We start from the raw sequence: 72,089 nt of genomic DNA, 5'->3' as shown, positions 1-72,089 counted from the left end.
CACCCAGAACTGTTAAGTAAATTCAACATGCAATCTGGCAGTGTGTTTTCTCTTTAATTACAGCTAGCTGGGTGTATTTAATTAAACCTGTTACAAAATGAGGATTCATCAGGCTTAAATAGATTTTTAATCCCAACTGTTGTTTTGTTTTAGCCACAAACTATTTATCAAGCTATGGACACTTGTCCAATTACAGATGATTTATCAAGCTATGGACACTTGTCCAATTACAGATGATTTATCTAGCTATGTACACTCACAAAAGTTATTCAAGTTACGTGATTTGTCTAATTAAAGACAATTTATTGAGTCACAAGCGATTTTTCCAATCAGAGACAGTTAGTCCAACTCCAGTAACAGACTATGGTCTGGGCACAGAGGATTATCCCTGTCCCCGGCCCAAATGGCACCCTATTCCATATATAGTGCACTAACTCTGACCAGGGCTCACTATGTAGTAAATAGGGTGCCATTTGGGATGCAGTCCCTGTCACAGGTGATGTGCAGAGTCATAAACAACTTCCCTTTGCCAGACAGTTTGTGCAACAGTCAAATACCCCCAGCAGAGGCTTGTCTAGCAAGCTCTTGTCAGTTGGGATCTGCATTTCAAATTTCAATTCCAAAATAAAATCTGTTAAAAAAAATGCATGGGGGAAACAGGAAGACAGACAGACAGACAGACAGACAGATGGCATGTCTGCACTTTATGTCTCCCTGCTCCCCCCTCTGGTGTCCCAACGTGGTACAGTTTGAAGTAAACCGTTTCCAACCAGCCTACACCCTTCATACTGTGTCCAGCTCATGGTTATAATGCATTATGAATGAGATAACAAAACAAAAAGCGCTCTTGTGAGCTATTGCCAGCCAGGCCAAAGTATGACTAGAAAGATAACAAAGTGTTCTGCCAACATGAGTTCTCTCTCCCGGAAACCTCCTGTTCTGTTCTCTATCTTTCTTTCCAATCACCCTCTTTCTGTCTCTATCTCTCTTTTCCCTATTCCCCTCATTATTTCCTCACAAGTTTCAAGTTTCAAATGTCTAGTTTTATTAGTTGTACACCGTCTAACAAAATGCTTACTTGCAGGTTCCTTCTCGACAACGCAATAATAAGAAATGATCAATTATAAGAATACGAACATAAAGTAAATGGCTCAGTAGAATAGAATAAACATTTTAACATAAGTATACTACAGGAAGGCACGATGTATAGTCCAATATTTATTGGGGGGCGAGTGTTTAGCAGTAATAATACGAGTCTGGTAGCATCAGTTGTGATGTGTGTGTGTAGCATGAATGTGTGTGTGATTGCGTGAGTGAGTACATGTGTGCTAAGGTGTGGAGAGTCAGTGCAGGTGGTCAGTCCGCTTCAAGTGTTCAGCATTCTGTAGGCTTGTAGAGTGTCTCTGAGCCTGTTGGTATCAGACCTCCTGCTCCGATACCGTCTACACGATGGTAAGGGAGTGAACAGATCATGGTTGGGGTGTGTGGGGTCCTTGATCATATTACGGGCCTTCCTCAGGCACTGTTTCAAGTATATGTCCATGAACACAAGGCCCTACAGCGGGTATTGAAGACAGCCCAGGACATCACTGGGACCGTGCTCCACTACCCACTGTAGGGCCTTGTGGTCATGGACGGAGCAAATCCCGTACCAGGCCGTGATGTAACTGGCCAGGATGCTCTCAATGGTGTGGCAATAGTATTTGGAGAGACCTGGAGTGGCATGTTGAAATTCTTCAGCCGCCTTAGAAAGTAAAGATGCTGTTGCGCCCGCTTGACAAGAGTGGTGATGTTGTTGATCTGTGACAAGTCCTCTGTGATGTGGCCACAGAGGAACTTAAAAACTGCTGACTCTCTCTACTGAAATCCCGTTGATGTGGATCAGGGCATGTTCCCTCCTCTGCTTCCTAAAGTCAATAATCAACTCCTTTGTTTCACTGACACTGAGGGAGAGGTTTTTGTCCCTGCACCACAATGCCAGTTCACTTACCTCATTCCTAGTGGCTGAGTCAGTGTAGAGAAGGTCGTTTTGCCAATCCTCACAGCCTGTGGTCTGCCAGTCAGGAAGTCCAGGATCCAGTTGCAGAGGGTGGTGTCCAGACCCAGGGCGCTGAGCTTGGTGTCGAGCTTGGAGGGAGCAATAGTGTTGAATGCTGAATTCTAATCAATGAACAGCATTCTCACATTAGGTGTTCTTCTTGTCTAGATGTGTTAGGGCCGTGTGAATAGCGATGGAAATGTCATCGTCCGTGGAGCTGATTGGAGTGGGTCCAATATGCCTGGTAATCTCGCCTTGATGTAGGCATGACGAGCCTCTTGAAGCACTTCATGATGACCGGGGTAAAAGCAACGTCTGTAATCGAAGCAACGTCTGTAGTGACGCCTCTAGCACTGAGATGCAGTGCCTTAAACCGCTGCGCCACTCGGGAGTCACCTGCTCCTTGAAGCGGTTGAAGACTACAGATTGGGACATGTCAAAAACAGGTTGAAGACAGTTGGTCAGCACATATTCTTAGGAGATGGCCATGGATGCCATCTGGGCCTGTGGCTTTGTGAGTATTCACTCTTTTGAGAGATTTCCTCACGTCAGACTCAGAGAGCAAAAGCACCTGGCTCTGTATTGTCTCCCTCGAAGCAAGGAATGTGTTAAGCTCATCTGGGAGGGATGCTTCGGTGAGCACCACACAGCTGGATTTGCCTTTGTAGTCCTTGCCACATGCATCATGCATTGTCTTTTTGCATCACTAATGTATTTGTGGAGCTCGTACCTGCTTGCCTTGTACACGTCGTGCGCCACCATTCATCCAGGGTTTTTGGTTGAGGCATTTCCAGAGTATTCATTTGGTACAACATCATCAACACGTTTCCTAATGAAGCCTGTGACTGACAATGTATATTCCTCAATGTTTATGGATTAGTCCTGGGTGGATGAATGTGTGAAAATCTTCCCATCAGTATTCCCTCAACCTTCCTACATCATTGAGAGTGCGTCCTTTGTCCAGCACCTCACTATTCTCTGTGTTGGTGGCTCCTTCTTGAGTTGCTGATTGTAGGTGGGGAGTAAGAACCGAGAGATGTGATCTGATTGGCCGAGGTGGGGGCAGGAGATGGTTTTGTACGGTTCACGGATGTTCGTATATACAGTACATGGTCCAGCACATTGTTTCTTCTCGTGGGGCAGGATACATGATATTTTGGAAGAATTTGTTTTAAACCTGATTGGTTAAAATCACCCCCAACAATAAAGACTGTTTCCAGGTGAGATGATTCTTGCTGGCTAATGTACTTGTACAGTTTGCTGAGTGCCGCCTTGATGTTTGCTTGTGGCGTAAGTACACAGCAGTGAATTCCCTCAGCATATAGTGGGGTTGGCATTTTAGCATCAGAAACTCCAGGTCAGGTGAACAGGAGCTTGAGATTCTTTCAACTTCGGTACACCAGGAATTGTTGATAAGCATACACCTACCCCTAGTTGTTCCTACTCAATCCATAGGGATCGCCGGCGTTGCCTTTGGTCATCTTGGTCAGCATGAACAGGTAAGCCCACTGTGAGGGGAATAAAGGAGATGATGCAGTATTCCAGATCTGGGAGGCTGAGAGATAAGGGTGTAGCTTCTGATTCATGATCCAGAAGTGTTGGAAATTATTGCTCCAACATTCTGAGCAAACAAAGTAATAATGAATGCAAAAATAACCCTGAAAAAAGAACAAACGAGCAGGAACAGTTAAGACGCACCCCTTCCTCAGCACCTCCATCTTATGACGATCCCTGCCCCGCTCTCGTCTCTTACTTTTACTCTCTTTCTTCTTTCACATAGAACTCACAGTATGTTGTCTGTAAAATCAACTGGGCAATGTTTATATGATCCCTTCTCAAACAGCCCCATCTTTACCTCTTTATAGTTGCCGTTCACCTTTTATATTGCCATAGATTTGGCGGCAACTGGGCAAGAGATATTCAACTTTGATAGTGTGGTTAAGACCGGTGTCATGGTAACCTGATGCAGCAAGTAGCATTGATCTTGTTCTGAATTCCTCAGATAGGACAGAATGCAATGCACTACTTCAATTTCTTCACCTTCACAACAGTAAGTTAGCAGCTCGTGTTCATTTTCCTGCTATGGTGAATAAATGGTGTTGGTTACAGTTCAACTCAAAACGTTGTCAGATACTGTATGTTCTGCTAATCATATGAGCTGGCTAGCAAGCTAACAAGCTAGCAACAAACCAAAACATTGTCAGATACTGTATGTTCTGCTAATCATATGAGCTGGCTAGCAAGCTAACAAGCTAGCAACAAACCAAAACATTTCATAGAAAGTTGCTTTTAGTTGCCTGGCTTGCTAGATTTACATATCCTAAATACATTTTTAAAACGGGTGTCTTTTTGTGTGCAAAAGAATTGAGCAGGTAATGTTGGTATTTGGACCAGACTGATGGGATTTCCTTTAGACTGTTGGAGCAGGCTGCTGTGATGTCATGCAGACTGTTGGACCAGGCTGCTGTGATGTCATGCAGACTGTTGGACCAGGCTGCTGTGATGTCATGCAGACTGTTGGACCAGGCTGCTGTGTGGTCATGCAGACTGCCATTTTGTTATTAAGGTATACTCTTTCATAATTACAAGAACACGTTTGTTGTCGGAGAACAACAATAGAATATTCATTGATTTAATACCTGCCAAAGCCGTTAAGATGAAAGGGAACATTTATACTGAGGAGTTCGCTGGACTTTTAAACATAATACCACAATCAATCACATTTGTTGTCGTTAATTCAGGATCCATTCAAGAGCTTCATATAGATAGGCCATATAGAGTAGGAAGTGCAAAATACTCTGACTCATGGTGTAAACTGTTTGAAGATAACGAAGTGTTCTATGAAAGAGGTCCTATACTGTATGGTATTGAGTGTTGAGTTGTTCCAGAACCAAGCCAATTTCATCAAAGCAAACACTTCAACAATAGCCACTTGGCTAGGTTGACACAAGAGATACCGCGGTAGATTCATAAGAATCTATGAAATTGTATAAGAAACACTGGTATCGTAAAAGCTCACCCTTGTTTTTCTAACTGTGAAATTGCATTCTTGGTGCTGACGCATCTCTGGCAGTCTTTTTCTCTGGCCTGGGCTTGTAAGATGAAAGGGGACATTTATATTGAGGGGCTGACAGGACTTTTAAACATAATACCACAATCATGACTAGGTCGGTTGGTGGAAATAAAAGTATGGCTTTGTTGCTGGCAATACCTTTTAGATATAAATAAAGGTTGGCAAAAAGTTGGCGGCATAACCTCTTGGTTTGACAGGTTTATATTTCTCTATCGCTCCCGCTCTTTCTCCCTCTCTCTCTCTCCCTCTCCTATCTCTCTATCTTTCCTTCGCTCTCATCTCTTGAATGAGTAAAAGCGAGTCTCTTTGCGGTGCTCTCTCTCCTGCCTGCCCTCAGAGTCTCTGCAGTGGGCCAGATCTGAAGACGTATCTGCTTAAGAAGTCTTCCTAGTGGAAGGTGGTCCCATGCAGTTTATGGGCAGATAGATTAGGATTCCTGTTGGCCAAGACTTAATTGCCTAGATAAGGACTTTCTCCTCGACATATCGATTTTGCTCAGTCTGTACAACTATGATGGTTCAAATGCAGGGCAAACTAGCTCACCCCGCAGTAAGTGTGCTGTAAAAGTGTTGCTATTGCTGTTATGTTAAATAAAATCTGACCGTATACTATGCATTACAGAGCAACATCCTCAAGTTAAAAGCAGCAGTTGACAACAGTACTTGACTTGCACTTGCAATTAAATACTTTTGCGAAAAATAGAGTTACATGGACAGATGCCTAAAAGAAGAGTAAACGAAGTTAAAGTGGGCTAGACATAGACACGTTTTAGACTCTAGTATTTTAGAAAAAAATTGCAATCTGTGCAAATAAATCCTGCTAGAACACCCCACCAATAGATTCCATTGAGGACTCCTGTTTTTTGCACTTACAGTCTTTTGCCAATACTGCTATTAGTTATAATCTACAGTACTTTTATTTATTTATTAAGTTTATTTATTATTTGGACAGGGACAATTACAACAAAAACACACATTTCAAAAGTGAGAAGTGACGCGTTGCACCAGATTTAGCTAACAGCTCATTTACCTCTGTAGTCCCCGGGCAGGTGAACAGATAAACATTAACACATTTCATACAAAAGGACAACATACATACATCAGACATTTAAAAACAACAGGCAGGACATACAGACATGTTTAAAAACGTAGGTCAATACATTACACATAAAGTTCATTGCACATATTGCTGTTGGACCTGATGAATGTGTGTTGTAAAACACACAACACATAGTAAAATCAACATATTGCACAGAGCCCAGTTATTGCACCTTATGAAATTACACATGAGTGTGTACTGCTGTGTATTCTGTTCCATTAAAAAAGTCTACACATATTATTCAAGACATGAAGTCATTTAGCCTGTAGGTCCTCCTTTTACTTAGGTAGCTCAGTACTGCTGGGCCTATTCCCTCCCACTCTCCCACTCTCCCTCTCTCCCACCCTCCCTCCGTCCTTCCCTCTCTTCCACTCTCTCTCTCCCTCCCTCCCTCCCTCCCTCTCTCTTCCACTCTCCCTCCCGCTGTCATTCCCTCTCTTCCTCTCTCTTCCACTCTCCTCCCTCTGTCCCTCCCTCCCTCCCTCCCTCCCCCCACTTCCCTCTCTTCCACTCTCTCTCTCCCTCCCAATGTTCTTCCCTCCCCCTCCCTCCCTCCCTCCCTCCCTCCCTCCCTCCCTCCCTCCCTCCCTCCCTCCCTCCCTCCCTCCCTCCCTCCCTCCCTCCCTCCCTCTTCCACTCTCCCTCCCTCTGTCCTTCCCTCCATCTCTCCCACTCTCCCTCCATCTGTCCTTCCCTCTCTCCATCTCTCCCCTGTCCTTCCCTCTCTCCCTCGCTCTTCCACTCTCCCACTCTCCCTCCCTCTGTCCTTCCCTCTCTCCATCTCTCCCACTCTCCCTCCCTCTGTCCTTCCCTCTCTCCCACTCTCCCGCTCTCGCTCCCACTGTCCTTCCATCTCTCCCTCTCTTCCACTCTCCCGCTTTCCCTCCCTCTGTCCTTCCCTCTCTCCCTCCTTCCCTCTCTCCCACTCTCCCATCTCTGCTCCATCTCCCCAACTGACCAAACCTCACCCTCGGCTCCAAAGTCTCTCCATTAAAACATCTGCATTACTTCAGAAACCCAATTAATAAGCCATTATTATTATTATTGGGGGGAATCTTTTTTCTTTATCTCTAAAACACACATTTGAGCCCCTGTGTGAATATGTTAAAGATTCACATTGAGTTAATTAAGAGACATTTAGAAGAGCCATTGTGTTCATTATCTTCTGTTTAGCATTTTCCTACCGTGTGCCCTGGGAGGAGGAGTGCAACATTATTTAGCATTCTCGCTGTCATCTCCCAGCGCCAATAAGAATGAATAAACTAATTGGAAAATTATAACATGCTTGACATACAGCTCTCACCGCGCAGTTTTTCATTCAAGTACTATGGCCTCGTTGGTGTTTATTACCTCAGCTGGGGGCGTCTAATAATAATTTCCCAGGTACAACACTTGTTGTCGTTCATTCAGGATCCATTCAATAGCTTCATATAGATAGGCCATATAGAGTAAGAAGTGCAAAATACTCTGACTCATGGTGTAAACTGTTTGAACATAACTAAGTGTTCTATGAAAGAGGTCCTATACTGTATGGTATTGAGTGTTTAGTCGTTCCAGAACTGAGCCAACTTCAACAAAGCAAACGCTTCAACAATAGCCACTTGGCTAGGCTGACACAAGAGATACCGCGGTAGATGCCAAGTTGAATTCAACCTCATAAGAAACTACGAAATCGTATAAGAAACACTGATATGGTAAAGTCCTCGCCCTTGTTTTTCTAACCGTGAAATTGCATTCTTGGTGCTGACGCTTCTCTGTCAGTCTTTTTCTCTGGCCTGGGCTGGCGCACAGCGGTAGCACTGGTTGAGTCCCAAAAGCACCCTATTCCCTACATAGTGCAGTACTTTTGACCTGAACCCTATGTGCCCTGGTCAAAAGTAGTGCACTACATAGGGAACAGATTACCATTTGGGACATGGCCACTGATGCGGAATTAGAGGCCCTGTTAAGTCCTGTGCTTCTTAACCTGATTATCAGCCCTATGCACACTGGCAGACACAGAGATATTCATTAGAGACCCAGTGGGTCTACTGATAAACAGCAGACAGCTGCAGTGTGGTGTCGGCACACAGAAGACATGCGTGAAATGCATACATTTGCATTTGAAAGAGACAGCCGCCCAAGCACTTCAGCAAGTCATTTACAGCTTTGGAATGGTGGATGTTGTATGGTTCTCAGAGCGCTATAGATTTCTTTCCATGTTAAATATATTATAAGGTGCATGGACAGCCTCTGAATTTGCACTTATGTTAGCCATCTCTCGACATCTCAAGTACACCTGGACACAGACGGACAGACGGATGGTCCAATGGATTGGGGTATACAGAAAAAACAACCTCCACTTGTACTGATCCCACAGGTTCATATTTAAGATACAGCTAGATATTACTAGAAATGAGATACAGTATAAGATATTACAGCTAGATATTACTAGATATTAGATACAGTATAAGATATTACAGCTAGATATTAGATACAGTATAAGATATTACAGTTAGATATTTGATACAGTATAAGATATTACAACCAGGTATGACTAGATATTAAATACAGTATAAAATATTAGAGCTAGATATTACTAGATATTAGATACAGTATAAGATATTACAGATAGATATTGCTAGATATTAGATATAGTATAAGATATTACAGCTAGATATTACTAGATATTAGATACAGTATAAGATATTACAGCTAGATATTACTAGATATTAGATACAGTATAATATATTACAGCTAGATATTAAATACAGTGTAATATATTACAGTTAGATATTACTAGATATTAGATACAGATTAAGATATTACAGCTAGATATTACTAGATATTAGATACAGTATAAGATATTACAGCTAGATATTAGATACAGTATAAGTTATGACAGGTAGATATTACTAGATATTAGATACAGTATAAGATATTACAGCTAGATATTACTAGATATTAGATACAGTATAAGATATTACAGCTAGATATTAGATACAGTATAAGATATTACAGTTAGATATTACTAGATAATAGATATTGTATACAATACTACAGCTATACATTACTAGATATTAGATATAGTATCTATATTACTAGATATTAGATACAGTATAAGATATTACAGTAAGATATTACTAGATATTAGATACAGTATAAGATATTACAGCTAGATATTACTTGATATTAGAGATAGTATACAATATTACAGCTAGCTATTACTAGATATTAGATAAAGTATAAGGTATTACAGCTAGATATTGTATACAGTATAAGATATTACAGCTAGATATTACTAGATATTAGAGATAGTATACGATATTACAGCTAGATATTACTAGATATTAGAGATAGTATACAATATTACAGCTAGATATTACTAGATATTAGATACAGTATAAGATATTACAGCTAGATATTACTGGATATTAGACATAGTATAAGATATTACTAGATATTAGATACAGCATGAGATATTACAGCTAGATATTACTAGATAATAGATATTGTATACAATACTACAGCTATACATTACTAGATATTAGATATAGTATATGATATTACAGCTAGATATTACTAGATATTAGATACAGTATAAGATATTACAGTAAGATATTACTAGATATTAGATACAGTATAAGATATTACAGCTAGATATTACTTGATATTAGAGATAGTATACAATATTACAGCTAGCGATTACTAGATATTAGATACAGTATAAGGTATTACAGCTAGATATTGTATACAGTATAAGATATTACAGCTAGATATTGCTTGATATTAGAGATAGTATACGATATTACAGCTAGATATTACTAGATATAGTATACAATATTACTAGATATTAGATACAGTATAAGATATTACACATAGATATCACTTAATATTAGATATAGTATAAGATTTTACGAGATAATAGGTACAGTATACGATTTTACAGCTAGATATGACTAGATATTAGATATAGTATATCATATTACAGCTAGATATTACTAGATATTAGGTACGGTATAAGATATTACAGCTAGATATTACTAGATCTTAGATGCAGTTTAAGATATTACAGCTAGATACTGTATTACTACGTCTTTCAGTTCCTCTGAGACTTTCTCTGTCTCTGAAAAGTTAAGTCTCAAAGTAACCTCATTTAAACTCAAATAACCTTAGGTACCATTCCCTTACATGATGTTCAAGCCATTTTGTCAATTGTAGTAACCACATGGGTAATTGTATATAAAAAAAAATAATCATGTAGGACCGAGTCGGCTTTTACATTGATCATCATTTTCTGTTATGATAAATTGGGGAGGCATCTAAACGCAGCTGCATTCATGAAGCGGCACTCATTTCATATTGAACAAGGCATGAGTTCTCTGTCTGTTGTATCCGTAAATGTCATAAAACATCATTTATACTGTGTGCCACTAGCAGCAATAGGGCTGTTGACATTTCATGCTAGTTTTAGTATTATGCTGGATCCTTGACACCTATCTCATTTCCTTTTCCTTTTCGTCATTTTAGAGGCTACTGACTTTTCCCTTTGATGGACTCTAAGTTTGTCCTTTTTCATCATTTGACTGGCAACTCCACAGACAGATGGTCTGATCTTATCCAATTGATCTGCAGAATATGCTCTTAGCACAGCAGATTAATGCAAAAACAGACACCAGTCTTATCACTCAGAAATCCAATTATCTGCAATAATGATGCTCTGGTTTTTTGAGGATGAAACTTTTGAGGGATGCGCTCTGATATCCTAGAAGTCTAAGCGTGCTTCCCAAATGGCACCCTATTACCCTTTACATTACACTACGTTTGACTAGGGCCTATAGCGCCCTGGTCAAAACTATTGCACCATATAGGGAATAGGGTGACATTTGGGACGGAATCTGAGTGAAATCTCAGAAAAATGGCAGAAAGGATTTCTGCAGTTTCACATCTCAACCAAGTTAAAAAAAATAATACAGTCAAAAGGTGTCCATTTTTGTTATCATACCTCAAACTAGAGGGATATACATCTAAATAGAAATAACCTCCTGAAACAGTCTTGTAGCCATGGACACTTCTAGAACTTCAGAAAAGAAAAGGTTATCACTATCTTTCTGAGAGAGGCTTCAAGCTCTGGCTGTATAGCTACTGTAGTAGGATCATTTTCCAACACTAAGTAAAGAGAAGTTCTTTAAAGTTTGTTTCAAAAGCAATGTGACTAACGTGCTTCCAAGTAAAGCAAACAGGTGCTTACAGGCAATGGTTAAGAAGGCTATACGGTATAGAATTGAACTAAATATACAGTATAATGTCTATTTCTGCACATGCAAGTGTCAATAGCATTTGATAGGCAACGGTGACATACGGACTAGATAAGGTAACTTACAAGGTCAGTGAACACTAGTTTACTGTTTGGTCCTAAAATGATCCGCATCAGTCGACCAGATAAATCTCTCCAAGTGGCTAACAAGGTACCAAATCATTTCTTCCATCCCATCCTGTTAATAATGATCAAATCTCGAAGTCAGTAGGGTGCCGGTGGGTCCGGAATGATGTCGCTAATGTTTCTCTACATTGGACCCGAGCCAAGAGATAAGGGCTGCCTCGCAAATGGTACCCTATTTCCTGGTAGTGCACTATAAAGGGAAAATGGTAACCTATTCCCTTGTAGTGTACTATGAAGGGAAAATGGTACCATTTGGGACACAGTCAAGAAGATGAATTACCTTCGGTCAATAGAGAAGGAGGGCTGCTCCACAGCCATAAACAGACAGCAGGAAGTCCGTAGGGTTAGAGCGGGGTCACCACGGGCCGTGCTGGTTAAACTCACTCTGTGAGTCCCAAATGGACCCTACTCCATTTAAAGTGCACTACTTTGGACCACAGCCTCATGGGTCCTGGTCAAACATAGTGCACTAATAAGGGAATAGGGTGTAATTTGGTACACAGCCACGGACTCCTATAGGAAATGAGAACAGACCGCTGGCACTGTTCTGAGGCCCTAATGTCACGATTGTACATCTAAATGGGCCCGAATCAGTGTTCACTGGGGCTCGCAGACGAGGCTCCTTTCATCCCAGGGCCCAGACCTTGTCTTGACTGTCTCTTCATCACGTGGAGGAGTTTTTGTCTTTGAGTTTGGTGATGATGATGAAAACATTGCGTGTCGTCATAGAATCAGTTTCGTACCACAGAGGGACCTTATTCAGTTTAACGATCAGACCAGTTGTTGACAGGTTTGTATTCCCTCTTTCTCATCATCGTAACTATTTTATGCGTCGCCTTTGATAGTAATTTCCTTGGGAGACATCTTTAATATGGAGATGAAAAGCATGTATTCCCAAACTGAATGACTGTTAAATGAAGTTTAAACCTTGAGAGTTGCTCCCTCCTAATTATCTCAGTGAACTTACCCCACATAAATCAAAGATAGAAATGAGATCTATTAAAAGCTAATGAAATGCATCTTTTGACAGATGGTTGTGGTCTTTTGAAACAAATGGATATGGAATCCCTCTGTATTCTCCTTATCAACATGATGGCATGACCACGATCTTCAATACATGCTTGATGACTCTGCTCACATTTCTCTGACCTCGTGTCGCAAAACCCAGGTGTCCCAGTTCCTATAAACAGCCAACAAAGCCATTCTCGTCACTGAGTACCGACCAGGGGAGGAAGAGAGAGACAGAGGAGGAGTGAAAAAGTAAAATGGAACAGAGAAAGAGAGAATGCATTTACAAAGAAGAAGAAGGAGGAGGTGCCCTGGACTAGTTGAATGACTGAGGTAGCACAGTGGGAGCTCCGGTTAGAGCTGGCATGTGACAGGATGAGGTAAAGAGTTGAGGGGGTTGGAGGAATTGGACGATGGAGCTTCTTTTGGCCGCTGAGTGGCAGGTGAATGATGGATGCATGTTGGAATCACTACTTAGCCCCTCTTCACTCTCACTCTCTCATTCCTCCTTTGGGACCTGGGCCTGAGCCACTCAGGAGGGATCTGTCATTGTGTAAACACAGAAAGAGTTAGAGCTATCTACCGGGGCAGGATTGAGGCCACGAGGGCACACACTGAACTTACATGCTACACAAGAGCTGCATCCTAAATGATACCCTATTCCTTTAATAGTGCACCACATTTGAACAGGCCTATTGTCAAAAAAATAGGATGCCATTTGGACACACCCCACCGAAGACATGTATTGCTGCTTTGTTTTCCTCTGTCACTCATTAAAACTATCCAATCATTTACTAGACTTTAACAATGCACCTCTAATTAACCACCAGTGTATTTGAATAGACGCCAGTTACACATGGGGTGTGTCCCAAATATCATCCTATTCCCTATGGGGCTCTGGTCAAAAGTAGTGCACTATCTAGGGAATAGGTGCCATTTGGGAATCAGTTGTGAACAGATGGTGAGAGCTCATCATCAGGACAGATTTTATCCCCCCCCCCTCACCTCAAAATTAACCTGCCCACCATCTATAAATCCAAATATAAAAAAATATCTTGCTATTAAAAATCTGTGCCATTTCGTCTCTCACTACAAACAAATAATCTTAGGGCTTAATTTCCTCTGCCGGACGTCTTGATTTCCTCCGCTGGTGTGTAATTAAAATAAGCACTCGTTTGAATTACTAGGGACAGGAGGTGATTGGCATTACTATAATTTCTTTGAATATCAAGACACACACACACACACAGGCACACACACAACCACACACACACTCTGCTTAGCATATTTTCATTAACCCTGGCAAATGAATTATTTACAAGTCTGGTTTACATTGGAGTTATAGGACTACTTCCTGGTTATAACAGGACCCTTTTTTACCGTAAAATATAACACATATAGTTGTTCCTAAATTGGCTCCTCACACTAGCCCAGGGTCAGGTGGCTCCTCACACTGCTCAGGATCAGGTGGCTCCTCACACTGCCCAGGATCAGGTGGCTCCTCACACTGCTCAGGATCAGGTGGCTCCTCACACTGCCCAGGATCAGGTGGCTCCTCAAGCTAGCGAAGGATCAGGTGGCTCCTCACACTGCCCAGGATCAGGTGGCTCCTCACGCTAGCCAAGGATCAGGTGGCTCCTCACACTAGCCCAGTATCAGGTGGCTCCTCACACTGCCCAGGATCAGGTGGCACCTCACACTAGCCCAGGATCAGGTGGCTCCTCAAGCTAGCCAAGGATCAGGTGGCTCCTCACACTAGCCCAGTATCAGGTGGCTCCACACGCTAGCCAAAGATCAGGTGGCTCCTCACACTGCCCAGGATCAGGTGGCTCCTCACACTGCCCAGGACTAGCTGGCTCCTCACACTAGCCCAGAATCAGGTGGCTCCTCACGCTAGCCAAGGATCAGGTGGCTCCTCACACTAGCTCAGAGTCAGGTGTATAGTATAGTAACCTAAAGTGCAGAGAGCTTTTCTTTCCCTTAAACAGTGGGTTTGCAGATGCCTGTCTCTTTGGGGATGGGGCAAAGTAGGGGAGGCAGTAGGGTGCCGGTGGGGGAAGGGTGGATGCAGTGCGGTTGACGCAGGGAAGTGGGGGGTGGAGGGAAAGGGTGGATGGTGGAAGAGGAGAGGGACGGATGCAGAACGGCTGAGGCAGGGGAGGGTGGATGAGGAGAGGGAGGAGAGGGGGAGGCAGGGGAGGTGGATGAGGAGAGGGAGGAGAGGGGGAGGCAGGGGAGGGTGAATGAGGAGAGGGAGGAGAGGGGGAGGCAGGGGAGGGTGGATGAGGAGAGGGAGGAGAGGGGGAGGCAGGGGAGGTGGATGAGGAGAGGGAGGAGAGGGGGAGGCAGGGGAGGGTGAATGAGGAGAGGGAGGAGAGGGGGAGGCAGGGGAGGGTGGATGAGGAGAGGGAGGAGAGGGGTAGGCAGGGGAGGTGGATGAGGAGAGGGAGGAGAGGGGGAGGCAGGGAGGTGGATGAGGAGAGGGAGGAGAGGGGTAGGCAGGGGAGGTGGATGAGGAGAGGGAGGAGAGGGGGAGTCATGGGAGGGTGGATGAGGAGAGGGGGAGGCAGGGGAGGTGGATGAGGAGAGGGGTAGGAGACAGATGGGGAGGCGGAGGGGGACCAGCAAAGCGAAGGGATCAGACGCTGTATCTAATTAGTGGAAACCAAGACTGTTCTCGGGGCAGGTTTGCTGGCTTTGACTAGCAGAAGTGACTTTTCATTGCAGGTTAGGAAACCTTATGCAGCAGGTTAGGATAATTAACATGGCAGGTTAGGATAATTAACGTGAAAGGTTTGGAGAATTAGGTTAATGTTAGGAAAATAGTTAAAGTTACCTAAAATGCAAGAATTGTCCCCGACGTGACTCGAACATATGCCCTGCCCTGAGAACAGCCTTGGTTTCCACTAATGTGATGCTGCTTCTGAGACGGGGGATGTGGAGGAGGGGGAGGGGGGGCACCTCATTAGTTCAGTAGAGGTGTTATGGAACTGGTGCCTCCCGTGTTGTATCGTCAACCCCATGGCAGGGGGCTGTTTGTACGAGTGGAGACAAAGAGGGGGGAGTAAGGTGTTTTTATTCATTACCAGGGGATTTCTCCCTGTCTGACTGTCTGCAACACAGAACATATATCCTCCTCCCAACATTAGAAATGACATCAGGCTTCTATTTAGTAGCGTTGTGTAGACTGGGGATGCCTCCCAAATTGACGGAATAATTCCAATATTTGCATAAAATTCCATAAAACCATAGTCTTTCCATTACCATGGAAGTCAAAATAAATGAAACACAGACATTTACGGTCAGACTTAACTTGAGAAAAAGTATGTTACTGTGCAGACAGAGAGTCCGAGTGAAAACCTCTGTATGCGAGAAGAAGAAAGGGAGAGAGGTGTGTCTGTGAGGTTGTGATGATGGTGATTTCATTTCTTTCTTCAGTGTCTGGTTTCTCCTCTGCCTCTCTACTGCCTGACAATGAGTAGTGACAGGACATTACTCAGAATTAGGACTTTCACCCTCCATTTCATTTACATCGGCAGTCAACCTGAATCCGCTTTTCTTTCTACACCGCACGAGAAAATGATGTCACCCAAAATGATGTCAGCTATAGTGATTCACTTCAGGATCAATTCTCTATAAGAGGATTTGAATGGTGTGTACTATGTACTTTTAGAGCGTCAGTGAGTGTGCATGTGAATGTGACTGCATGCATAACCTAATTATATTGGTGGGAGCATCTGCAGACTGTGCTGCTGGCTCACCCTCGGTGTAAGCACCTTGGTCGGTGGCCAACGACATTGACCGTGGCTCTCAATGGTTCAGTGTCTGGTTGGGAGCAGCATGATGTAATTGTCAGAGGGGGTTTGATTTCCAACATGATACAGATGGGATGGGCTTTAGAGGTGGAGAGAGAGAGATGAGGAAAAAAGAAGAATAGAGAGATAAATAGAGGAGGACATATATATATAGAGAGAGAGAGAGAAAAGGGGGACAGAGAGAGAGAGAGAGAGTAGGGGGACAGAGAGAGAAAGAGAGAGAGAGTAGGGGGACAGAGAGAGAGAAGGGGGCAGAGAGAGAGAGGGGTGGGGGATAAAGAGAGAGAGAGAGAGAGAGAGAGAGAGAGAGAGAGGAGGGGAGCAAAGAGAGAGGGGAGGGGACAAAGAGAGAGAGGGAGGAGGGGGACAAAGAGAGAGAGAGGGAAGGGGGACAAAGACAGAGAGATGAGGCAGACAGAGAGAGAGAGAAAGAGAGTGCGAGGGGAGGGGGACAAAGAGAGAGAGAGGATGGGGACAGAGAGAGAGAGAGAGAGAGAGAGAGAGAGAGAGAGAGAGAGAGGAGGGGGACAGAGAGAGAGAGGATGGAACAAAGGGAGAGAGAGAGAGAGGGAGAGAGAGAGGAGGGGAACAGAGAGAGAGAGAGAGGGAGAGAGAGAGAGAGAGAGAGAGAGAGAGAGGGAGAGAGAGAGGAGGGGGACAGAGAGAGAGAGAGGAGGGGGACAGAGAGAGAGAGGAGGGAACAAAGAGAGAGAGAGAGGAGGGGGACAGAGAGAGATAGAGGGTTCAGGTACAGAGAGAGAGAGAGAGAGAGAGAGAGAGGGGGGGGGACACAAAGAGAGAGAGGAGGGAGTGGGACAAAGAGAAAGAGAGAGGAGGAGGACAAAGAGAGAGTGTGTGAGAGAGGTAACCACTGCACAACAGCAGAACCCGAGACAGAGCTGCATTTCCTGACAAAATGTTTAAAAAAATATATTAAGCAAAGGTTTCAAAGACCTCTCTGATGAGAATAAGCTACCCGTCCATTTGGGGAAGGACGCAGAGAACTGTGGGTTGGCAGCGCACTACATTGCTGCCTACCATAAGATGAGAGACAGTGTCTGACAGACCAACCAACCTGCACATGTACTCTACTGTATGCTTATTGTTATTGTTCAATGTATGGTTATTTTGACCCTTGGTTATTGTTGTTACTGTTGTGCAGTTGACAATTTTGATTCTTATTGTTGTCATCTTATACATTTCCAAAGTAAGCTTTGGCAATACAGTTGAAGTCGGAAGTTTACATACACCTTAGCCAAATACATTTAAACTCAGTTTTTCACAATTCCTGACATTTAATCCTTGAAAAATGCCCTGTCTTAAGTCGGTTAGGATCATCACTTTATTTTCAGAATGTGAAATGTCAGAATAATAGTAGAGACACTGATTTATTTCAGCTTTTATTTCTTTCATCACATTCCCAGTGGGTCAGAAGTTTACATACACTCAATTAGTATGTGGTAGCATTGCCTTTAAATTGTTTAACTTGGGTCAAACATTTCTGGTAGCCTTCCACAAACTTCCCACAATAAGTTGGGTGAATTTTGGCCCCTTCCTCCTGACAGAGCTGGTGTAACCGAGTCAGGTTTGTAGGCCTCCTTGCTCGCACACGCTTTTTCAGTTCTGCCCGCATTTTCTATAGGATTGAGGTCAGGGCTTAGTTATGGCCACTCCAATACCTTGACTTTGTTGTCCTTAAGCCATTTTGCCACAACTTTGGAAGTTTGCTTGGGGTCATTGTCCATTTGGAAGACCCATTTGCGACCAAGCTTTAACTTCCTGACTGATGTCTTGAGATGTTGCTTCAATATATCCACATAATTTTCCTACCTCATGGTGTCATGTATTTTGTGACGTGCACCAGTCCCTCCTGCAGCAAAGCACCTTCACAACATGATGCTGCCACCCCCGTGCTTTACGGTGGGATGGTGTTCTTCGGCTTGCAAGCCTCCCCCTTTTTCCTCCAAACATAACGATGGTCATTATGGCCAAACAGTTCTATTTTTGTTTCATCAGACCAGAGGACATTTCTCCAAAAAGTACGATCTTTGTCCCCATGTGCAGTTGCAAACCGTAGTCTGTCTTTTTTATGGAGGTTTTGGAGCAGTAGCTTCTTCCTTGTTGAGCGCCCTTTCAGGTTATGTCGCTATAGGACTAATTTTACTGTGGATATAGATACTTTTGTACCTGTTTCCTCCAGAATCTTCACAAGGGCCTTTGCTGTTGTTCTGGGATTGATTTGCACTTTTCGCACCAAAGTACGTTCATCTCTAGGAGACAGAACGCGTCTCCTTCCTGAGCGGTATGACGGCTGCGTGGTCCCATGGTGTTTATACTTGCGTACTATTGTTCGTACAGATGAACGTAGTACCTTCAAGTGTTTATCATTTTTTTCTGAGGTCTTGGCTGATTTCTTTTGATTTTCCCATGATGTCAAGCAAAGAGGCACTGAGTTTGAAGGTAGGCCTTGAAATACATCCACAGGTACACCTCCAATTGACTCAAATTATGTCAATTAGATTATCAGAAGCTTCTAAAACCATGGCATCATTTTATGGACTTTTCTCAAATGTTTAAATGCACAGTCAACTTAGTGTATGTACATTTCTGACTCACTGGAATTGTGATACAGTGAATTCTAAGTGAAATAATCTGTCTGTAAACAATTGTTGGAAAAATGACTTGTGTCATGGACAAAGTAGATGTCCTAATCGACTTGCCAAAACTATAGTTTGTTAACAAGAAATTTGTGGAGCGGTTGAAAAACGAGTTCTAATGACTCCAACCTAAGTGTTTGTAAACTTCCGACTTCAACTGTATGGTCATTGTTACGTCATGCCAATAAAGCAAATTGAATTTAATTGAATTGAGAGGGAGAGACAGAAAGAGAGGGAAGAGGGGGAGAGAGAGGAGTGGGATGGAGAAATAGAGAGAGAGAGAGAGAGAGAGAGAGAGAGAGAGAGAGGATTGGGACAGAGAGAGAGAGAGAGAGAGAGAGAGAGAGAGAGAGAGGGTTGCAATTGCACTCTTCTCATTAAGCTTTAAGCTGCCTACTGTATACACAGTATATTATACATGCACACTATTTCAGAGAACAGAAATCACCTGCTCCATATTTTACAGACAGTCTTTCATATTTCACGTTCACGATAGCTCAAGTATGTCTGTCTACCCACCCACACCTCCATTAACATGCATGAAGCACAGCAAGGGTGCAAGCTCTGGGGAAGGTCTCCCAAAGTCAGTGTTGACTTTTTGGCGTTGCTAAGGGTGTGAAAGCTGTCAGAGATCTCAGCAGTCTGTCTGACTTGCTGCTTTCATGATAAATACGACTGAGGGAGCAACCGTCTTTTGTCTCACTAGAAACCTTGATATTTTATTTAGGACTCAAATCAAACAGGCGTCGTTAAAGTAGGCTAGTGTATGCAAAGTGCTTGTTTTGAGTGATGTTGCACTCTGTGGTGGAGCTTCAATGATTTTCATTCACTGCCTGTTTTCATTTTCATACACTGACGCTAGTAAACAAACAACGAATCCATTGACCCAAAGTGAAGTCTGATTCAATGAATTTAAACAAAAGGTTTGTTAATGTTGATTATGTAGCTTTTATGGCACTCCAAAACATTCAAGGAAGTGAAGGGACTAATTAGGGCTCCAAACATTTGACAACTGTTTTTTTTATCTCCCTCTCCACTGTTGGTAAATGGTTTGATTTTGTGCATGCAAATGAGCGTATTAATTAACATAAGGAATGGGCAACTATTGTAAAAAAAAAAGTGGTGAGATGAAGCAGATGCTAAACTACAGGACTGTTTTTCTATCACAGACTGGAATATGTTCCGGGATTCTTCCAATGGCATTGAGGAATACACCACATCAGTCACTGACTTCATCAATAAGTGCATTTAAGAAGCGGGACTCTAACCCGGAAGCTTATGAGAAATCCCTCTATGCCCTCCAACGAACTATTAAACAGGCAAAGTGTCAATACAAGACGAAGATCGAATCGTACTACACCGGCTCCGATGCTCGTCGGATGTGGCAGGGCTTGCATACCATTACAGACTACAAAGGGAAGCACAGCCGAGAGCTTCAAAGTGACACGAGCCTACCAGACGAGCTAAACAACTTCTATGCTCGCTTTGAGGCAAGAAACACTGAAACATGATTGAGAGCATCAGCTGTTCCGGACAACTGTGTGATCACGCTCTCCGCAGCCGACGTGAGTAAGACCTTTAAACAGGTCAACATTCACAAGGCCGCTGGGCCAGACGGATTACCAGAATGTGTACTCCGAGCCTACGCTGACTAACTAGCAAGTGTCTTCACTGACATTTTCAACTTCTCTCTGTCCGAGTCTGTAATACCAACATGTTTCAAGCAGACCACCACAGTCCCTGTGCCCAAGAACACTAAGGTAACCTGCCTAAATGACACACTCACGTCTGTTGCCATGAAATGCTGGTCATGGCTCACATCAACACCATTGTCCTAGAAACCCTAGACCCACTCCAATGTGCATACGACACCAACAGATCCACAGATGATGCAATCTCTATTGCACTCCACACTGCCCTTTCCCACCTTGACATAAGAAACACCTATGTGAGAATGCTATTCATTGACGACAGCTCAGCGTTCAACACCATAGTGCCCTCAAAGCTCATCACTAAGCTAAGGACCCTGGGACAAAACACCTCCCTCTGCCATTGGATCCTGGACTTCCTGACGGGCCACCCCCAGGTGGTAAGGTTAGGTAACAACACATCCGCCACGCTGAACCTCAACACGGGGGCCCCTCAGGGGTGCGTGCTCAGACCCCTCCTGTACTCCCTGTTCACTCATGACTGCACGGCCAGGCACGACTCCAACACCATCATTAAGTTTGCTGATGACACAGCAGCGGTAGGCCTGATCACCGACAATGACGAGGTCAGAGACCTGACCGGGTGGTGCCAGAACAACATCCTCTCCCTCAACGTGATCAAGACAAAGGAGGTGATTGTGGACTACAGGAAAAGGAAGACCGAGCACGCCCCCATTTTCATCGGCAGGCTGTAGTGGAGCAGATTGAGATCTTCAAGTTCCTTGGTGTCCACATAACCAACAAGCATACATGGTCCAAGCACACCAAGACAGTCGTGAAGAGGGCACGACAAAACCTATTCCCCCTCAGGAGACTGAAAAGATTTGGCATGGATCCATAGATCCTCAAAAGGTTTACAGCTGCTGGTTTTATCACTGCCTGGTATGGAAAATGCTTGGCCTCCAACTGCAAGGCACTACAGAGGGTACTGCGTACGGCCCAGTACATCACCAGGGCCAAGCTTCCTTCCATCCAGGACCTAAAAATTAGGCCCTAAAAATTGTCAAACACTCTAGCCACCTTAGTCACAGACTGTTCTCTCTGCTACGGCACGGCAAGCGGTACTGGAGCGCCGAGTCTAGGTTCAAGAGGCTTCTAAACAGCATCTACCCCCAAGCCATAAGTCTCCTGAACAGCTAATCAAATGACTACCCCCCCCCCCCCCCACTACGCTGCTGCTACTCCCTGTTATTATCTATTCATAGCCACTTTAATAACTCTACCTACATGTACATAATTACCTCAATTACCTCGACAGCGCACATTGACACATTGACTCTGTACCGGTACCCCCCTTCTTATTTTTTTACTTATTTTTTTGGTAGTTTCTTAAAATTGCATTGTTGGTTAAGAGCTTGTAAGTAAGCATTTCACTGTTGTATTCAGCGCATGTGACAAATCAAATTTGATTTGATTTGGGAATGAATTATGATTACACAAATAGCATTACAACGAGGATAATTAGTACTTATTCAGAAACGCAAAAGAGCAGATCAATCATTTGGCCTGAGATAAACATCATCACAACTGTAATTTACCTGTGTTCTGTCACCCAAATAATATTAGGTTTTATTTATGGGGCCTCTACTCATCAAGATGATTTAATTGCATCATGGTATTCACTGGGGTTACATGGCTGTTCAGACTTTTATAGCTGGACTACACAATGAATCATTTAGACATCATGGAAACTATCCATTTGCATTATGTTTTTTTTATTTTTAAGTATTAGGTATTTGTTTCCTTATATGTTACGTATTTATGTACACTAAGTATACCAAACAATAGGGACACTTTCCTAATATTAAGCAGAACCCCCTTTTGCCCTCAGAACAACCTCAAATTGTCGGGGCATGGACTCTACAAAGTGTCAAAAGTCAAAAGCTTAAAAATCCTTCTTTATTCTGTCTCCTCCCCTTCATTTACACTGATTGAAGTAGATTTAACAAGGGACATCAACAAGGGATCATAACTTTCACCCAGATTCACCTGATCAGTCTATGTCATGGAAAGACAAGGTGTTCTTAATGTTTTGTATACTCAGAGTGTACATATGTTTCCTTATGTTCCATATTTGTTTGTGTCATTTGGTAGAATCATCATGACAAGAAGTTGTAATGCATTTCTAGTGTCTGGACAGTCATTGGTTATTAGAAACACCTAGAACAGAAACACCTAGAACAGAAACACCGAGAACAGAAACACTGAGAACATAAACACCTAGAACAGAAACACAGAGAACAGAAACACCTAGAACAGAAACACCTAGAACAGAAACACCTAGAACAGAAACACCTAGAGTAGAAACACCTAGAACAGAAACACCTAGAGCAGAAACATACGGTGGCAACTATCCCCACCTATGAACGTTTACAGTGCCTTGAGAAAGTATTCGGCCCCCTTGAACTTTGCGACCTTTTGCCACATTTCAGGCTTCAAACATAAAGATATAAAACTGTATTTTTTTGTGAAGAATCAACAACAAGTGGGACACAATCATGAAGTGGAACGACATTTATTGGATATTTCAAACTTTTTTAACAAATCAAAAACTGAAAAATTGGGCGTGCAAGTAGGGATTTTATTGCTCAATCTAAATTATGCTGATGAAAACATGTAAATCCATAGTCCTAATGGACACATGCTCAAACTCCCACACTTTTGATATACTTAAAAGTGCAATCTGTAGTTGCTACATCCATTTTTGGACTTATAAATGATTTATATATATATATATATATACCAGTCAAGTTGACACACCTACTCATTCCAGTTTTTTCTACATTGTAGAATAATGCCAAGAGTGTGCAAAGCTGTCATCAAGGAAAAGGATGGCTAATTTGAAGAATCTAAAATGAAGAATATATTTTGATTTGTTTAACACTTTTTTGGTTACTACATGATTCCATATGTGATATTTCATAGGTTTGATGTATTCACTATTATTCTACAATGTAGAAAATAGTAAAATAAAGAAAAACCATTCAATGAGTAGGTGTGTTCAAACTTTAGACTGGTACTGTGTGTATATATATACACATCCATTGATTGTTGAAGAATATGAGTTTATGAGCTTAGTTCAACTGTCACACTCCATGAGAACCCAAAATATAAGCTTGTTTTACCCCAAGTAAATGTAAACAAACACTGTATAGCGTCATAATATGATTAAAACAATAATGTTGATATCAAGGTTGATCAGTCCTTGCATCCATAGCTCTGTCTATTAATCTGAGAGTGGTTACATTTCTTCAGGCCCATCCCTCAGCTTGGCGGGGTAGCCATTTTGTTATTATTTCATCTGTGGAATTGCTCTTTAAACAGCTGCATACTATCAAGACATCAAAGTGTCACCAACAAAAAGGTTAACAATAGGCCTATAGAAAATGCAGCATATGGTATTCATTGTTCACATGTAAATAGCACTTTCAGTTGCGCTCAAAGCATGCCATTCCATGAACGCAGCATTTATTTTAAACTGATTGGGCTCATGTTTTTCAATCAATGAGCCCATTCAGTCCTCCATGACAACAAAATCATAAACAACAGAGTAGGGCTGGCTAATACTGTAAGTCCTTCGTTTTGTGGTCATGCTCAGGTAAAGAAATGTGGCTAATCTATACTTCCATATTTCCAAGTCTTATTCTTGGAGATCAAGGGGTATAACATTTATTGGAATGACTGTAATTCTGATAGATTTAGGGTTTTAACGTAAATATATAATTTAATAATATGCAATTTAATCATATGTAGTAAAAAGCGATGGGTTAGAAGAAGCCTATATAACCAACCCATAGCAAAATGTAACATCCATATACTGTATATGGCCAGCTACAGTATGTCAACTTTAACATTGATTTATCCTGCAATAGATGTCGTTCAATTGGTCACATACATTTTTGTATTCTTCGATTTGCCTCTACAGCAGAAAGTAATCTAAAAGTAACTGAAGGTAATCAGAATACTTTACTGATTTTGGGTAATCCACATTACGTTACTGATTACAATTTTGGACAGGTAACTCATAAACTGCAAAGGATTACATTTAGAAAGTAACGTACCCAACCCTGGTACTCTCAGACAGAAACATACGATGACAACCGTCCCCAGCTGTGAACGTATATACAGTAATCAATATAGCTAGATATGAAAATTATGGCAATACATTTCTGTGTCAATTTATCTATATTCTCAGTGGGCCAGTTTTCAATTGTAGCTTCAATGCAACAACATGTAGGGATGGCTACCATCTCTAGCAGCCGGTAGAATCCTTTTGACTGTCACATATGATATGATCAGCGTGTGTGGGGAAATGGCCTTGGCATTTAGGTGCATGTCCCAAATGGCACCCTAATCCCTTTATAGTGCACTACTTTTGACCAGGGCCCATAAGACACTGGTCAAAAGTAGTGCACTATAATATATAGAATAAGTTGCCATTTGGGATGCATACAGTCCATGCATATGAGAGAAATGGAAACTTAATGAGGTAATTCAGACACAAATATATGCAGCTCTCTGTCAACACATATACTTAGAACAGCCAATCAGAAGCATTTAATTTGTACCATGTTTTATTGATGGGATATAACCGCAGGCATACAGTATATTGCATGTGGTATAACACCGTTGCAGAATGCAAAAACCTATTTCATACACAATGTTATTATATGCATACAGTACATAGTTGTTTTTTCAATTTCACCACAGCCATACCACTGGTTATTGTAGAACATAACTAATGTATGATAACTATTGGTGAATTATATTATCTGGGCATTCGATAACGAAATGTGAAAAACTCAGAGAGAGAGAGAGAGAGATTATGCATCACTTGTTAAGTGATTTATGGCAGGGTGTCAGCTGTAATGTTACATCCTCTAGTAAAATAGCAACAACAAAAAAATATAAAACATTTCATTTGGCCTTTACTACTGTGACGTTGGTGTGATGTACACGTCATTTCCTGTTGAACGCAGGAATGAGGGAGAGCTCGGCTTGCTAGTTATGGAAAGTGTGTTGTTTTCAAATCCAATTTTATTGATCACATAAACATGGTTAGTAGATGTTATTGTGCGTGTAGCGAAATGCTTGTGCTTCTAGTTCCGACAGTGCAGCAATATATAACAAGTAATCTAACAATTCCACAACAAATACCTAATACACACAAATGTAAGTAAAGGAATAGAATAAGAATATATACATATAAATATATGGATGAGCAATGACAGAGCAGCATAGGCAAGATGCAACAGATGGTATAAAATACAGTACATACATGAGATGAGCAGTGCAAGATATGTAAACATTATTAAAGTGGCATTATTAAAGTTACTAATGATCCATTTATTAAAGTGGCCAATGCTTTCAAGTCTGTATGTAGGCAGCGGCCTCTGTGTTAGTGATGTCTGTTTAACAGTCTGACGGCCTTGAGATAGAAGCTGTTTTTTTCAGTCTCTCTGTCCTAGCTTTCATGCACCTGAACTGACCTCGCCTTCTGGACGGTAGCGGGGTGAACAGGCAGTGGCTCGGGTGGTTGTTGTCCTTGATGATCTTTTTGGCCATCCTGTGACATCGGGTGCTGTAGGTGTCCTGGAGGGCACGAAGTTTGCCCGCGGTGATGCGTTGTGCAGACCGCACCACCCTCTGGAGAACCTTGCGGTTGTGGGCGGTGCAATTGCAATACCAGACAGTGATACAGCCCGACAGGAGGCTCTCAATTGTGCATTTGTAAAAGTTTGTCAGGGTTTTAGGTGACAAGCCAAATTTCTTCAGCCTCCTGAGGTTGAAGAGGCGTTGTTGCTGCCCTATCCCATCTGGACCACACTGTCTGTGTGGGTGGACCATTTCAGTTTGTCCGTGATGTGTACGCCGAGAAACTTAAAACTTTCCAACTTCTCAACTGCTGTCACGTCGACGTGGATAGGGGGATGCTGCCTCTGCTGTTTTCTGAAGTCCACGATCATCTCCTTAATTTTGTTGACGTTGAGTGAGAGGTTGTTTTCCTGACACCCCACTCCAAGATCAAATCAAATCAAATGTATTTATATAGCCCTTTGTACATCAGCTGATATCTCAAAGTGCTGTACAGAAACAGCAAGCAATGCAGGTGTAGAAGCATGGTGGCTAGGAAAAACTCCCTAGAAAGGCCAAAACCTAGGAAGAAACCTAGAGAGGAACCAGGCTATGTGGGGTGGCCAGTCCTCTTCTGGCTGTGCCGGGTGGAGATTATAACAGAACATGGCCAAGATGTTCAAATGTTCATAAATGACCAGCATGGTCGAATAATAATAAGGCAGAACAGTTGAAACTGGAGCAGCAGCACGGTCAGGTGGACTGGGGACAGCAAGGAGTCATCATGTCAGGTAGTCCTGGGGCATGGTCCTAGGGCTCAGGTCAGTTGAAACTGGAGCAGCAGCACGGCCAGGTGGACTGGGGACAGCAAGGAGTCAGGTAGTCCTGGGGCATGGTCCTAGGGCTCAGGTCCTCCGAGAGAGAGAAAGAAAGAGAGAAGGAGAGAATTAGAGAACGCACACTTAGATTCACACAGGACACTGAATAGGACAGGAGAAGTACTCCAGATATAACAAACTGACCCTAGCCCCCCGACACATAAACTACTGCAGCATACATACTGGAGGCTGTGACAGAAGGGGTCAGGAGACCCTGTGGCCCCATCTGAGGACACCCCCGGACAGGGCCAAACAGGAAGGATATAACCCCACCCACCCACCCAGAGCCCCCACCTCCTCCCTGTAGCCTGTCTTATCGATGTTGTTAATCAAGCCTACTACTGTTGTGTCGTCTGCAAACTTGACAAATGAGTTGTAGGCATGCATGGCCATGCAGTCATGGGTGAACAGGGAGTACATGAGGGGGCTGAGCACACACCGGTGTGGGGCCCCATTGTTGAGGATCAGCAAAGTGAAGATGTTGTTTCCTACCTTCACCACCTGGGGGCGGCCCGTCAGAAAGTCCAGGACCCAATTGCACAGGGCGGGGTTGAGACCGAGGGCCTCAAACTTATTGATGAGCTTGGAGGGTACTATGGTGTTGAATGCTGAGTTGTAGTCAATGAACAGCATTCTTACATAGGTATTATTTTTGTCCAGATGGGATAGGGCAGTGTGCAGTGTGATGGCGATTACGTCATCTGTGGACCTGTTGGGGCGGTATGCAAACTGAAGTGGGTCTAGGGTGGCAGGTAAGGTGGCAGTGATATGATCCTTGACTAGCCTCTCAAAGCACTTCATGATGACTGAAGTAAGTGCTATGGGGCAGTAGTCATTTAACTCAGCTATCCTTGCCTTCTTGGGTACAGGAACAATGGTAGCCATCTTGAAGCATGTGGGGACAACAGACTGGGATAGGGAGCGATTGAATATGTCCGTAAACAGGGGGCAGTCATTGTTAGTGAGCCACGAGGGTGGCACTGTATTATCCTCAAAGAGGGCAAGTAAGGTGTTTAGTTTGTCTGGAAGTGTGACGTCAGTGTCCATGATGTGGCTGTTTTTGTTTTTGTAGTCTCTGATTTCCTGCAGACCCTGCCACATACATCTCGTGTCTGAGCCGTTGAAATGCGACTCCACCTTGTCCCTGTACCGGTATTTTGCTTATTTGATTGCCTTGCAGAGGGAATAACTACACTGTTTAAATTCTGCCATATTTCCAGACCTCTTTCCATTGTTAAATGAAGTGGATCGCGCTTTCAGTTTTGCATGTATGCCGCCATCCATCCATGGTGTCTGGTTAGCGTAGGTCACAGTGGGTACAACATCTCCAATGCACTTCTTAATAAATGCACTTACCAAGTTAGCGTTTCGGTCAATGTTGTTCTCCGAGGCTGACAAGAACATAGTCCAGTCAGGGGTGATCCAAACAATCTTAAGCATGGCTTCTTATTGGTCAGACCAGAGTTGAATGGTTCTTGTCACTGGTACATCCTGTTTGAGTTTCAGCCTATAAGAGCAAGATGGCGTCGTGGTCGGATTTTCCAAAGGGAGTGTGGGGGAGGGCTTTGTATGCATCGCGAAGTTAGAGTTGCAGTGATCGAGAGTATTAGCCCTGCGAGTCATGCAATCAATATGCTGATAGAATTTAGGTAGCCTTGTTCTCAAATTTACTTAATTAAAATCCTCAGTTACAATAAATGGAGACTCAGGATACAGTATATGGTTTCCAGTTTACAAAGAGTCCAGTGAAGTTCCTTGAGGCCCGTCTTGGTGTTCGCTTGAGGTGGAATGTACACAGCTGTGACTATAACTGACAAGAATTCTATTGGTAGGTAAAATGGCCGGTATTTGATTGTAAGGAATTCTAGGTCGGGTGAGCAGAAGCACTTGAGTTCCTGTATGTTGTTATGATTACACCATGAGTCGTTAATCATAAAGCATACACTCCCTGCCCTTCCTCTTCCCAGAGAGGTGTTTACCTCTGTCGGCACGATGCATGGAGAAGCCCGGTGGCTGAACTGATTATGACAAAATATCCAGAGAGAGCCATGTTTCTGTGAAACAGAGAATGTCACAATCTCGGAAAGGCAACCCTACTCGAATTTCATCTACCTTGTTGGCAAGAGACTGGACATTGGCGAGTAGTATTCTCGCGAGCGGTGAGCGATGTGTACCTCTACAGAGCCTGAACAGGAGGCCGCTCCGTCTGCCCCTTCTGAAGGCCGTTGTTTTGGGTCGCCTACTGGGATCAGATCCATTGTCCTGGGTGGTGGTCCGAACAGAGGATCCACTTGGTCCTGGTCGTAATGTTGGTAAGTGTACCTTGCTCTTATATCCAATAGTTCTTCCTGGCTGTATGTAATAAGACATAACAAATATAAAAAATAATGCAGTTTCCTAAGAATGCAAAGTGAGGCAACCATCTCTGTCAGTGCAATCTTACTGTATGTTCCTGTATGTTGTTAAACTTACACCTTGAGTCGCTAATCAGAAAACATACACCCCCACCCTTCTTCTTCCCGGAGAGATGTTTATTCCTGTCGGCGCGACCCACAAAGAATCCAGGTGCCTGTTCCGACTCCAAAAGCATATCCAGAGAGAGTCCTTGAAACAGAGTATGTTACAATCCCTGATGTCTCTCTGGAAAGCAACCCTTGCCCAGATTTTGTCGACATTGTTATCTAGAGACTGGACATTAGCGAGTAACATACTCGGAAGCGGTGGGTGAGGTGCGCGCCTCCGAAGTCTGACCAGAAGACCGGTCCGTCTTCCTCTTCTCCGGCGGCGTTGTTTTGGGTCAGCCTCTGGAATCAGTTCAAATGCCCTGGGTGGTTCGGTTAAAGGATCCGCTTTGGGAAAGTTGTATTCCTGGTCGTAGTGCTGGTAAGTTGACGTCTGTCTGATGTCCAATAGAACCAAGGGCTCTCTATGGTCAGGGTGTGACAGTACCCCCTCCCCCCCTCAAAGTTGCAGGGGGCCGCAAAACCTGAAACCAAATGGGGAGGATAGGGGGGGTGACTAGTGTCGTTTGGGGCTCCGGTGCGGGCTGTAGCCCCCGCCCAGACCCCGGCTGAACGCCGTGCCTGTACTGGGCATCGGCGCAGAGGAAGGCTCCGGCCTTGGACCGGGACTGGACGCCGTGCCTGGACTGGGCACCAGTGCAGAGGAAGGCTCCTGCCATGGAGCGGGACTGGACACCGTGCCTGAACTGGGCACCGGTGCAGAGGGAGGCTCCTGCCATGGAGTGGGACTGGACACCGTGCCTGGACTGGGCATCGGCGCAGGTTGCACCGGACTGATGACACGCTCCTCAGGTCAAGTGCGTGGAGCCGGCACAGGACGCTCCAGGCTGGGGAGACGCACTGGAGGTCTAGTGCGTGGAGCCGGTACAGGTGACACCGGACTGTTGACACGCACTTCAGGGCGAGTGCGGTGAGCCGGCACAGGACGTACCGGGCTGGTGAGGCGCGCTGGAGGCCTGGTGTGTGGAGCTGGCACAGGTGGCACCGGACTGTTGACACGCACTTCAGGGCGAGTGCGTGGAGCTGCCACAGGACGTACCGGGCTGGTGATGCACGCTGGAGGCCTGGTGCGTGGATCCGGCACAGGTGGCACCGGACTGGTGACACGCGCTTCAGGGCGAGTGCGGGGAACTGGCACAGGACGTACCGGACTGGGGAGGTGCACTGGCTGGCTGGTGCGTGGAGCCGGCACAGGTGGCACTGGACTGTTGACGCGCACTTGTGGGAAGTGGGAAATCTGAGGTTCGTAGGTTTCCAACTCAGCCCCTATTGAATATACAGTGGGATATGGGTCATCTTGCACTTCCTAAGGCTTCCACTAGATGTCAACAGTCTTTAGAGCGTTGTTTCAGGCGTCTACTGTGAAGGGGGGCTGAATGAGAGAGGAATGAGTCAGAGGTATAAATACATAACGTTACCAATTAGTTTTCCTTGACCAGATGGACAGGGCACATAGGCTGTTTGCAGCTGCTCTTATTAGTAGCCTACAGTTGCTCAGAAGGAAAAATGGTCTAGTTTTCATCCCACACAGCATGTCAGATTTCTAATGTTTAGGTGTCGCCCAGGCTGCTGCAACATTTATGTCATGAGTGTTTGCTTGTGTCTGTCCTGAGTGATTATATGTTATCATCTTTGCTAAATAAATACCGGAGGAAAGTGCAAAGCCTACTTGAGCGCATGCGAAAAAATGTGCTGCATCAACCTCTCTTTTTAATCTAACTTTTAATGGATGATGCGATGGAAGCTATCAAATCATTCTGAATTGTTTTCGACATCCCAGAAAAGATATTCAGCATGTAAAGAATCTTAATGTGCAATTACAGGCGGCTTGATGATAGGCTCCCTGTTAACCAGCTATACATTTGATACCAGTTGGTATTGAACGCTCTCACCATTTCATCCTTCTTCATGAAACTGATCTCAGGTAGAAGTCGACCCTCGCTTTTAATTTGCATCTTTTCTGTGTATCCCAGAGAATGAAAGGGGTTCTTCAACAAAAGGTCCACAACATTTTCAGCAGCGTTGGCCAAAAACTGCACACTCGCGCTTGTAGCTAGCTAACAAAGTTAGCAAGGCAAATTTAAATAAATTTGACTAACTGGACACAAAAATAAAGTTCTAAACCCAAGAGAACAATGTAAAATATACCTCCTCCATCTCCTGTTATTTGAATAAACTAATTTGAATTGAATAATGCCCCAAAAATGCTCAACTATCACTCTTCACTCAACACATAGAACAACACATAGAACCCCCATAATGCTCTGTGGCACAATCCCAATATAACACACTAGGTTAATTCTCTGATCCTACATCTATGATTGGATGGACAACATGTCAGTTCATACTGCAAAAGCTTTGATCGGTTGGGGGACGTCCTCCGGAAGTGTCATAATTACCATGTATGTCTATGGAAGAGGGTTAGGTCTACCAGCCTCCTAGATTTTGTATTGAAGTCAATGTAGCCAGAGGAGGATGGAAGCTAGTTGTCCTCTGGCTGCATCATGGTGCTAGCCCAGACAGTGCTGTTGAAGTTACTGCAGACCTTCATTGCAAAAGAGTGTATTTTAACCAATTTTTTGGTAACATATGAATATATTTAGTATACAGTCGTGACCAAAAATTTTGAGAATGACACAAATATTAATTTCCACAAAGTCTGCTGCCTCAGTTTGTATGATGGCAATTTGCATATACTCCAGAATGTTATGAAGAGTGATCAGATGAATTGCAATTAATTGCAAAGTCCTTCTTTGCCATGCAAATGAACTGAATCGCAAAAAAAAACATTTCCACTGCATTTCAGCCCTGCCACAAAAGGACAGGCTGACATCATGTCAGTGATTCTTTCATTAACACAGGTGTGAGTTTTGATGAGGACTAAGGCTGGAGATCACTCTGTCATCGTTATTGAGTTCGAATAACAGACTGGAAGCTTCAAAAAGGAGGGTTGTGCTTGGAATCATTGTTCTTCCTCTGTCAAACATGGTCACCTGCAAGGAAACACGTGCCGTCATCATTGCTTTTCACAAAAAGGGGTTCACAGGCAAGGATATTGCTGCCAGTAAGATTGCACCTAAAATCAAGGAGAGCGGTTCAATTGTTGTGAAGAAGACTTCAGGGCGCCCAAGAAAGTCTAGCAAGCCAGGACCGTCTCCTAAAGTTGATTCAGCTGCGGGATGGGGGCACCAACAGTACAGAACTTGCTCAGGAATGGCAACAGGCAGGTGTGAGTGCATCTGCACGCACAGTGAGGCGAAGACTTTTGGAGGATGGCCTGGTGTGAAGAAGGGCAGCAAAGAAGTCACTTCTCTCCAGGAAAAACATCAGGGACAGACTGATATTCTGCAAATGGTACAGGGCTTGGACTGCTGAGGACTGGGTAAAGTTTTTTCTCTGATGAATCCCCTTTCCAATTGTTTGGGGCATCTGAAAAAAAGCTTGTCCAGAGAAGACAAGGTGAGCGCTACCATCAGTCCTGTGCCATTCCAACAGTAAAGCATCCTGAGACCATTCATGTGTGGGGTTGCTTCTCAGCCAAGGGAGTGGGCTCACTCACAATTTTGCCTAAGAACACAGCCATGAATAAAGAATGGTACCAACACATCCTCCGAGAGCAACTTCTCCCAACCATCCAGGAACAGTTTGGTGACGAACAATGCCTTTTCCAGCATGATGGAGCACCTTGCCTAACGTAGGCTAATGCGATTAGCATGAGCTTGTAAATAACAGGACAATTTCTCAGGATATACACATGTCTGATATTGGCAGAAAGCTTACATTCTTGTTAATCTAACTGCACTTTCCAATATACAGTAGCTACTACAGTGAAATAATACCATGCTATTGTTTGAGGAGAGTGCACAGTTATGAACTTGAAAAGTTATTAATAAACCAATTAGGCACATTTGGGCAGTCCAATGAACCATTGCATTTCAGTCTAAACTTTTGCGCATACACTGCTGCCATCTAGTGGCTAAAATCTAAATTGGGCTGGAGTAATACATTATGGCCTTTATCTTGCATTTCAAAGATGATGAAAAAAAATGCATGGTTTATTCTTTGTATTATCTTTTACCAGATCTAATGTGTTATATTCTCCTATATTCATTTCACATTTCCACAAAATTCGAAGTGTTTCCTTTCAAATGGAATCAAGAATATGCATATCCTTGCTTCGGGTCCTGAGCTAGAGGCAGTTAGATTTGGGTATGTCATTTTAGGTGAAATTTAGAAAAAGGGGCGGATCCTTAAGAGGAAGCTTAAGCTTAATGGAAGCTTCTCAAACATGTAAATTGTGGTGTACCGCAGGGCAGCTCTATAAGCCCTACACAGCTTATTAAGTCACTGAAACCCTTGCAGACTGTTTTGGATTGGGTGGACATCTCTAAAACTAAGAGCATTTTATTTGGAACAAATCCTTCTCTAAGTTCTAGACCTCAGCTGAATCTAGTTGAGGAGACTAAATTACTTGGCGTTACCTTAGATTGGGTGGGCCTGTGCCCTCCCAGGCCCACCCATGGCTGCACCCCTGCCCAGTCATGTGAAATCCATAGATTAGGGCCTAATGAATGTATTTCAATTGACTGATTTCCTTATATGAACTGTAACTCAGTAAATCGTTGAAATTGTTGCATGTTGCGGTTATATTTTTGTTCAGTATAGTTTTTAATTTTTTTATGAATAAAAAAACATCTGCAAACTAAATTCCACTTTGACATTATGGGATATTGTGTGCAGATCAGTGACACACTTAATCAGGCTGTAACACAATAAAATGTGGATAAAGTAAAGTGGTTTGAATACTTTCTGAAGGCACTATAGCACTATAGCCACATGGTAGTAATCTGAAAAAAGACATTGACAATATTAGTCTGATTGACTGTTGCGCTCACAACATGGCGATATCTGTATACACAGTATTCTCAATGGTAATGGAACGTTTAATCAGATCTAGGCATATACTCTTTTGTGAGCTGTGAGATGCCTATGTTTGCACTATGACTACACATTATTACAGATGCCGTGAGCAGACACACTTTTTAAGAAGCCTCTCTGTTTCTGTCTGTCATGCAGAGCAGTGTGTCTCCCAGTCTAGTAATGTGTGTGTGTGTGTGTGTGTGTGTGTGTGTGTGTGTGTGTGTGTGTGTGTTTGTAATAGAAGGTGATGTAAGCATGCATCATGATCCATACAGATGATAGGGGGTGACTCATTGGGTGGAAAAGCCTGGCAGGCAGACACACAGGCAGCCTGGCAGGCAGACACACAGGATGCATTCCAAATGCCACTCTATTCCCTCTATAGTGCAATACTTTTGACCAGAGTACATATACTGATGCCAACATTACAGTAAGTTGACTTTGAAGGGTACCTATTTACGGTTGTTGGCAGAAACTTTTATGAATTTATGACTTTCATGAAATGCTGTATGTACTGCTTATGAATGTGTTATGTATGGGTTATGAATGTGTTATTTATGTGTTATGAATGTGTTATGTATGTTATGAATGTGTTCTGTATGGTTATGAATGTGTTATTTATGGGTCATGAATGTGTTATGTAGGTACCCTTCAAATAAATTGTTACCCTCAGTTATCTTATTGGCACAAGATTCCCCATTATTTATCTCTTCTCTGACTGCATGATTTCATTTGACTTGATGCATTACCATATTAAACTATTCGTCTTTGTAAATAAGCAGGTCGCCTTTGTAAATAAGCAGGTCATCTTTGTAAATAGGCAGGTCATCTTTGTAAACAAGCAGGTCATCATTAAATAAGAATTTGTTCTCATTTGACTTACCTGTATAAATAAAGGTGGGGGGAAAAAATCTAACTGATATTCAAGTCCCACACACACTACACTACAGGTAAAGATTAATATTTATATCTGCGTGCAAAAAAACTTCTCCCTGGTATATTTTGTAAATATTATTCTCAGCTTGGAAATCTATAAACTCATGGGTATTCACTCCCACACACACAATCCAATTTCCAGAACAGCTAATTTCATATTCTCTTTGTTGTAGGATCATTTTAATGGGTTGTTGGGAAAATGTGTTAGTGATTATAATTATGGGTTGTGTCCCATATGGCACCCTATTCCCAACATAGTGCAGTACTTCGACCAGAGCACTATGAGGTTTGACCAGTGCACTATGTAAGCAAAAGGATGTCACTTGGGATGCAGACATGATATGGAAGCACACTACCCAGGGTGTTTGGAAATGGAGATAAGGCTCCTGGAGAAATATCCGAAAAAGTACCGGCTGCTCCGAATACAAGGAGTGTTTGATAATACAAATGTAATCAATGAGTCGGCACAGGCATGTACTATAATACACATATGCATGTTACACATATTAATAGCCTGAAATTCCATTGCTATGCATGGTGTAGTCTTCACTTCACATTCAAATGAGGATTGGAGATATCTACTTTGCACTAATACAAGAACAGTGATGGGAAATAAAGCCCACAATGAATAGCATTAACCCTTGGTGGATAGACCACAGAATTGAATTACTTTTATTGTAATTATTTGATTCAGCTCATAAATTACTAGTACTGTCAACTATCTTTTCAAAATACTTTATCTATTGCAAAAATGGAATCTATTTGTGAGGATACACGTTTGTGAAATGGGGTAAAATAAAACAAAGACGTTTTTCCTATCCCGCTCAAAGGACCATGAAAAACAGTGCCACCTTGCAGTCAGTGAACTTGTGGTGAGGTGCCATTATTTTTCATGGTCCTTCGAGCCAGGATTGTCGCCAGTCAGGAGTTCATAAAGGTAGGATGAAGGGTCTCCTCTGCGGTACACCAAAGGGCCCTTCCCAAATGGAACCCTATTCCCTATATAGTGTACTACTAGTAGTGCACAATAATGAGAATAGGGTGCTATTTGGGAAACATGAGTAATACACTCTCCATCTTGGTGCAGTGAGCGGCCCAGTGGCCCAGCGTCCTCCTGTACACCCTATAGATCAGGCCCTCCTGCTAATGAGACTGCCAGAGCCGACCTGAACCTCCATCCACTTCCTCCCTGGGAGCCTAGGGAGCATAAACCATCCTGATGATGACAATTTCTGAATAAAGAAAATAAATATTGGTTTTATTATCATATAATGATTATTTATGAACTTGGCAGACACAGGTTTGGTGGAGAGAAGAGAGATGAGGACGGGAGTCTTATCATGGTATGATAATCCGGTTATGTGCCTTTGAAAAGGGGTGATACATCACAGGGATCTGGCATGCACCACACTGCTATAGCTGCAGTTGATCATATTGGGAGATGAATTAAAAATAAATAAAACAATCTGTGGGAACTATAGCTCCAACATTTAAAGTACTGTGTACACCTAATAATTGAGGTTTGATGCATCCACAACACTAGAGCACTACTAGACATAAAACATAACTTCCTTTATGTCTTCACTCATTCCTTTATTCATTTTTTTATTCATCTCTCATTCATTTATGTGTTATTTTATGTGCTTCACTCGATGTGCTTGTTTGAAACGGTGTGCCACCACTCCTGCTACAGTATGAGACAATAAACAGGCAAGCTTTACTTCATCGAATACAGATGGGAGTAAAGTTGTTATAAAGAATTTTTTCAAAACAACTACATGAAATACAAATGCCTAGACAGTTGCAATAAGGCCCGAGGTAGTGTGGTACATGGCCAATATACCATGGCTAAGGGCTGGTCTTATGCACGACGCAACACAGAGTGCCTGGATACAGCCCTTAGCTGTGGTATATTGGCCATATACCACAAACCCCCAAGATGCCTTATTGCTATTATAAACTGGTTACCAACATAATTGGTATACCGTCTGACATATCACGGCTTTCAGCGAAACAGCATTCAGGGCTCGAACCACCCAGTTTAAAATAATGTATACATCCTTGACAAAAATACAACATTATCTCTGTCTGCGTTTAACTGTGGCTCCTCGATCTGATACCAAACACTAATTTGTAGCAATGTTGTTTGGTCTAGCTTCTACAGTGTGGAACATGGAGTCTCAACCTCAGAGCAAGTGCACCAATTACCCAGTAAACACCCACGGTGAGCTTGGAATCATTATCCCTGTTCCCCAGCCAGCCAGCCCTGGTGAGGCAGACCACAGAGATCAGAGGCTGCTGAGTCACTTCCTGTTCCTGTACATTCGGGAAACGATGGACAAGGCAGCACTCTCCCTGCATCCCAAAAGGCACCTTATTCCCTATATAGTTCACCACTTTTGACCAGGTTATTATTATTATTATAATATTTTTTTAACCTTTATTTAACTAGGCAAGTCAGTTAAGAACAAATTCTTATTTTGTGCCATTTGGGACGCAGACCTGCTCTGCACACCAGCGTTTTCTTTTCTCCCCACCATGTGACCACCCACTGGGCTAAATAGAGCTTGACACTCCGCCGCACCCTCTTTCTCCCCCCACTGCCTCCCCATTTAACTCCCCCCTCTACATCCCCGTCTGCCTCACCCTCTGCCGAACCCCTCTGCTGCACCCCTTTGCCTGAGACCTCCATCATAGAACTATTCTGATTGTGAGCTGGGCTATAGGATGTTCATGAGTCAAATGCAACCTTAGATTCATATTGTTGGTTTATTCGGATCCCCTATTGAAACATAGTGGTTATATTTTAATGTAGGCCTATAGGGAAGATAGCCCATGTGGAGATGTTCATATTGAAACATAGTGGTTATATTTTAATGTAGGCCTATAGGGAAGATAGCCCATGTGGAGATGTTCATATTGAAACATAGTGGTTATATTTTAATGTAGGCCTATAGGGAAGATAGCCCATGTGGAGATGTTCATATTGAAACATAGTGGTTACATTTTAATGTAGACCTATAGGGAAGATAGCCCATGTGGAGATGTTCATATTGAAACATAGTGGTTATATTTTAATGTAGACCTATAGGGAAGATAGCCCATGTGGAGATGTTCATATTGAAACAGTGGTTATATTTTAATGTAGACCTATAGGGAAGATAGCCCATGTGGAGATGTTCATATTGAAACAGTGGTTATATTTTAATGTAGACCTATAGGGAAGATAGCCCATGTGGAGATGTTCATATTGAAACATAGTGGTTATATTTTAATGTAGACCTATAGGGAAGATAGCCCATGTGGAGATGTTCATATTGAAACAGTGGTTATATTTTAATGTAGACCTATAGGGAAGATAGCCCATGTGGAGATGTTCATATTGAAACATAGTGGTTATATTTTAATGTAGACCTATAGGGAAGATAGCCCATGTGGAGATGTTCATATTGAAACAGTGGTTATATTTTAATGTAGGCCTATAGGGAAGATAGCCCATGTGGAGATGTTCATATTGAAACATAGTGGTTATATTTTAATGTAGACCTATAGGGAAGATAGCCCATGTGGAGATGTTCATATTGAAACAGTGGTTATATTTTAATGTAGACCTATAGGGAAGATAGCCCATGTGGAGATGTTCATATTGAAACATAGTGGTTATATTTTAATGTAGACCTATAGGGAAGATAGCCCATGTGGAGATGTTCATATTGAAACATAGTGGTTATATTTTAATGTAGACCTATAGGGAAGATAGCCCATGTGGAGATGTTCATATTGAAACATAGTGGTTATATTTTAATGTAGACCTATAGGGAAGATAGCCCATGTGGAGATGTTCATATTGAAACATAGTGGTTATATTTTAATGTAGACCTATAGGGAAGATAGCCCATGTGGAGATGTTCATATTGAAACATAGTGGTTATATTTTAATGTAGACCTATAGGGAAGATAGCCCATGTGGAGATGTTCATATTGAAACATAGTGGTTATATTTTAATGTAGACCTATAGGGAAGATAGCCCATGTGGAGATGTTCATATTGAAACATAGTGGTTATATTTTAATGTAGACCTATAGGGAAGATAGCCCATGTGGAGATGTTCATATTGAAACATAGTGGTTATATTTTAATGTAGGCCTATAGGGAAGATAGCCCATGTGGAGATGTTCATATTGAAACATAGTGGTTACATTTTAATGTAGGCCTATAGGGAAGATAGCCCATGTGGAGATGTTCATATTGAAACATAGTGGTTACATTTTAATGTAGACCTATAGGGAAGATAGCCCATGTGGAGATGTTCATATTGAAACATAGTGGTTATATTTTAATGTAGACCTATAGGGAAGATAGCCCATGTGGAGATGTTCATATTGAAACATAGTGGTTATATTTTAATGTAGGCCTATAGGGAAGATAGCCCATGTGGAGATGTTCATATTGAAACATAGTGGTTATATTTTAATGTAGACCTATAGGGAAGATAGCCCATGTGGAGATGTTCATATTGAAACATAGTGGTTATATTTTAATGTAGACCTATAGGGAAGATAGCCCATGTGGAGATGTTCATATTGAAACATAGTGGTTACATTTTAATGTAGACCTATAGGGAAGATAGCCCATGTGGAGATGTTCATATTGAAACATAGTGGTTACATTTTAATGTAGACCTATAGGGAAGATAGCCCATGTGGAGATGTTCATATTGAAACATAGTGGTTATATTTTAATGTAGACCTATAGGGAAGATAGCCCATGTGGAGATGTTCATATTGAAACAGTGGTTATATTTTAATGTAGACCTATAGGGAAGATAGCCCATGTGGAGATGTTCATATTGAAACATAGTGGTTATATTTTAATGTAGACCTATAGGGAAGATAGCCCATGTGGAGATGTTCATATTGAAACATAGTGGTTACATTTTAATGTAGACCTATAGGGAAGATAGCCCATGTGGAGATGTTCATATTGAAACAGTGGTTATATTTTAATGTAGACCTATAGGGAAGATAGCCCATGTGGAGATGTTCATATTGAAACATAGTGGTTATATTTTAATGTAGACCTATAGGGAAGATAGCCCATGTGGAGATGTTCATATTGAAACATAGTGGTTATATTTTAATGTAGACCTATAGGGAAGATAGCCCATGTGGAGATGTTCATATTGAAACATAGTGGTTATATTTTAATGTAGGCCTATAGGGAAGATAGCCCATGTGGAGATGTTCATATTGAAACATAGTGGTTATATTTTAATGTAGACCTATAGGGAAGATAGCCCATGTGGAGATGTTCATATTGAAACAGTGGTTATATTTTAATGTAGACCTATAGGGAAGATAGCCCATGTGGAGATGTTCATATTGAAACATAGTGGTTATATTTTAATGTAGACCTATAGGGAAGATAGCCCATGTGGAGATGTTCATATTGAAACATAGTGGTTATATTTTAATGTAGACCTATAGGGAAGATAGCCCATGTGGAGATGTTCATATTGAAACATAGTGGTTATATTTTAATGTAGGCCTATAGGGAAGATAGCCCATGTGGAGATGTTCATATTGAAACATAGTGGTTATATTTTAATGTAGACCTATAGGGAAGATAGCCCATGTGGAGATGTTCATATTGAAACATAGTGGTTATATTTTAATGTAGACCTATAGGGAAGATAGCCCATGTGGAGATGTTCATATTGAAACATAGTGGTTATATTTTAATGTAGGCCTATAGGGAAGATAGCCCATGTGGAGATGTTCATATTGAAACATAGTGGTTATATTTTAATGTAGGCCTATAGGGAAGATAGCCCATGTGGAGATGTTCATATTGAAACATAGTGGTTACATTTTAATGTAGGCCTATAGGGAAGATAGCCCATGTGGAGATGTTCATATTGAAACAGTGGTTATATTTTTTACTTGTTTGATAAGATTAGTACAGATTTTCTCAGGGGACCCCATGTGGGGAACCACCGTACTAACCTCTCTTTCTGTCTCCTCTGCTTACTCCTGCATGCATTGCAGCCTGCCTCAGCCTCACCACTGAGCGCCACATTAGTGTCTGTCTCAGTAGCCTACTCTGTGTAAAGCAAAGTTATTATGAGAACTTAGTAGACAATTTTTTGCTCCTGCTGAGGTAGGTTCCGTTTAACGTTAGCTTCTTACTTCATCCTTCTAGCTGGCTATGTAATATTAGCCAGAGCCCTTCAACGTTACTGTAATAGACGTCTCTACCGGCAGCTAGCCACCTGACTGACAGACTATTTACCTGTTGTGCACTCATTCTCCGAAAGTCGTTTTTTTGTTTGTTTGGAAGGTGTCTGTAGACACGGCAGGAGTCGAGGGACGGTTTTAAAATTGCCTTTTGTTCGGCATCTTCCATACACACTGTCAACAGCATATTTAGGTTTGCCTACTTCTCTATTGAGCCAACTCCGAGCTGGGGAAGTTCGTTTCACGTCTTTAGCCCTCTGCCTGGGCCGCGAGAGGGCAGAGTTAGCCGTTTAAGAGAGTGGTGAATGTGATGCTAAAAAGGCACATCAGGAGGAGGCAGGAGAAAAGAACAAACAAACCACTGTTTGCACTCGTTTGCAAAGAGGCAGGTGCTTTGTTACATTACAGTCTTATTCTATAATGTATTACATATTTTTTTTCTCATAAATCTACACACAATACCCCAAAATGGCAAAGTGAAAACAGGTTTTTAGAAAAGTTTCCAAATGTATAAAAAAACTAAACAGAAATACCTTATTTACATAACTATTCAGACCCTATTCTGTGCATCCTGCTTCCTGCTTCCATACTCCTGTGGTAAATTCAATTGATTGGACATGATTTGGAAAGGCACACACCTGTCTATATAAGGTCCCAAAGTTGACAGTGCATGTCAAAGCAAAAACCAAGCCATGAGGTCGAAGGAATTGTCCGTAGAGCTCAGACAAGATTGTGTCAAGATCTGGGGAAGCGTACCAAAAAATGTCTGCAGCATTGAAGGTCCCCAAGAACACAGTGGCCTCCATCATTCTTAAATAGAAGAAGTTTGGAACCACGAAGACTCTTCCTAGAATCTGGCCCGCCCGTCCAAACTGAGCTATTGGGGGAGAAGGGCCTTGGTCAGGGAGATGACCAAGAACCCGATAGTCACTCTGACAAAGCACCACAGTTCCTCAGTGGAGAAAGGAGAACCTCCCAGAAGGACAACCATCTCTGCAGCACTCCACCAATCAGGCCTTCATGGTAGAGTGGCTACACAGAAGCTACTCCTCAGTAAAAGGCACATGACAGCCTGCTTGGTTTGCAAAAGGCCCCTAAAGGACTCTCAGACAATGAGAAACAAGATTCTCCGGTCTGATGAAACCAAGATTGAACTCTTTGGCCACAATGCCAAGAGTCACATCTGGAGGAAATCTGGCATCATCCATACGGTGAAGCATGGTGGTGGCAGCATCATGCTGTGGGGATGTTTTTCAGTGGCAGGGACTGGGAGATTAGTCGGGATAGAGGGAAAGATGAACGGAGCAAAGTACAGAGAGATCCCTGATGAAAACTTGCTCCAGAGCACTCAGGACCTCAGACTGGGGCGAAGGTTCACTTACCAACAGGACAACAGCCCTTAGCACACAGCCAGGACAATGCAGGAGAGGCTTCGGGACACGTTTCTGAATGTCCTTGAGTGTCCCAGCCAGAACCCGATCGAATATCTCTGGTGAGACCTGAACATAGCTCTGCAGCAAAGCTCCCCATCCAACCTGACTAAGCTTCAGAGGATCTGCAGAGAAGAATGGGAGAAACTTCCCAAATACAGATGTGCCAAGCTTGTAGGCTCACACCCAATAAGACTTGAGGCTTTAATCACTGCCAAAGGTGCTTCAACAAAGTACTAAGTGAAGGGTCTGAATACTTACGTAAATGTGATATTTCATATAATTTCTTTTATCAAATCTTTAAAAAAAAAATGTTTTGCTTTGTCATTATGGGGTATTGTGTGTAGATTAATGGGGACATATAAACAATTTCATCCATTTTAGAATAAGGCTGTAACGTAACAAAATGTGGAAACGGTCAAGGGGTCTGAATACTTTCTGAATGCACTGTATATGGTACACAATATTATTTATAGTTCCAGACCTTCGTATCCTCATATGTAGTTACGGTCATGGTGGCATGTCTTGTTATTTGATTATGCAGACAATCTGGAATTTTTATCACAGTTCTACTTCTCATAAAACACTAGAGGAAAAGCAGTTCATCTGCTGTCAACCCTCAACCAGGAAGGACGGGCATGCATGTTGTTGATGTTAGTTCTCCATGGGCAGTTAAGGGCTCTGTTTTGAGCTAGCTGCAGCTTTTCCAGATCTTTCTTTACTGCATTTGACCATATTACCGGACAGTAATCCAGATGGGACAAGACCAGAGCCTCAATAACTAGTACACTTGATTTCTGTGTCCAATACACACACTCCTCTGGGCTTTGGTTAAAGATATTGCAAACAGGGGTGGTAATTCTGTCTGCTACTGTTCTCAATAGTTTCCCATCAACGTCTTTTATACCTGGTGGCTTATCATTATTGATGGATAACAATATTTTTTCCACCTCTCCCACACTAACTTGACCAAATTCAAACCTTCTCTTTCATTGTGAGATCATTTCAATTGTATTTAAAATATGATGGTTCACTGTTCAATGTTGTCATTTCACTTCTCAGTTTTTTCCTATTGTGTTTTATGTCATTTATCTTGGTTTAGTAATATCATTTCTTCTTATTTTTGTTATGTTTAGTCACAACATTTCTCAAATGACTGTGCAGTGCACTAAGCCTGACTTGTTTGCCACCTCATTTGCATCATTTGTTCGTATGTCTTCAAACCATACAACATAGTCATCTTGTCAAGTGGCTTGATCACAGCAAAGTAAACCAATGACCTTATAATGATTGTCAACAAACAAAATGTGTTTTTCCTCTATCACTATTGTATAAGCGGTAGGTAGGTAATATATTCTGCCTTCTGTAACTGCATGGGCAGTACAAAGGAGAGCTACAAAGTCAGCGTGTAAAGGAGAAATGTGCTTTCATTTTGGCAGTGGCGCGAGGTAAATTGAGTAGAGAAATCCAGCTCTTGATGAGGCATGAACACTTAGGGGCTCTCACTTCGGTCCAAGAGTGATTTATATTAAATGGTCACCCAGGGACCCACTGTTACACTGTGTTGGAATGGGTCAGTGCATTAGAAGATGAAAGCTGATGTCAGGCTGATGTTCATTCTGTTGGTACACTCAGGCGTGTGAGTCAAAGTAGTAGAGGTACAATGAGAGAATTGCAGCATAGATACTCAGTCCTGAGCCCACCTCATGTCTTCTCAGAGAGCGATACTGCCATGTCCTCTGCAACCATCAGGGATGGGCTGCATATTCTACATTTAGTGCACTACTTTTGACCAGAGCTCTAGGGCTCTCGTCAAAAGTAGTGTACTATGTAGGAAATAGGGTTCCATTTGGGATGGAGCCTCATACTTCCTCTGCTGCCTGCGCAAGAAAAGAAAACGGCAGAGCCCAAAATGTGATTAGCTCATTGCGCTAAAGTCCTGGCCCTCGGGTAAGGCAATGCAAGGCAGAGCAATAAGCGTGTTGGCTCCACTCCAGGAAATGATGTCACATCTATCCAGTAGCTGAGTAGCTAGCGGACTCACCCAGACACACTAAGCTCTGACTACAGCAGCACCGCTCAAGTTTTCCTGTATTTAGTACACTGCTTTTGACCTGGACCGGTATGGCTCTGGTCAAAAATAGTGCACTATATAGGGAATAGGGTGCCATTTGGGATGTACACTCTGACGGCAGCAGCACTGCTCACACACATGCAAGTGTCTGTGTGTACTGAGCTAAGAGGCGCCAGCCAGAATCTCAGAAAGTCTATCCATCCACACTGCCCTTATGACTCTACAATATAGATTATGATGTTAATGTGAATTTGCTGTGGAGAATTCAAATGTGTGTCCCAAATGGCATTATATTCCCTACATAGTGCTCTATGGGCCCAAAAGTAAAGCACTATGTAAGGAATAGGGTGCCGTTTTGGATGCAGCCCAAATGTGTTTTTTAGCATTGGCGGGACAAAGCTTGGTAAGAAATAATGGCAGCTCTTGTCTGGGACGACATCCAAACTTCTGTTGTAACGGAACTAATGGAGGAACAAGGCAACCATTGAACCGACATCGAACATCTGCCTTCTACATTTATACAACAGTTTTCACTGATAGGTCATAACCTGATGGGGCTTTTTCAAATCCAAGGCAACGTCCCAAATGGCACTCTATTCCCGCTATAGTCCACTATTTTTCACAAGGGCCCATACGGCCCACTACAAAAGTAGTGCACTATAAAGGGAATTGGGTGCCCTTTGAGAGACAACCCAATTGATCTGCTTCATCTGTTGGGTAATCAAGTATAGGCATAATAATAACAATAATGCTGCTCAAAATATTGAAATGATCATATCATCTGAACTGCCGGAGAGAAAAGTTGGTAAGGGTCATTTGGGCATTATGCTGCACTGTGCCATCTCCTATAACCTGGTTCTGGGAGGAGGCTCAACAGCACAAAACACATCTGGGACCAGGCGTGCCAACTATCTGTGGTCATGACCATGCATTAGGAGTTGGCAAGACAACACAAACAGATCTGGGACCTTCTAGCCTGGTCCCAGGAGTTGGCACAACAGCAAGAACAGATCTGGGACCAGGCTTGCCAACTACCTATAGCAGTGGATGAACAAGGCTCATTGGAGGTTGGGCACATTGTAATGGCCGGAATGGAATAAATGGAAAGGTATCAAACACATCAAACCTATGGAACCCACATTTTACTATGTTCCATTAATTCCATTCCAGCCATTACAATGAGGCCGTCCTCCTATAGCTCTTCCCACCAGCCTCCGCTGGCCTATAGTCATGAACATAGTCCATAGGAGCTGGCAAGACAACACAAACAGATCTAGGCTACCAAGCTATAGATCTCTAGGTGTCACCATATTTTTCTGCGTTAACAAGTGGAGGCAGTGTTCCTAGTTATTTATGTAGCCTCAGTGGGCCAGAAAGCAGGAAGTATTGATTTATTTACACTGCACAAATCTCCGATGCATTCTGGGTACATTTATAAATAGAGAGCATGTACGGCAAGGTACGTGGTACAGCCATGCAGGCAATTTATGACGCCATGGCCCTTTAGGAATGAGCTTTGAATCATTTGAAGAAACTGTGCTTGTGTCCCAAATGGCATCCTATTCCCTTTATAGTGCATTACTTTTAACCAGAGCCCATTGGGTTCTGGTCAGAAGTAGTGCACTATGTTGGGAATAGGGTTCCATTCTGGACATAGTTTATATCTTACACTGTATTTTTCACATAGAGAATGAGTTGCCCAGGTGGATGGTGATAATCTAGTTAGGTCTGAGTGTTTCTCCCCCCAATCCTCAGATGACCCTAAATGACCTGAGAGGGATTGATTTTACTGCCCAACCCCTGGTAACCATTGTCTGATGCATATTAACCTGAGCCAGAGGGAGAGTATCAGGGGACAGGGCCGAGCCTCAGAGAGCACAGGTCTGATGTTCTCTGGTCAACTGAGAGACAGAGCCATGGCCGAAATGGCACCCTATACCTGTTTATATTGCACAACTTTAGACTTCTGATCAGAGCCAAAAGTAGTGCACTACATAGAAAATAGGGACATTTGGGAAGCGGTCAGGAGCATTGACCAGTGGTCTATCCCCACCACACCGTATCATTGTATTTTCCTCCTCTCTCTGAATTTGCTGCAGCTTCACAGAGGACCCGGCTGGCTGAGTGATGTACGGTTGTGACTCCTTTACCCGGTGGTGAGATGAACGATCCCACTGACTAACTCTGATAGATCGGCTGCGGAGGGCGAGAGGCTTGGAATGACTTAGGGCCAGTGAGGAAGCTGTAATTCAATAGGCCAATTTTCAGGGATCGGGGTCCCTACAGAGGTGTCAGCCTGCTTGACACATGGAGGGAGACAGCGGGGGGGGGGGGGGGGGGGGGGGGGGAGGGATTCTGTGCCCTGGGTCTGATTAGCACACCAGGGGGAAGGAACATGTTCAGACCCTTCTCTCCCTCCCATGTGTCCTGCCTGGGGGCTAATCTGTGTCATAGTCTTTGTGTCATACAGACTGGGGGAGAGGAGCCACCGAGGCAACTAGGGATCCATTGGTGATCCCTATTAATTCCCCCTGTACCATCATTATTCATACCTTAGGTGTTTTAATTCATATGGCTGGATATATTTGCACTGTGTTGTTAGGCCCAAGAAGGGCATTATCACTTTTGTACAACAGGACACCAACATTTTCAAATAATGATTGAGACATTTTCATAAAATAATGTATTTTTATTAATTTATTCACACTATTTCATCCCTTCCACGAGGATGAAATAGCCAGCTGGTCGTTCGTTCTATCGGTTCGGTTGCTAGAGCCTCAAACCAATGGTTCAGTCCTTTCATTCTGTAACGCTCGTCCTCTTCTTCTGACGAGGAGTAAGAGAGATCGGACCAATTTGCAGCGTGGGAAGTGTCCATAACGTTACTTTATTTGCAAGAACACTGAACTACAAAATAACAAAGTGAAAGAACGAAACAAACAAAACAGTCCCGAGTGGCACAAACACGGAAAACAATCACCCACGACTCAAAAGTGAAACCAGGCTACCTAAATATGGTTCTCAATCAGGGACAACGATTGACAGCTGCCTCTGATTGAGAACCATACCAGGCCAAACACAGAAATCCCAAATCATAGAAAAAGGAACATAGACAACCCACCCAACTCACGCCCTGACCATACTAAAACAAAGACATAACAAAAGAACTAAGGTCAGAACGTGACATGTTCTATATCTGTGGACGTGACCTAGTCGTTCATTCTAAATGTTCCATTGCCAGTTCTTATCCCTTGTTTGCTAGCTAACCAACTACGACTAACTTGCAGTCACGTCAAAAAGTGAAGCCAGAATAACAGCAAAGTAGCTGTATTTGCAGTTGATTAAGCTGTTTTCTAGTGACATTTATTTGGGTACATCCATAACAATGAGCTAATGAGGCGTGATTTCGCCTGGCAGAGAAAATGTGCCCACTCGTCAGGATACTATTGTTCAGAAGAGCTAACCAACAACACAGCTAACACAATCACTTCAAACTGAAGCTGTTAAGACTGCAAACTAGCTGCACTTTGTTTCATTTGACCTTTTCTCAATTGACATTTCTTTGTACAGTGGGGAGAACAAGTACTTGATACACTGCCGATTTTGCAGGTTTTCCTACTTACAAAGCATGTAGAGGTCTGTCATTTTTTATCATGGGTACACTTCAACTGTGAGAGACAGAATCTATAACAAAAATCCAGAAAATCACATTGTATGATTTTTAAGTAATTCATTTGCATTTTATTGCATGACATAAGTATTTGATACATCAGAAAAGCAGAACTTAATATTTGGTACAGAAACCTTTGTTTTCAATTACAGAGATCATACTTTTCCTGTAGTTCTTGACCAGGTTTGCACACACTGCAGCAGGGATTTTGGCCCACTCCTCCATACAGACCTTCTCCAGATCCTTCATGTTTCGGGGCTGTCGCTGGGCAATACGGACTTTCAGCTCCCTCCAAAGATTTTCTATTGGGTTCAGGTCTGGAGACTGGCTAGGCCACTCCAGGACCTTGAGATGCTTCTTACGGAGCCACTCCTTAGTTGCCCTGGCTGTGTGTTTCGGGTCGTTGTCATGCTGGAAGACCCAGCCACGACCCATCTTCAATGCTCTTACTGAGGGAAGGAGGTTGCTGGCCAAGATCTCGCAATACATGGCCCCATCCATCCTCCCCTCAATACGATGCAGTCGTCCTGTCCCCGTTGCAGAAAAGCATCCCTAAAGAATGATGTTTCCACCTCCATGCTTTACGGTTGGGATGGTGTTCTTGGGGTTGTACTCATCCTTCATCTTCCTCCAAACACGGCGAGTGGAGTTTAGACCAAAAAGCTCTATTTTTGTCTAATCAGACCACATGACCTTCTTCCATTCCTCCTCTGGATCATCCAGATGGTCATTGGCAAACTTCAGACGGGCCTGGACATGCGCTGGCTTGAGCAGGGGGACCTTGCGTGCGCTGCAGGATTTTAATTCATGACGGCATAGTGTGTTACTAATGGTTTTCTTTGAGACTGTGGTCCCAGCTCTCTTCAGGTCATTGACCAGGTCCTGCCGTGTAGTTCTGGGCTGATCCCTCACCTTCCTCATGATCATTGATGCCCCACGATGTGAGATCTTGCATGGAGCCCCAGACCGAGGGTGATTGACAGTCATCTTGAACTTCTTCCATTTTCTAATAATTTGTGCCTTCTCACCAAGCTGATTTCCTATTGTCCTGTAGCCCATCCCAGCCTTGTGCAGGTCTACAATTTTATCCCTGATGTCCTTACACAGCTCTCTGGTCTTGGCCATTGTGGAGAGGTTGGAGTCTGTTTGATTGAGTGTATGGACAGGTGTCTTTTATACAGGTAACGAGTTCAAACAGGGGGAGTTAATACAGGTAATGTGTGGAGAACAGGAGGGCTTCTTAAAGAAAAACTAACAGGTCTGTGAGAGCCGGAATTCTTACTGGTTGGTAGGTGATCAAATACTTATGTCATGCAATAAATGCAAATGAATTACTTAAAAATCATACAATGGGATTTTCTGGATTTGGACCTCTTCATGCTTTGGAAGTAGGAAAACCTGCAAAATCGGCAGTGTATCAAATACTTGTTCTCCCCACTGTATATATCCATGAAAATGATGCCGGCTGATTCATGATTTCGACTGGCTGAGAAACGCTGTCTGCTTGTTTGTCTCGTCCCGACTCATTTATTACTATGGGACAGCAGGAGATGTGAATATTAAAACAATGTTGCAAATGTTGGAGAGACAGAGAGCAAGATTTATACAAATCTAGGCTGTTGAAAACTAAATGTTATTCATAAAGAAAGGTGAGAATGTCTAGATGCTTTTTATAGTGGAGATCAAGTTTATAAATTATTTGGCTGGGTTGATGAGACAGAGAATTGTGTAGTCAGATGGAACAGAGTAAATGGGCATTTTAACATCATAGATGGGGCCAGTGGTAACTTGTGGAATAGACACCGGCTGGAAAGAGCTTTAGCCAATCAGCATTCAGTATTAGACCCACTCGTTGTATAAAGTTAGAATAACGCTACAGTTCATGCTCTGTTTAAGAAGTGTTCATCAAGGCAAAAGTCTGTTTAGGATCTAGGGCTGTTTCGTAACCTGAGGATGTCTTAACTATTACATGGTATCTACTGATGACTGTTTTCTCCCACTGAATTCTTTTTAATATGGTGAAGAAAAGGAGTCATGGTATAGGCTTTGCTCTAATCGTATCGTTGCACAAGCTGTGTGAGGAGGAAGCAGCAATTGGAGTGCCTCCCACATCAACTCCCACACCACACATAGAGCAGTTGACAACGCTGGGAGGAGAGAAAACCTGCCTTACTGAGAAGAGAACGCTGGGAAGAGAGAAAACCTGCCTCACTGAGAAGAGAATGCTGGGAAGAGAGAAAACCTGCCTCACTGAGAAGAGAACACTGGGAGGAGAGAGAACCTGCCTCACTGAGAAGAGAAAGCTGGGAAAGAAGAAAACCTGCCTCACAGAGAAGAGAACGCTGGGAGGAGAGAAAACCTGCCTCACTGAGAAGAGAAAGCTGGGAAAGAAGAAAACCTGCCTCACAGAGAAGAAAACGCTGGGAAAGAAGAAAACCTGCCTCACAGAGAAGAGAACGCTGGGAGGAGAGAAAACCTGCCTCACTGAGAAGAGAAAGCTGGGAAAGAAGAAAACCTGCCTCACAGAGAAGAAAACGCTGGGAAAGAAGAAAACCTGCCTCACAGAGAAGAAAACGCTGGGAGGAGAGAGAACCTGCCTCACTGAGAAGAGAACGCTGGGAGGAGAGAGAACCTGCCTCACTGAGAAGAGAAAGCTGGGAAAGAAGAAAACCTGCCTCACAGAGAAGAAAACGCTGGGAGAAGAGAACCTGCCTCACAGAGAAGAGAACACTGGGAGGAGAGAACCTGCCTCACTGAGAAGAGTACACTGGGAGGAGAGAAAACCTGCCTCACTGAGAAGAGAACGCTGGGAGGAGAGAAAACCTGCCTCACTGAGAAGAGAACACTGGGAGGAGAGAAAACCTGCCTCACTGAGACGAGAACGCTGGGAGGAGAAAACCTGCCTCACTGAATCAAATCAAATCAAATGTTTTTGGTCACATACACATGGTTAGCAGATGTTAATGAAAGGGTAGCAAAATGCTTGTGCTTCTAGTTCTCCAACAACTACCTAATACACACAAATATGTAATATCTGGATGAGCGATGGCAGAGCGGCATAGGCAAGGTGCAATAAATGGTATAAAATAAAGTATATACATATGAGATGAGTAATGTAAGCTATGTAAACAATATTAAAGTGGCCAGTGATTGGGTCTCAATGTAGGCAGCGGCCTCTGTGTTAGTGATGGCTGTTTAACAGTCTGATGGCCTTGAGATAGAAGCTGTTTTTCAGTCTCTCTGTCCCAGCTTTGATGCACCTGTACTGACCTCGCCTTCTGGATGGTAGCGTTGTGAACAGGCAGTGGCTCGGGTGGTTGTTGTCCTTGATGATCTTTTTGGCCTTCCTGTGACGTCGGGTGGTGTAGGTGTCATGGAGGGCAGGTAGTTTGCCCGCGGTGATCCGTTCTGCAGACCTCACTACCCTCTGGAGAGACTTGCGGTTGAGGGTGGTGCAGTTGCCGTACCAGGCTGTGATACAGCCCGACAGGATGCTCTCGATTGTGCATCTGTAAAAGTTTGTCAGGGTTTTGGGTGACAAGCTGAGGAGAAACAATGCTGGGAAGGGAGAAAACCTGTCTCACAGAAATGGTATGCTCTATTATGATCTCATTATGAGCTGCTCAATCGACACTCCTCCTCCGATGGTTTACAGCGAAATCTCCCCTCTGTGGAAATCTGAACTTAAAATGAAACTCTTGCTTTGCAAGAACTGTCCTTATATGCCTCCCTGTCTCTCTAATTCGCAGGAAGTTCAAAAAGTTCATTTAGCCATCTGTGTTGTGCTTAGCAACGCTCCATACTTCGTCATGGGGAGGGAGACGTTGCATCAAAAGACGGGAGGGAGTGATGAATGAACTTGTACAGGAAGTGAGTCAGCTGTCAGCCTCATCTCTAAATCCATCCTCTACCTGAGAGTATTAGTCACGGCCAGGCCATATCTTCTTTATTTTCTTCTCACCTCTCTCTCGCTCTCTTTCTTCTAACCCCTCAGTCTCTCACCTCTCTCTCTCACTCAGTCTCTCACCACTCTCTGTCTCTTCTTATGACCCCTCAGTCTCTCACCTTTCTCTATCTCTCTCTCTCTCTCTCTCTCTCTCTCTCTCTCTCTCTGTCTCGCTCCATTCTCTCTCTCTCTCTCACTCAGTCTCGCTCCATTCTCTCTCTCTCTCTCAGTCTCGCTCCATTCTCTCTCTCTTTCAGTCTCTCCCCACTCTCTCTGTCTCTTCTTCTGACCCCTCAGTCTCTCACCCTCTCTCGCTCCACTCGCTCTGTCTCGCTCAGTCTCTCACCACTCTCTCTCTCTCGCTCACTCTCACCACTCTCTCTCTCTCTCTGTCTCTTCTTCTGACCCCTCAGTCTCACCTCTCTGCCTGTCTATTTTGTCTCTCTTCCTGCTTTCAGATGGGATTCACGGTATTTTTGCCTGTAAAAAAAATGTGGGACGTGTTTATATGACCCCTTTACAAACAGGCCCATATTTAGCACATTCTTGCCTGCATACACCTTTCATACCCCCCGAGCGCATGCCGGCATGCCAGTGAGGAATCGTTGCAGTGGTGTGCAGATGTTGGTGGGTGTCTATTTGAATAAATCCACTGAATATACACCATCAAAAATAAATCCATCATATTTTCAGTTGAATTATGTTAAATCCGAATTCATTTAAACAATAGTTCATTAAAACAGACAAGACACCTACCCCGGTCCCAGTCAAGACACATATTTTGTAGTAAGAATATAATGGAATACAGACATTTTCCACAACTTGTGTCACAGGAACGTGTTGAACCGCTGTCATATATATATATATATTTTTTTAAAGTTAGGTTTTGAAGTGCCCAAGCTTGTTTGATCCACGTTTAATCTCTTCACTCCCCTCAAGCCACTTTGTTAAGGAGCAGGCGTACGGTTTTAAATTGAGAGTATATTTATCATTGAAAATAAGAGCAAACCTATTTTAAAAAGCATGTGAGTCTCGTGTTCATATTCCACATCCCCCACGGGCCTTTGGAGTTGCATGCATGTGATTAAAATATAGGCCAAAATATAGGCAAAATAATAGACCAACACTTGATTTGGGCTACATTATTGTGTGCTAAATCAGTGATAGATGAGCTAAATAATACATGAGCTATACCACCTCCACTTATTTGCCCAGCCAGAAACCAATTAAAAGTTATTTGGGATCGGTGTCCCTTCCACGGGACAGTTGAGCTAACGTAGGCAAGTGCAATTAGCATGAGGTTGTAAGTAACAAGAAAATTTCCAAGGACATAAGCTTTCTGCCAATATCAGATGTCCAAATTCTTGTTAATCTAACTGCACTGTCCAATTTACAGTAGCTATTACAGTCAAAGAATACCATGCTATTGTTTGAGGAGAGTGCATAATTTTGAACATGAAGAGTTATTACTAAACAAATTAGGCACATTTGGGCAGTCTTGATACAACATTTTGAACAGAAATGCAATGGTTCATTGGATCAGCCGAAAACTAGGCATATACCCTGCTGCCATCTAGCGGACAAAATCTAAATTGCACCTTGGCTGGAATAATACATTGTGGCCTCTTGCATTTCAAAGATGGTACAAAACAAATACAAAAGAACGGTTGTTTTTTTCTTTGTATTATCTTTTACCAGATCTATTGTGTTATATTCTACTACATTCCTTTCACATTTCCACAAACTTTAAAGTGTTTCCTTTCAAATGGTACCAAGAATATCGTTATCGTTGCTTCAGGGCCTGAGCTACAAGCAGTTAGATTTGGGTAAGTCATTTTATGCGTAAATTGAAAAAGAAGGGGGTAATCCTGAAGAGGTTTTAACCTACTGTATACAGGCGGAGATTCAGTGAAACAAAAATCACATTGAGACAAGTCAGTGAAGTCACAGGCTTTTGGTAGGGAGTAGTCCTAGGCTGCTAAGTGAATGCGAGTGAAAAGCAAAATAATCCACTTGTTAAACTAAATAACACAACAAAATGTTGTAATAAATTAGCCAACTGGACAAGATAATCATGAGCAGCACTCACCTCAACTTAACATGAATACAAAAATCTGCTATTGATTGATTAAGACGAGTCCCCATTGTAATGAATACTCCGGGAGAAAAATATGTAGATTCACATGCAGAGTGCAGCAGGTGTTTATTTCGCAGAAGGCAGGAATCGTGGTCACAGGCAGGCAATGGTCATACACAGGTAGGCAATGGTCATACACAGGCAGGCAATGGTCATACACAGGTAGGCAATGGTCATACACAGGCAGGCAATGGTCATACACAGGCAGGCAATGGTCATACACAGGCAGGCAATGGTCATACACAGGTAGGCAAACAGGCAGGTGAATCAAAACTAGGACTGAAGGCTCGTTCTCACAAACGAGCTATTAAAACGATTAGTAGAGTCAAAACAAACAATACCTCACAAAGGTACAAACAGAATGAACTGAACTAAATAAGGAGCTGATGAGACCAGGTGAGTAACTAACACAGGTAAAATCAATGAACAAAAATGCAAGACAGGGCTACGTTCAAGAACACAAAGAAACATGTCTACGTTCAAGAACATAACAAAACAGAACACAAGGTTGACTAAGAAAATAAATACAGAACCTTACACCCATGCTTGTCTCAAAGCAGCGCAATGCCGCTGTCCCAATCAAAATAGTGCTGAAGTTATCATCCAGTTGACCAGATGGGAAAGGCTATTGCTTCAAATGTATTACGACGATTGGATGACTTTGGGAGTTTCAGTAAAACATGCCTTTATTTGCATTAGTCTACTTTATTCCAATACTTTTGTCATTCAGTGATATTTATTCCCTCAATATTTCTTTATGGATCCACCCAGTTGTGGTTAAGAAAACATTGCATGTGTAAGTGGTTGGCTATGTGAAGAGATTGGCGAAGTGACATGCCTCGCAAACTTAAAACTGAAATACTGCTTGCCAATGCCACTTCAGCATTACGGTTATGTTCCATAGTAAGCCTCAGGCAGAAGTTTACGAAATGATTACTATGTCATTAGGTGGAAGTAAACATTTCCGCTTTGATACCGGTAATACCTTTCCGATATGAGGAAAAAGCAGAAAAAAGTTGGCGGTGTGGTAAATTTGGCTGAAAAACGTCTTGGTATGAAAGGGATATACAGTATCTCTGCCCTCTGTGTCTCTCTTTCTATATTTCTCTATTTATCTGTTTCTCTCCCTCTCTCTGCCCTCACGCTCTCTCGCTCTCTCCCACATCCTCCCCAGCGACGCGGCCCTATCTTCAGGGCTATCCCTCCTTCCCTCCTCTCCACACCCAGTTTCATGTATTGCTGCGAGCCATGTTGTTGATATTTTAAGAGGGGTAAAACCCTCAGCAGAAAAACCAAATCTCACATGCCCCAGCCAGCTTCTAACACACACACACACAACACACACACACACACACACACACACACACACACACACACACACACACACACAACACGCACACACACTTACTCCAGGCCAGTCATGTAGGTCGATGTAGACAGCTCTAACACGCTCTCACAAGCCTCCCTGGAAACACAGACAGAGAGGTCGATTGCTGTTTCCATAAGTGCGTGTTTTGTCTGGGCCTGCCTGCTGAGGTGACTGGATTGGATTCACCTGTGGAGAATATGCTGGTGTGAGGCAACCACAGTTACAGCTCTCACACACGCACCTACGAATGCATGAGCACACACATGCATGTGTATACATAAACTTGCACACACACACACACACACAGACAGACAGACAGACAGACAGACAGACAGACAGACAGACAGACAGACAGACAGACAGACAGACAGACAGACAGACAGACAGACAGACAGACAGACAGACAGACAGACAGACAGACAGACAGACAGCCAGCCAGACAGACAGACAGACAGACAGACACACAGACACACAGACACACAGACAGTGGATGTTAATTAACATTTTCCTGTTTCCCTCTGTACCCCGGCCAAACAATTTCAGACACTGTAAATTCAACTCATAATGACGACGTAGTGGTGTATTATATTTACACAGTGTAAAATCACCTCCTAATGAGGACTTAGTGGTGTATTATATTTACACAGTGTAAAATCACCTCCTAATGAGGACGTAGTGGTGTATTATATTTACACAGTGTAAAATCAACTAATAATGGTGTAGTGGTGTATTATATTTACACAGTGTAAAATCACCTCCTAATGAGGACGTAGTGGTGTATTATATTTACACAGTGTAAAAATCATCTAATGACGACGTAGTGGTGTATTATATTTACACAGTGTAAAATCAACTAATAATGGTGTAGTGGTGTATTATATTTACACAGTGTAAAATCACCTCCTAATGAGGACGTAGTGGTGTATTATATTTACACGGTGTAAAAATCATCTAATGACGACGTAGTGGTGTATTATATTTACACAGTGTAAAATCACCTCTTAATAAGGACGTAGTGGTGTATTATATTTACACACCATAAAATCACCTCCTAATTTTTTTATTTAGTTATTTTATTTCACCTTTATTTAACCAGGTAGGCAAGTTGAGAACAAGTTCTCATTTACAATTGCGACCTGGCCAAGATAAAGCAAAGCAGTTCGACACATACAACGACACAGAGTTACACATGGAGTAAAACAAACATACAGTCAATAATACAGTATAAACAAGTCTATATACGATGTGAGCAAATGAGGTGAGATAAGGGAGGTAAAGGCAAAAAGGCCATGGTGGCAAAGTAAATACAATATAGCAAGTAAAACACTGGAATGGTAGATTTGCAATGGGAGAATGTGCAAAGTAGAAATAAAAATAATGGGGTGCAAAGGAGCAAAATAAATAAATAAATTAAATACAGTAGGGAAAGAGGTAGTTGTTTGGGCTAAATTATAGGTGGGCTATGTACAGGTGCAGTAATCTGTGAGCTGCTCTGACAGTTGGTGCTTAAAGCTAGTGAGGGAGATACAGTGCCTTGCGACAGTATTCGGCCCCCTTGAACTTTGCGACCTTTTGCCACATTTCAGGCATCAAACATAAAGATATAAAACTGTATTTTTTTGTGAAGAATCAACAACAAGTGGGACACAATCATGAAGTGGAACGACATTTATTGGATATTTCAAACTTTTTTAACAAATCAAAAACTGAAAAATTGGGCGTGCAAAATGATTCAGCCCCCTTAAGTTAATACTTTGTAGCGCCACCTTTTGCTGCGATTACAGCTGTAAGTCGCTTGGGGTATGTCTCTATCAGTTTTGCACATCGAGAGACTGACATTTTTTCCCATTCCTCCTTGCAAAACAGCTCGAGCTCAGTGAGGTTGGATGGAGAGCATTTGTGAACAGCAGTTTTCAGTTCTTTCCACAGATTCTCGATTGGATTCAGGTCTGGACTTTGACTTGGCCATTCTAACACCTGGATATGTTTATTTTTGAACCATTCCATTGTAGATTTTGCTTTATGTTTTGGATCATTGTCTTGTTGGAAGACAAATCTCCGTCCCAGTCTCAGGTCTTTTGCAGACTCCATCAGGTTTTCTTCCAGAATGGTCCTGTATTTGGCTCCATCCATCTTCCCGTCAATTTTAACCATCTTCCCTGTCCCTGCTGAAGAAAAGCAGGCCCAAACCATGATGCTGCCACCACCATGTTTGACAGTGGGGATGGTGTGTTCAGGGTGATGAGCTGTGTTGCTTTTACGCCAAACTTAACGTTTTGCATTGTTGCCAAAAAGTTCAATTTTGGTTTCATCTGACCAGAGCATCTTCTTCCACATGTTTGGTGTGTCTCCCAGGTGGCTTGTGGCAAACTTTAAACAACACTTTTTATGGATATCTTTAAGAAATGGCTTTCTTCTTGCCACTCTTCCATAAAGGCCAGATTTGTGCAATATACGACTGATTGTTGTCCTATGGACAGAGTCTCCCACCTCAGCTGTAGATCTCTGCAGTTCATTCAGAGTGATCATGGGCCTCTTGGCTGCATCTCTGATCAGTCTTCTCCTTGTATGAGCTGAAAGTTTAGAGGGACGGCCAGGTCTTGGTAGATTTGCAGTGGTCTGATACTCCTTCCATTTCAATATTATCGCTTGCACAGTGCTCCTTGGGATGTTTAAAGCTTGGGAAATCTTTTTGTATCCAAATCCGGCTTTAAACTTCTTCACAACAGTATCTCGGACCTTGCACGCCCAATTTTTCAGTTTTTGATTTGTTAAAAAAGTTTGAAATATCCAATAAATGTCGTTCCACTTCATGATTGTGTCCCACTTGTTGTTGATTCTTCACAAAAAAATGCAGTTTTATATCTTTATGTTTGAAGCCTGAAATGTGGCAAAAGTTCGCAAAGTTCAAGGGGGCCGAATACTTTCGCAAGGCACTGTAAGTGTTTCCAGTTTCAGAGATTTTTGTAGTTCGTTCCAGTCATTGGCAGCAGAGAACTGGAAGGAGAGGCGGCCAAAGAAAGAATTGGTTTTGGGGGTGACTAGAGAGATATACCTGCTGGAGCGTGTGCTGCAGGTGGGAGATGCAATGGTGACCAGCGAGCTGAGATAAGGGGGGACTTTACCTAGCAGGGTCTTGTAGATGACATGGAGCCAGTGGGTTTGGCGACGAGTATGAAGCGAGGGCCAAGGCTAATGAGGACGTGGTGGTATTATTTGACAGAGGGAGGGTTAAGTCCTTTCATACTATAGCCCAGGGCAAGTAAAGAGCAACCAGTGTGTTTATCATACAACCAGTGTGCTTATCATATAAGCCAAGTGAGAAAATAACCACAATATTCCTTGTTTAGTCTATGCATTAATCAGTTGTGCAAAGTCCTTAAGTAAAAATAACACTTAAGTCGTTTTTGGGGGTAACTTTTACTTCACTACATTCCAAAAGAAAATATCATACTTTTTGCTCCATACATTTTCCCTGACTCCCAAAAGTACATTTTGAATGCTTAGCAGGACAGACAATTGTCCCATTCACACACTTATTTTAAGCAAACCAGACGGCACAACTGTTAAAAAAATGGCTAGGGCGAGCCATGGGCACACTCCAACACATTATTTACAAACAATGCATGTGTGTTTAGTGAGTCCTTTAGATCAGACGCAGTGGGGATGACCAGGGATGCTCTTTAAATAAGGAATTTGAAATGAATTATACTTACTTTTGATGCTTTAGTATATTTGAGCATATACATTTACTTTTCATTCTTAAGTGTATTTAAAACCAAATACTTTGACTTCACTCAAGTTGTATTTTACTGGGTGACTTTTACTTGAGTAATTTTCTATTGAAGGTACTTTACTTTTAGTCAAGAATGACAATTGAATACTTTTTCTACCACTGACATTAACCTTACCACAGTCTCTTCTTTGACAATTTGGTGTCAGATATCTCATTCTACAACACTATTAAAAGGTACCCTCATAAAGGCCTACTAGGGTAACTTGCACCGCAATTATGTTTCTTCAGTAGTGAGAGCATGAAAGAAACGTATTCTATGATGATAAAGAGGTCTTACCTTTTCAACCAGAGAGCCATGCCTTGTTGTGAAGACAAATGGATTAAAGTTCAGAACGAAGCTGCCCAGGAGGATAGATGCCCTGACCTTTGACCCTAACCTCTTCATGGATCTCTGAGGTTGATCTCAGTGTTGATCAGGTGCAGTGGACTGAAGCTCTGAGCTGAGATTTAATTAACACTCCTAGGACATTCCTATGACTTTGCCTGGAGAGGTAGAGGGATAGAGGGAGAGGGGGGATAGGAGAGAGAGAGGTAAGAGAGAGGGGAGGAGAGAGATAGATAGAGAGAGGGGAGGAGAGAGATAGATAGAGAGGGGGTAGGAGAGAGAGCGCGAGAGAGAGAGACCTCAACTGGTTCAATCAGACCTTTTCATTATCCAGTGCACCTCTCAGTTTCATTCCGGAACCCATTTGCCAGGATACGGTACCTCTCATGGTATGAAAGCAATCAGAGTTAATTGAAGTTGACTCCTCTGTAATTCTCCTGCCCCCTAAAACATGACATGTGAAAATGTGCCTGATATTGGGGTGGCAGGTAGCCAAATGGTTAGAGCAGTGGACTTGTAACTGAAAGGTTGCAAGATCAAATCCCCGAACTGACAAGATAAAAATCTGTTGGTCTGCCCCTAAACAAGGCAGTTAACCCACTGTTCCTAGGCTGTCATTGAAATTTAGAATTTGTTCCTCAACTGACTTACCTAGTTAAATAAATTAAACAAATCTAAGAATTTATTTGTTTTGGGCAGGGTTTAAGTAAAGAAAAAAACAACAGTTTAAAATAACAGTAACGAGGCTATATACAGGCACCGGTTAGTTGGGATAATTGAGGTACATATACATGTAGGTATGGTTAAAGTGACTATGCATACATGATAAACAGAGAGTAGCAGCAGTGTAAAAGAGGGGTTGGGGGGCAGGACAATGCAGATAGTCTGGGTAGCCATTTGATTACTTGTTCAGGAGTCTTATGGCTTGGGGGTAAAAACTGTTGAGAAGCCTTTTGGTACTAGTCTTGGCACTCCGGTACCGCTTGCCATGCGGTAGTAGAGAGAACAGTCTATGACTGGGGTGGCTGGGGTTTTTGACAATTTTTAGGGCCTTCCGCTGACACCACCTGATGTAGAGGTCCTGGATGGCAGGCAGCTTGGCCCCAGTGATGAACTGGGCCGTACGCACTACCCTCGGTAGTGCCTTGTGGTCGGAGGCCGAGAAGTTGTCGTACCAGGCAGTGATGCAACCAGTTAGGCTCTCGATATTGCAGCTGTAGAACCTTTTGAGGATCTGAGGACCCATGCCAAATCTTTTTAGTTTCCTGCTGGGGAATATGCTTTGTCGTGCCCTCTTCACGACTGTTTTGGTGTTTTTGGACCATTCTAGTTTGTTGGTGATGTGGACACCACGGAACTTGAAGCTCTCAACCTGCTCCACTACAGCCCCGTCAATGAGAATGGGGGCGTGCTCGGTCCTCCTTTTCCTGTAGTCCACAATCATCTCATTGTCTTGATTATGTTGAGGGAGATGTGTTGTCCTGACACCACCCGGCCAGGTCTCTGACCTCCTCCCTATAGGCTGTCTCGACATTATCGGTGACACTGTTGTGTCGTCTGCAAACTTAATGATGGTGTTGCAGGCACGACTGGATCCTGGACTCCCTGGGTGAACAGGGAGTACAGGAGGGGACTGAGCACGCACCCCTGAGGGGCTCCAGTGTTGGGGGCAGCCTGTCAGGAAGTCCAGGATCCAGTTGCAGAGGGAGGTGTTTAGTCCCAGGATCCTTTGCTTAGTGATGAGCTTTGAGGGTACTATGGTGTTGAACGCTGAGCTGTAATCAATGAACAGCATTCTCACGTAGGTGTTCCTTTTGTCCAGGTGGGAAAGGGCAGTGTGGAGTGTAATAAAGAGATTGCATCATCTGTGGATCTGTTTGGGAGGTATGCAAATTGGAGTGGGTCTAGGGTTTCTGGGATAATGGTGTTAATGTGAGCCATTACCAGCCTTTCAAACCATAGGGTTTAGCCTATGGTTTGCGCAATATTGTAGCCTATGTAGACCAACTCGTGGCCATTGCTGTGATGAGACAGAGAAGTGTGCCTGTAGGCCTCTTTCTCACAGAACTAGACTAGATTCACTTTCTATGATCTCTCTCCCTCTCTCTGCTCTGACAGACATGAGCCTGTAATTCTCATCTCTCCAGCATTGCCCTTCATCATTTAATTCCTTAAAGAACATAGCTGCAGGAAGGGTGCTGGAGGTGCCGCATTGAAATTGAAATTGAAATACATTTGACAAAGCTATAGAATTAGTGCTGTCTGTTCAGATAGCAATTAAATCATTCCAAATACTGCAGCAGGAGTAGGCCTGTAATTTAGCCACAGAGGATCCATATCTTATTTGAAATATGTTTATAAAAGGCCAAATGTTCTCTTGACCCTACGCCACCCCCCCACCCATGTGTGCCACTTCTGCAAGTTCCTCTTCTGCTCTATGCCAGTATGCAAAAGCGATAGTAATGCATGCAATGTATTTCTTCTCCTTCACACCATTGTGGTCTTCCATGTCTTCCTACCACATGATAGCCTGCCTGCCTGCCTGCCTGCCTGCCTGTGTGTGCGTGTGTGCGTGTGCGTGTGCGTGTGTGTGTGTGTGTGTGTGTGTGTGTGTGTGTGTGTGTGTGCGTGTGTGTGTGTGTGTGTGTGTGTGTGTGTGTGTGTAGGTAGGTGGTGTGGTAATGAGTCATCATAGAGCCATCACTCACCCTGACAGCTGAGCATAGGGCTGAATTTGTCATCTGATTACGAGCAGGAATGTAATTAGTTAGTCAGGTGATAAACCAAGTGCTCCAGTGGTGCTGCTGCCTGCATGTTAACCTGAGGGACCTGAGAGACCACTGGTATGTACATGTACTAGTGGTCGTCTCCTTATCTAACAGAACACGTACTAGTGCTCGTCTTATGATCTAACAGAACATGTTCTAGTGCTCGTCTTATGATCTAACAGAACATGTTCTAGTGGTCGTCTCAAATCAAATCAAATAACATTTATTTATATAGCCCTTCGTACATCAGCTGATATCTCAAAGTGCTGTACAGAAACCCAGCCTAAAACCCCAAACAGCAAGCAATGCAGGTGTAGAAGCACGGTGGCTAGGAAAAACTCCCTAGAAAGGCCAAAACCTAGGAAGAAACTTAGAGAGGGACCAGGCTATGTGGGGTGGCCAGTCCTCTTCTGGCTGTGCCGGGTGGAGATTATAACAGAACATGGCCAAGATGTTCAAATGTTCATAAATGACCAGCATGGTCGAATAATAATAAGGCAGAACAGTTTAAACTGGAGCAGCAGCACAGTCAGGTGGACTGGGGACAGCAAGGAGTCATCATGTCAGGTATTCCTGGGGCATGGTCCTAGGGCTCAGGTCCTCCGAGAGAGAGAAAGAAAGAGAGAATTAGAGAGAGCATATGTGGGATGGCCAGTCCTCTTCTGGCTGTGCCGGGTGGAGATTATAACAGAGCATGGCCAAGATGTTCAAATGTTCATAAATGACCAGCATGGTCGAATAATAATAAGGCAGAACAGTTGAAATGGGAGCAGCAGCACGGCCAGGTGGACTGGGGACAGCAAGGAGTCATCATGTCAGGTAGTCCTGGGGCATGGTCCTAGGGCTCAGGTCCTCCGAGAGAGAGAAAGAAAGAGAGAAGGAGAGAATTAGAGAACGTCTCCTTATCTAACAGAACATGTACTAGTGGTCGTCTCCTAATCTAACAGAACATGTACTAGTGGTCGTCTCCTTAGCTAACAGAACATGTACTAGTGGTCGTCTCCTTATCTAACAGAACATGTACTAGTGGTCGACTTATGATCTAACAGAACATGTTCTAGTGGTCGACTTATGATCTAACAGAACATGTTCTAGTGGCCGACTTATGATCTAACAGAACATGTTCTAGTGGTCGTCTCCTTATCTAACAGAACATGTTCTAGTGGTCGACTTATGATCTAACAGAACATGTACTAGTGGTAGTCTCCTTATCGAACAGAACATGTACTAGTGGTCGACTTATGATCTAACAGAACATGTTCTAGTGGTCGACTTATGATCTAACAGAACATGTACTAGTGGTCGACTTATGATCTAACAGAACATGTTCTAGTGGCCGACTTATGATCTAACAGAACATGTTCTAGTGGTCGTCTCCTTATCTAACAGAACATGTTCTAGTGGTTGACTTATGATCTAACAGAACATGTACTAGTGGTAGTCTCCTTATCGAACAGAACATGTACTAGTGGTCGACTTATGATCTAACAGAACATGTTCTAGTGGTCGACTTATGATCTAACAGAACATGTACTAGTGGTCGTCTCCTTATCTAACAGAACATGTACTAGTGGTCATCTCCTTATCTAACAGAACATGTACTAGTTGTCGACTCCTTATCTAACTGAACATGTACTAGTGGTCGTCTTATGATCTAACAGAACATGTTCTAGTGGTCGTCTCCTTATCTAACTGAACATGTACTAGTGGTCGTCTTATGATCTAACAGAACATGTTCTAGTGGTCGACTTATGATCTAACAGAACATGTTCTAGTGGTCGACTTGTGATAGTACAAAACATGTTCTAGTGGTCGACTTATGATCTAACAGAACATGTTCTAGTGGTCGACTTATGATCTAACAGAACATGTACTAGTGGTCGTCTCCTTATCTAACAGAACATGTTCTAGTGGTCGACTTATGATCTAACAGAACATGTTCTAGTGGTCGACTTATGATCTAACAGAACATGTTCTAGTGGTCGACTTATGATCTAACAGAACATGTTCTAGTGGTCGTCTCCTTATCTAACTGAACATGTACTAGTGGTCGTCTTATGATCTAACAGAACATGTACTAGTGGTAGTCTCCTTATCGAACAGAACATGTACTAGTGGTCGACTTATGATCTAACAGAACATGTTCTAGTGGTCGACTTATGATCTAACAGAACATGTTCTAGTGGTCGTCTCCTTATCTAACTGAACATGTACTAGTGGTCGTCTTATGATCTAACAGAACATGTACTAGTGGTAGTCTCCTTATCGAACAGAACATGTACTAGTGGTCGACTTATGATCTAACAGAACATGTTCTAGTGGTCGACTTATGATCTAACAGAACATGTTCTAGTGGTCGACTTATGATCTAACAGAACATGTTCTAGTGGTCGACTTATGATCTAACAGAACATGTACTAGTGGTAGTCTCCTTATCGAACAGAACATGTACTAGTGGTCGACTTATGATCTAACAGAACATGTTCTAGTGGTCGACTTATGATCTAACAGAACATGTACTAGTGGTCGTCTCCTTATCTAACAGAACATGTTCTAGTGGTCGACTTATGATCTAACAGAACATGTTCTAGTGGTCGACTTATGATCTAACAGAACATGTTCTAGTGGTCGTCTCCTTATCTAACTGAACATGTACTAGTGGTCGTCTTATGATCTAACAGAACATGTTCTAGTGGTCGACTTATGATCTAACAGAACATGTTCTAGTGGTCGACTTGTGATAGTACAAAACATGTTCTAGTGGTCGACTTATGATCTAACAGAACATGTTCTAGTGGTCGACTTATGATCTAACAGAACATGTACTAGTGGTCGACTTATGATCTAACAGAACATGTTCTAGTGGCCGACTTATGATCTAACAGAACATGTTCTAGTGGTCGTCTCCTTATCTAACAGAACATGTTCTAGTGGTCGACTTATGATCTAACAGAACATGTACTAGTGGTAGTCTCCTTATCGAACAGAACATGTACTAGTGGTCGACTTATGATCTAACAGAACATGTTCTAGTGGTCGACTTATGATCTAACAGAACATGTACTAGTGGTCGTCTCCTTATCTAACAGAACATGTACTAGTGGGCATCTCCTTATCTAACAGAACATGTACTAGTTGTCGACTCCTTATCTAACTGAACATGTACTAGTGATTGTCTCCTTATCTAACAGAACATGTACTAGTGGTTGTCTCCTTATCTAACAGAACATGTACTAGTAGTCGTCTCCTTATCTAACTGAACATGTACTAGTGGTCGTCTTATGATCTAACAGAACATGTTCTAGTGGTCGACTTATGATCTAACAGAACATGTTCTAGTGGTCGACTTGTGATAGTACAAAACATGTTCTAGTGGTCGACTTATGATCTAACAGAACATGTACAGGCAGCATAAGTTTGATTAATTACTTAGGGCAGCGTTTTCCTCTCTAAGAGACGTACTGTGATTTAACATTTTGAATAGATGGGAGTAACATTATAAATTGCTGTGCAGATTATAATTGTAATCTTCCCCTGAAATGTTATGGTGTGTTTGCTCACACAGATTGTTCTTGGTTTAGAGCTGCTGCCGACATCATGACACACCACTGTAGCATGGAACCGTTGATCAAGAATGAGAGCTGCCACATTGTATCCAAGAGGTTTTTCCCTCTAACCTGCAACAAGCACCTTCCTCCTGTATGCTGTTCTGCTCCTATACATGTATATGGGTCATTGGAAGAGGATCATAAAAAAATTACCTTATGCAATCTATCCAACTTCTTCTCAGTTCTCCACTGCTGTACACTAGTCTTGACAATCGCTGTCAAAGAGGACCCGAGAGAGACGTTTGTCCACCCTAAGTGGTTGACTTTTACAAGTATAGTGGCATTATATCCTCCTGCCATAGCCCTGCAGTTAGGAATCCACTGTCCTTTCCCCTTGATCTCAACCTTAAAGTTTGATTTGAGTTGTGGGACCCAACTGGCCAGGCCACGCCCCCATAAAAGCATAAACATTTACTGAAGTGCATGCACATGTACCCACACACACATATATATTTTTTATTTATTTAACCTTTATTTAATCAGGAAGGGCTCATTGAGATTTGAAATCTCTTTTTCAAGAGCGTCCTGGCCAAGATAGGCAGCAGCAAGTCATTACACAATTACAGACAGACAAGAGTATACTATTCACCAATTTCAAGTCTCTTGACAACAAGATAGACAAAATTCGAGCAAGGGTTGCCTTCCAGAGAGGCATCAGAGATTGTAACATTCTCTGTTTCACGGAAACATGGCTCTTTAGGAATATGTTGTCGGAATCGGTTCAGCCACCGGGCTTCTCCTTGCATCGCGCCGACAGAGATAAACACCTCTCTGGGAAGAGGAAGGGCAGAGGTGTTAACTTCATGAGTAACGACTAATGGTGTCATACAGGAACTCAAGTTCTTCTGCTCACCCAACCTAGAATTCCTTACAATCAAATGTCGGCCATATTACCTCCCAAGAGAATTCTCGTCAGTTATCGTTACAGCTGTGTACATTCCCCCTCAAGCAGACACCAAGACGGCCCTCAAGGAACTTCATTGGACTCTATGTAAACTGGAAACCATATATGCTGAGGCTGCATTTATTGTAGCTGGGGATTTTAACAAAGCAAATTTGAGAACAAGGCTACCTAAATTCTATCAGCATGTTGATTGCACTACGCGCGGGTTAATACACTGGACCACTGCTACTCTAACTTCCGCGATGGATAGAAAGCCCTCCCCCGCCCTCCCTTCGGCAAATCCGACCATGATGCCATCTTGCTCCTAACGTCTTATAGGTAGAAACTGAAACAGGATGTACAGTACCAGTGACTAGAACCATTCAATGCTGGTCTTACCAATCAGAATCCACGCTTCAAGAATGTTTTGATCACACGGACTGGGATATGTTCCGGTCAGCCTCAGAGGACAACATCGATCTATACCCTGACTCGGTGAGTGAGTTGATAAAGAAGTGCATTGGATATGTTGTACCCACTGTGACTATTAAAACCTACCCTAACCATAAACTGTGGATGTATGGCAGCATTCGCACAAAACAGAAAGTGTGAAACATCGCATTTAACCATGGAAAGAGGTCTGGGAATATGGCTGAATATAAACCGTGTAGTTACTCCCTCCGCAAGGCAATCAAACAAGCAAAATGCTGGTACAGAGACACCATTGTTACTGGCCCCAAGAAGGCAAAGATAACTGAACTAAATGACTACTGCCCCGTAGCACTCACTTCTGTCATCATGAAGAACTTTGAGAAACCAGTCAAGGATCTTATCACCTCCACCTTACCGGCCACCCTAGACCCACTTCAGTTTACATACCGCCGCAACCGGTCCACAGATGATGCAATTGCCATCACACTGCACACTGCCCTATCCCATTTGGACAAGAGGAATAGCTATGTAAGAATGCTGTTCATTGACTACAGCTCAGCATTTAACACCATAGTACGCTCCAAGCTCATCATCAAGCTGGAAGCCCTGGGTCCTGGACTTTCTGACGGGCCGCCCCCAGGTGGTGAAGGTAGGACACATCTTCACTTCGCTGACCCTCAACACAAGGGCCCAACAAGGGTGTGTGCTCAGCCCCCTCCTGTACTCCCTGTTCACCCACGACTGCGTGGCCATGCACTCCTCCAACACAATCATCAAGTTTGCAGATGACACAACCGTAGTGGGCTTGATTACCAACAACGATGAGACAGCCTACAAGGAGGAGGTGAGGGCACTCGGAGTGTGATGTCAGGAAAACAACCTCTCACTCAACATCAACAAAATAAAGGAGATGATAGTAGACTTCAGGAAACAGCAGAGGGAGCACCCCCCTATCCACAACGAAGGGACAGCAGTGGAGAAGGTGGGAAGTTTTAAGTTCCTCGGCGTACACATCACAGACAAACTGAAATGGTCCACCACCACAGACAGTGTGGTAAAAATGGCGCAACAGCACCTCAGGAGGTTGGGAGGTTGAAGAAATCTGGCTTGTCACCCAAAACCCTGACAAACTTTTACAGATGCATAATTGAGAGCATCCTGTCGAGTTGTATCACAGCCTGGTACGGCAACTGCAAGGCTCTCCAGAGGGTGGTGTGGTCTGCAGAACGCATCACCGGTGGCAAACTACCTGCCCTCCATGACACCTACCACACCCGATGTCACAGGAAGGCCAAAAATATCATCAAGGACAACAACCACCTGAACCACTGCCTGTTCACACCATTACCATCCATAAGGCGAGGTCAGTACAGGGGCATCAAAGCTGGGACCGATAGACTGAAAAACAGCTTCTATCTCAAGGCCATCAGACTGCTAAACAGCAATCATTAACTCAGAGAGGCTGCTGCCTACATTGAGACCCAATCACTGGCCACTTTAATAAATTGATCTCTAGTCACTCTAAACAATGCCGCTTTAAATAATGCCTGCATAGCTTACATTACTCGTATCACATGTATACACTTTATTTTATACAATTTATTGCACCTTGCCTATGTCGCTTGGACATCTCTCATCCATATATTTATATGTACATATTCTCATTCCCCCTTTTTGATTTGTATGTATTAGGTAGTGTCACGCCCTGGCCATAGAGAGGCTTTTTATTCTCTATTTTGGTTAGGCCAGGGTGTGACTATGGTCGGCATTCTATGTCCTTTTTTCTCAATCAGGGACAGCTGTCTATCGTTGTCTCTGATTGAGAACCATACTTAGGTACCCTTTTCACCCACCTGTTTTGTGGGAAGTTAACTTTGTAGTTGTTCAGGGCACATAGCCCAAAGCTTCACAGTTGTGTTTTTGTTCTTCGTTTTGTCGGAGTCATTTTTAAATGAAGTTCAAATGTACGCTTACCATGCTGCACCTTGGTCAAGTCCTTCAGCCAGCCGTGACAGGTAGTTGTTGGGGAATTGTTAGATATTACTGCACTGTCGGAACTAGAATCACAAGCATTTCGCTACACTCGCATTAACATCTGCTAACCATGTGTATGTGGCCAATAAAATTTGATTTGATTTGATGGAATAGGTTGCCATTTGGGACACATGCTGTGCTTTCAGTTGAACCCCTGACAAAGACAGAAACAGTTACCTCTGTCACCTTAGCAACTAATATAACTGTCCTCCCATGTTTCCTCTAATAAATTGATTTCCATTGACCTTTTTAAATTATCGAGGCTATACAAAATATCACTTAAACTGGCATTTGCACGTTTTATTACTGGCAATAATATACAGTGCCTTGCGAAAGTATTCGGCCCCCTTGAACTTTGCGACCTTTTGCCACATTTCAGGCTTCAAACATAAAGATATAAAACTGTATTTTTTTGTGAAGAATCAACAACAAGTGGGACACAATCATGAAGTGGAACGACATTTATTGGATATTTCAAACTTTTTTAACAACTCAAAAACTGAAAAATTGGGCGTCCAAAATTATTCAGCCCCTTTACTTTCAGTGCAGCAAACTCTCTCCAGAAGTTCAGTGAGGATCTCTGAATGATCCAATGTTGACCTAAATGACTAATGATGATAAATACAATCCACCTGTGTGTAATCAAGTCTCCATATAAATGCACCTGCACTGTGATAGTCTCAGAGGTCCGTTAAAAGCGCAGAGAGCATCATGAAGAACAAGGAACACACCAGGCAGGTCCGAGATACTGTTGTGAAGAAGTTTAAAGCCGAATTTGGATACAAAACGATTTCCCAAGCTTTAAACATCCCAAGGAGCACTGTGCAAGCGATAATATTGAAATGGAAGGAGTATCAGACCACTGCAAATCTACCAAGACCTGGCCGTCCCTCTAAACTTTCAGCTCATACAAGGAGAAGACTGATCAGAGATGCAGCCAAGAGGCCCATGATCACTCTGGATGAACTGCAGAGATCTACAGCTGAGGTGGGAGACTCTGTCCATAGGACAACAATCAGTCGTATATTGCACAAATCTGGCCTTTATGGAAGAGTGGCAAGAAGAAAGCCATTTCTTAAAGATATCCATAAAAAGTGTCGTTTAAAGTTTGCCACAAGTCACCTGGGAGACACACCAAACATGTGGAAGAAGGTGCTCTGGTCAGATGAAACCAAAATTGAACTTTTTGTCAACAATGCAAAACGTTATGTTTGGCGTAAAAGCAACACAGCTCATCACCCTGAACACACCATCCCCACTGTCAAACATGGTGGTGGCAGCATCATGGTTTGGGCCTGCTTTTCTTCAGCAGGGACAGGGAAGATGGTTAAAATTGATGGGAAGATGGATGGAGCCAAATACAGGACCATTCTGGAAGAAAACCTGATGGAGTCTGCAAAAGACCTGAGACTAGGACGGAGATTTGTCTTCCAACAAGACAATGATCCAAAACATAGAGCAAAATCTACAATGGAATGGTTCAAAAATAAACATATCCAGGTGTTAGAATGGCCAAGTCAAAGTCCAGACCTGAATCCAATCGAGAATCTGTGGAAAGAACTGAAAACTGCTGTTCACAAATGCTCTCCATCGAACCTCACTGAGCTCGAGCTGTTTTGCAAGGAGGAATGGGAAAAAATGTCAGTCTCTCGATGTGCAAAACTGATAGAGACATACCCCAAGCGACTTACAGCTGTAATCGCAGCAAAAGGTGGCGCTACAAAGTATTA

At 42.9% G+C, this 72,089-nt stretch overlaps 1 protein-coding gene across 1 annotated transcript; it reads right to left on the bottom strand.

Annotated features, from left to right (window-relative positions):
* Positions 1–14,064: 14,064 nt before the first annotated feature.
* On the bottom strand, positions 14,065–53,589 carry LOC149981400 (uncharacterized). Its single transcript, XM_090181962.1, has 4 exons — positions 53,577–53,589; positions 51,846–51,968; positions 51,186–51,732; positions 14,065–14,200 (listed from the first exon to the last, which is right to left on the bottom strand). The coding sequence occupies exons 1-4, from the start codon at positions 53,587–53,589 to the stop codon at positions 14,065–14,067; spliced, it is 819 nt and encodes a 272-aa protein (XP_090038088.1).
* Between the last annotated feature and the right edge of the window lie 18,500 nt (positions 53,590–72,089).

The sequence above is a fragment of the Oncorhynchus mykiss genome, chromosome 8 (genome assembly GCF_057628025.1).
Source record: "Oncorhynchus mykiss isolate SJ-2025 chromosome 8, ASM5762802v1, whole genome shotgun sequence".
Classification (NCBI taxonomy): Eukaryota; Metazoa; Chordata; class Actinopteri; order Salmoniformes; family Salmonidae; genus Oncorhynchus; species Oncorhynchus mykiss.
The sequence above is the reverse complement of the archived record's forward strand: the minus strand, read 5'-3'. Positions and strand labels throughout refer to the sequence as shown.

Coding starts and splice junctions, on each gene's coding strand:
- LOC149981400 (XM_090181962.1), bottom strand. Junction 51,733..51,845: donor TTCTCTTCTCAGTGAGGCAG/GTTTTCTCTCCT, acceptor TCTGTGAGGCAG/GTTTTCTTCTTTCCCAGCTT. Junction 14,201..51,185: donor TGTCAACTGCTCTATGTGTG/GTGTGGGAGTTG, acceptor ATCCTTCGCTAG/CTTGAGGAGCCACCTGATCC.